We start from the raw sequence: 70,502 nt of genomic DNA, 5'->3' as shown, positions 1-70,502 counted from the left end.
CTAATCTTCATCCTCTTTGAATGACTTCTATGACTATGAGCTCTTTTTAACACAACTCTAGAGAAAAAACAAGAGGGAGCTTATTTACAAAGTAGTCATGAGTAAGGGTGGACATTCCTTATTCTATCCCAAGATTTGAGCTGGCCAAAGACGCTTCCACCTTGCAATCTCCTCCTTGTCGTAAAGCTTCCTAATTCCACCATAAAAGCCATCTGCTTCATTGCCTTCCTCCTGATGCTCCTTCCTGTTTATCACCATCCGTCTCCATCGTGAGCCAGGAGTATACTGGTTGAACTCCAATATCACATTGTCTGTCAACAACATGAGAAACTTATAGGAAGTTGTCAACAAAAACTTAAAAAAGAAAAATAGAAAAGAAAAGGATCCAATTATGCTACTACTGCCATGCTTGAAAAATAACCAGAGATTAAGGCATGAACATTTTAGAAGAAATTCTTCATACATTTTTGTCAGTGAATTGGCAACTTGCTTAACTACTCAAGGGAAGTAAAAACAATGAAACACACAGCCCCGAGGAGCCTAAAGATGGCTGTTACAAAAATAATACTATAAACTCCAAGGTGTATGGTGGAAATTTAAATGCATAATTTAGCCAAAACGGAATACCTGAAGGGGGAAAATTGATTTGATCGAAAAGCAGCGCAAGCACAAGGATAAAATACCTTTCAATAGAAACTACTATCACTCGGACAACTCAGATTAAACTGAGGGTTCATACATTAAACAAGATAATGATAAAAAAAAAAAACAACAACAACAACAGCAATATAAACAGTAATAATAGGTGAACCCTAAACAGCAACCTGAACATTAATAATTGATGTACCCTACACAAAAAGGTGTACTCTCAGCTGTACAGAATATCATTTGGATCATGGACATCTGCATCAGACCCCTACCAAATTACCAATGCTGGTGACTGACATATATAATATTTTAGCCTTTGATACCATGACAGACAAATTCTATTGAACAATCACGCTGCTGTGTTTTAAATTGTAAGAAGGAAGATTTAAATCTCAACTCCACTAAATTCCTCTATCTTATCCTTCATTTTTAAGTCCCCAACTCCCTGAACCACTCTACTATGGCGAGAAATAGACAAGCAAAAACTATATACGTAGTTTAATAAATACTTGTATACATGTTTGAGTTTATCTGACGACATCATATAACATGTCTATGGCTCTATGGCTCAAAATGCATTATATCTCAACTTCATCAACAAAGTCATACGTTCACAATAGGCACATTAGAAGAAGCTACAAAGGTGCTTTCTTTTTTTCTCAGTTGTGCAATAAAATAAAGTGAACTATTAGTCTCCATGCTTGTGTGAAAGATGTGTGAATGCTGGTTCATGCAGAAGATGTTGGACACAAGGTTGCGTTTGGATGTTGAAGTGAGTTGAGTTGAGTTGAGTTGAGATAATAAAATATTGTTAGAATATTATTTATTATTATTATTATTATTTTGGGATTTAAAAAAGTTGAATTGTTTATTATATTTTGTATTGGGATTTGAAAAAGTTGTAATGATGAGTTGAGAGGATTTTTGGTTCCAAACCACTTAATAGGAAAAGAGTCCTGCATACTCCAACAAGGAAAACTGATACCAAATAGTTGTCTACTTAATAAAAATAATGTAAACTACGTATACCCTCCTCCGTAATACAAACTCATAAAAGAAAACTTCATAACAACTACAGAATCTAAGACGATCTTCTCACCATTATGATGACAGCGGCAGTGATCCTCATTCCCGTCGCAGTGTTCCAAATGACCAATGAGAGCATACCACCAACCTGAAATAGATTCAGAACAAGTTATTACATTGTTATCTACAGGTGACGGATTAGATCATGACAATTTTATTGTACATTTATTAATTCTTTTAGAGAAATAGTTTAACAGACATTAACAATAAATACATGTGGATTTCAAACCAACAGGGAAATTTACAAGAAATGAGACCTGATGCTGCATAGCAAGCTGTTGAAATTAAAGGCAGAAACCTCATAAAAGCATACTGGTTCAGAAACACACCATGTGGGAATTCTTTCTTTCTTCTCCACTGGATCTCAATATGATCTCCGGGCTTCAAGTCACTCAAACAATCAGAGGCATGAAGAACATGCGGGGGAGTATCAACTGGTGGTGCTCTTAGCCTATCCCACTGTATATTTTCCTCTGTTGTCCGCCGCCCATGAGGTGAGTATCTGAAATAAAACATCGTTTTGAGTTACAGTGCTCTTCAGTAAAGATGAGCTTAGCACATGCAAATTCAATTTCGATGTTGATCACTATCATTTGCAAAGTCACAAATCTTTATCAAATATATAGCAAAACAAAAAAATATATAAGGAAAGGTTTCCATCAGGTTTAGTTTTGAAGATTTGAGATTTCATATAATTGCATAAAAATATGTACTTCTCTCAAACCGACAAAGACACCAGTGAATTGACAAAAGTTCATGGAGTCATTTTTTAAGAAAGCCTATGTTCCTATACCTTGCCTGAAAAGTGTCAGTCCGCGAATCATATCTGAGTTGGGCATCATAACATGACAGCATAAAACCAACATGACCATTCTGCAATGAAAATACAAAGGATTTTATTGAATTGTTCAACATTCAAAGAAGCAATGGTACTGTCACTGACTAAATATGGATAAAGAGTAGAAACTAAAATACAAGACTACAAGGAGCTATTGTTAGAAGACTAAACAGAGTTACGACCGGAATAATTTAGTTGGCTAGTTGCAGCCACTTACCTCGCGATTATAGACCTGAGCCGGAAACCATAGCTTGCCACTTTCAAGAGAGAGATACCAAGCCATGATCGAATCAACCTGTAAATAACTCCTTGAGTGGCTGCTGCTTTCTAACTTGGGTCTAAACCAAGAAAAAGCCCATACCCCTGAGAGGGATTCGAAAAACCCTTTTTTCTTGCTTTGATCCAAGAGGGTTGAGCTTGTGGCTACATGCCATTGCCATTCTCGATAAGCAGCATCACCAATCAATTTACCCCATTTGTGTTTCATGTGTTTCTCCCACAAATGGTCTGTTCTGCATCTATCCCTCAAATAACTACAGACTGCTGCCATATTACATAACGCAGAAGGCGAAAGCCGGTCAAGAATGCATTCCAAGGCCAGGTCAGGCAAATCCAAGAGAGAACTATCATCTTCCTCAACATTCTCTACCTTTGAACTGAGACCCATCTTCTTAAATGGCATGAACATGGGTACTTGAAAGGAAATATTAGCAAGCCTTCTTTTCTTGATCCAGGACACAAGAAAACTTGATAACTCCCCCCAACACCAAGGTAACAACAGCTTCATCTCACCCTTCCATGGAGGGAGTGGCTTGTGAGTGAAAGACCTGGAGAGGAGGATGAATGATACACAAGAAATTATGAAGTAAAGCATGGTATTGAGTTTTAAGTTTTCAAATGGGTCTATCTGATTTTCGGCACCGAATGAAAAGAAGATTGAATTAGGAGGAGCCAATCACAAATGAAACAATGGTGACTGCTACCATTATTTATGAGTAAAAGCGCCAAATTGAAAAACAATTTTTATGGTTCTCTTCCATGTTTCGACAAAGAAACATCCACCAATGAAAGGAAAGTGTGTTCTAATTCGGCGGAATGGGTCGGAGTTGTCGAGCAGAACTCAATTGATGCGTTTTAAATGAGGGGCTTCTGTAGACACCGCAACCGACAAGAGCTGTAACTGCTGTTAGTTAAAATAGCGCAAACGGCAAAAGTTAAAACAAAATTACAAACGACAAGGCTGTGCTTCTTCCGTGCATTTGGCATCCACATACAGCGAATTCCCACAACTCGGAGAACCAACAGTGTACAGTCAGTGTGGGGGCAGACGGGCAGCTGTCAAATAGAGATTGAGGATGTCTTTTTCTTTTCGAGGCAAATAAGAATAATATCTGAGGAGCCCCCACATCCAAATCACTGAGTTTAGCCAAATTTTACGGAAATATTATCCAGGACGGATATGGGTGGGTTGGTTTTTGACCAGAGTTAGGTGAATTCAACCACCATAGAGTTTTAGGCTGCCAAGAAATCTGAAATTTAATCAGAAAAGAAAACCAAGTTTGAAGCATAAGCTTGGTGATTGACTGAGATAGGATAAATTTGAAGTGGGGTCCTTCCCAGTTTCTCCCACCACCTGATATTCTGCCTAACTTCCACCAAACTCCAACACCCTCGTACCAGTTTTACCAAAACGACACAAATTGCTGAGCAAATCAATGCCCAGCCGAGGAACGAGAATGCAACATGTTGGGTTGCATGTGAAATCTAGTTTGAGAGTAGAAAATACGCAATCTATGAATTTGTTTGATTGTCATTTGAGTTGACGTTTGAGCGAAACTCAATCCACACTCAAGCGAAATTCAACTCGCAAGTTCGCTCGAGTCTCGCGTGATAGTAAGCTCGAACAATATACAAATCTTAGTGTTCGTTCGAGTTGTACTCGACATATCACTCGAGTCAATGTTCATTGGCTATTCACTCGAGCGAATGAAATATTTTTTGTCAATTAGGGTTTCTAGCATTGTTTTCTATAAATATGTAATATTTTAATCTCTTGTGGGGGTTCTCAGTAGTTTCAGAGTGAACAAAGAGATGCAAAGTGTGAGTGTATATTGTGAGAGAGAAAAAGCCATAGAGTGAGTGAGTTGAGATTATGTAATTGTAATTTCCTCTGAATTAATAAGTCTCTACAATTCTTTAAACATAGGCACGTTGCCGAACCACGTAAATTGTGTGTCGTATGATTTTGAATGTCGCTCTTTTATTTGTTTGCCATCATTTGTGTGTGTTTCCACAACACCACCCTTTTGTGTGACTTGTTTACAAAGTAGTCAAGTACCCCATTGGTCATCACAAGTGATTTGACTCCGCCTTGTTTTTTACGTAGATGGTACTGATGTTCTCTCTCCCATGTTGTTTTTTTTTCCCTTCACTACCCTCTTAATCCCAACACATCCTTTTCTTTAACGGTGGGTGTAACACCCAGGCTCAGCGCCAAGCCTAAACCAAGCATAAGTTCTATAACTTTTTTTTTAGGTTAATATTTATAGGAAGCCCATTTGAGATCTATCGAATAATTTTAATAGGCCACAGGCCCAGAATTTTATTATGATGAAATGTGGACTTTTATTAGGCTTGATAATTAGATTAAAGCTATTTAATATTTTATGAGCCAAGTGTGTTTGCTTGGTAATTAGCCTGAAAAGTTTATGGGGCGAGTTTGGTAATTTTAGAATTTGAGACGAGACCCATGTAAATTTATCGAATACTAGGTCCATTAGTATTTATTTAATTCTCAACCATGAAAATACGAAAAAAACAAAGAGATTATTTAGACTGCTCTAACTGGCCTAACATATTTGTTAAGGCCATTCACAATCCAAGATGTGGGCCCCCTAACATTTTTGAAATAGACCCAAAATTCAAAGCTCACGAACTAAGCCTAAAAGTAATGCGCTTGACCCGTGCATAACTCCATACACGTTGATGTCTTCCTTTTCTTTCGTTAGGGTTTCCAACTGCGTGTATATATAGAGATCACACTTCACAACTGTTTTTTCCCCCACGACCTTAGCCCCCTCCAGTGAAGATGCAACTACCCATTTCTCCATCACCCTAAGCCATACATGCCTCTTTCCACTAGGATAACTAATTTAGAGTTCTTTTCCCATTAAAATTACTAACCCCTACCGACTGTTATACCCACGTAGCATGCATACCATGTCTCTTTCTTTGCCCTAGGATACCATGCATGTGCGCGCGCACACACACACACATATATAACATATATGTGTAGTTGCATAGGCAACTCCACCTTGAAGCTCCCTTTGCGAAGTCTAGCAGCCTCCATGAAGACCCACACCGCTGCACAATGAAACCATCACCTAGCCTCCACATCTCAACCATCAACCACCACGGAATAAGCCCCATGCTGCCTTCTCTCCCTCCCTCTAATCCCACGCATAGGTTCCTCTCTCACACAAGGCCCTGCTCTCAGTCACAACAACACCTAGTCCATAGATGGATTCCTTTCCATCTCCCTGTCTCCTCCATGCTGATAGCCTCTGTCTTTCACGTCTCAAGTGTAAACAGTCGTGCCTCACTGTCCTTCGAGCGAGAATCACTCGACCACAACTGAGACCAAGAGCCCTTCACCCCTATTTTATAGTCACAAAGCAGAGCCAGTCTGTAGTCTTCGTGCACCACGCTATCACGTGTCCTCTCCTCTGCAGACGAACAACACCACGGCAGCAAGTTAACTAATGTAAACTACGCCTGGTTCCAGCACCACCATAGTCCCAGACCAAAAGGACAAAGTCGTTGCCCAGCCGCTTGCATTCAACTTCAAAACAACGACATGCTAAAAACAGAGCACTGCAACAATAAAGCACGACGGACAACAATCCCTCATGGCGGCACCCTCACAGCCTTCTCTTAACCATAAATGACATTGAACCTCAGTCGTGGCCAGCCACCCTCACCCAACATCAAACGGAAATCGTATCATAACGAATCAAGCATCCCATTGAGCGTTGCACCTTGTTGTCACCTTTGTGTTCCACCTTCGAACTCGGCCAGTCACTACCCATCACCAGTTCTGCGTTGGCCAACTCCTATAGCTCGGCCATGCTCCTCCCCACGCCATTTTCCCTCTCTGTTAACGCACCCCTCACATCGTATATAAGTATCTCTCTCTTTTTCTCCCTCACTCTCAAGTAAATTAGTTGTTTCCTCATTACGGGCCATGCATATTGACATGGACCATGGGCTTGCAGATAGGTTCGTATATTTGATATTGGGCCATGCATATTGACAAGGGCCATTGACTTGCAAATAGGTTTTATGGGTTATGTGTATATTGGGTCGTGCAATTTTAATTGGGTCTTGGGTCCACACCGATGCATTATGAGTTTAAGAGAGATTATTAATCTTTGAGAATTTGGGTCCACGATAAGTTAGACCGATTTTGGGATTTAGGGAAAATAGATTTTTAATATCTCAAGTTTTAATTACGAAGTACATGTTTAATGGAAGATTTACACAAGTTACATGATTTTTTGTAGGTGACGATTTATACTCCCTTGTCACTATTGTGGAAAATTCAAAAAATAAAAAACTCCTGATAAGCATGGTTCATATGCTAGACTTTGCATAAAATGAATAGAATGAGGCTGATTTTATGAAGAAAAAAAATGTAAATTATATGTTTTGAAAAGAAATGTGAAAACAACCTCAGTCACGTGTTCTACATTACTCATGAAACTTTGTACATGAATAAAGTATTTTTTGTTATGACAAGTGTAGACATGAATTTTTTTTTTTTTTTTTTGCATTCTGTTTTTGAATTATGCAAAAAGAGTGAATATGAGATCTGAAAATTTTTGCATTGATTAGGCTATGTTTGGGTACCAAAAGTTCCTCAACACTTTCCAAGTATTCTCGTACTTTTGAAAATACTTCACATACCAAACAACTTAAAACACTCTCAATGGGACCCACAAACCCACTTCAATCTCTATTCATAACTATTCACAAACATTCTATAATACTTATCACTATTACATATAAATAAAAAATAAAATCACTATTAAATATAAATAAAATAAAATCACTATAATATATAAATAAAAAATAAAATCACTATAATATATAAATAAAAAATATTTATCACTATTATATATAAATAAAAAATAAAATCGCTATAATATATAAATAAAAAATAAAATCACTATAATATATAAATAAAAAACAAAATTATTATAATATATAAATAAAAAATAAAATCACTATAATATTTATAACTATTAAATATAAATAAAAAATAAAATCATTATAATATATGAATAAAAAATAAAATCATTATAATATATAAATAAAAAATAAAATCACTATAGTATATAAATAAAAAATAAAATCACTATAATATATAAATAAAAAATAAAATCACTATAATATTTATCACTATTAAATATAAATAAAAAATAAAATCATTATAATATATAAATAAAAATAAAATCACTATAATATATAAATAAAAAATAAAATCACTATAATAAAATAACTATAATATATAAATAAAAAATAAAATCACTATTATATATAAATAAAAAATAAAATCACTAAAATATATAAATAAAAAATAAAATCACTATAATATATAATAAATAAAAAATAAAATTACTATAATATTTATCACTATTAAATATAAATAAAAAATAAAATCATTATAATATATAAATAAAAAAATAAAATCACTATAATATATAAATAAAAAATAAAATCATTATAATATTTATCTCTATTATATATAAATAAAAAATAAAAACACTAAAATATATAAATAAAAATAAAATCACTATTATATATAAATAAAAATAAAATACTATAATATTTATCACAATTATATATAAATTAAAAATAGAATCACTATAATATATAAATAAAAAATAACATTACTATAATATTTATCACTGTTATATATATATAAATAAAATCATTATAATATTTATCACTATTATATATAAATTAAAAATAAAATCATTATAATATTTATCATTATTATATATAAATTAAAAATAAAATCATTATAATATTTATCATTATTATATATAAAAGTAAAATAAAATCATTACAATATTTATTAATATTAAAAAATCACTATAATAAAATCATTATAATATTTATTATTAAAAATCAAATCACTATAATATTTATGGGACCCACATATTTTTCAACTACCTACTCAAAAGTCAACAACTCAACATACTTCACACATCCAAACAACTCAAAATACTCTCAATAGGACCCACAAACTCACTCCAATCTCTACTCATAACTATTCACAAACATTCTCAACACTTTTCAACACCCAAACGTACCCTTAAGTGAAGATAGTTTGAATATGTTTTTGATATTGTTAAAATTATATGAATCTGTTCAGTACTCTGTTTTGATATGATGTGACATCTGAAAAACTTTTGGCATGACTTTCTGATTTTGTATCTGATTATGTTTTTGTTCTATTTAGTTAAGGCCCCACCACGGGTGATTATAGTGGCATATGACCCTGCCACGAGTAATAATAGTTAGGGGTGGGCTCCGACTCTGACAGAGTTGTCATTTCCGACCTCTGACTCCGACCGGATTCGGAACCAAAATTCCCCTCCGACTCCGACTCCGAACGTAGTCGGAGTCCGATTCCGATCGGAGGTCGGAGCTCCGACCTCCGATCGGAGCTCCGAACGGAGGTCGGAGCTCCGATCTCCGATCGGAACTCCGACTGGAGTTCGGAGGGAGTTCCGAACGGAGGTCGGAGCTCCGACCTCCGAACTCAATTTCAGAATTTTTTTTTATTATTATTTAAATTTTGTTGTTCAATTTCGTTTCAGATAGTGGGCAACATATATATATTTTTTTAAAAGTTAACCATCTACAAATATTTAGTTTATTCAAGAGTTTTTAATAATTTAAATATTCGTTCTGATTTTGTTACTGAATTTTGATTATATCTTTAATTTGTTTTATGTCCGCCTGAAATTTAGCATTAAAAGTGCTCATGACTCATGAGTTGAAAATTACACAAATTTAAAATTTTATAGAAAAGAATGATGGTACGAATTTGTATAATTCGATTAATTTCAGTTGGATAATAAATTATAAACTTTTGAGAGATGATGGATAAGTATTAATAGAAATTATAGAATAAAGAGTACTTATCCGACGTATTTGCTCGGGATATAAGTACATAAATATAACTATATAAATAGTTTAAAAAGTAAATAACATGTATGATGCAGCCATAAGTTATAACAGTCTCATTTATAACGTAATAACAATATGACTCAGTCTTGAAATATAATTACATAAAAATTAAACATGGGTTTCACTCAAACCCCAATGTTCCATTGGTCACGCCTGAAATGAAGATAGAAAGTAGCAATCAATAGATGAAAAAAATTGATAATAAAAAATTATATACGGTAAAAGAATAATTTGATTCTTACCAAGAAAGGAGGTTCTCTCAACTCCATCACAACTCTCAAGTAGCGTCCGTTCCAAACTCTCAATCATCGGTAATTATGTTAGGGTTCACAATTAGATCTATAAAATCATAAAAAGTAGAAGTTAGAAACATTAAAAATAATTAAATCATCATTTAAAAGCATATAAACTTACCCGATTCAAGCCTATAGCTCTTGACATCAACGCCAACGGTATCTAGTCCAATGGGCATTTCACTTATCCAATTCTGTGTGCAAACGAGGGCCTCCACGGTTGACGGTGACAATGAACTCCGATAAGCATCCAACACGCGACCTCCAGTGCTAAATGCCGACTCTGAGGCAACCGTAGTGACAGGAATGGCTAGCACATCTCGGGCCACACGGGAAAGGACTGGATACTTGGTGGAATTAACTTTCCACCAAGTTAATAACTGAAATACATCACTAGGTGCCTCGGCAGCTTCCATAAAATATCGTTCAACCTCAGATGTACAATGCATAATATTCCTTGTTGACATGAGTTGATGATACTGCCGTATAACACGATTGCCTCTAACCCCTACAGATGGGTCAGTATCACCTGAGGGAACTGTCGATCCTGTCGGCCTCGAATGTGAGGAGCTACCAACTGCGGATGAAGGCTGAGCACTAGTACTGTAGTGATGATATAAGTCATCAACATCACTTTTTAGCAATCTAATAAACTCTCCAGCCTTCACTGCCCCGAGGACGGAATTTACCCAAAATTCTAGAACGGCCAACTTAACTCGAGGGTCAAGGATCACAGCCACAAATAGCAATCTATTTATCTTCTCAATATCCCCCCAATATTTATCATATTTGATCTTCATCCTCGTAGCCATATCAGATAACAATCCAGCAGAGTCAGTACAACTATTTTCCAACTGGAAGTGAAGCTCTGAGAGCTCACTGAAAAATGAGTTCGCAGTCGTATATTTGGATCCAGATAGTCGCATGGTTATCTCATAAAAAGTTCTTAAATTCAACAAAATAACTCACACTGGTCCAATCATGTGCGTCTGGCGCACCGAGCCCCTGTCCTGCTGGCTCCAACAAAGCATACCTCAGGCCCCCATCCTCGACCTCCATCCGCTCGAATGCTTTTTGGTACTTCTGTGCCACATTCAACATCATGTATGTAGAATTCCATAGAGTCGGAACGTCCAAGCACAGCATACTAGAACATTCAATCTTCAAATCTTCTGCTATTGCCTTAAACTTGGCAAGCCTTTGAGGGGAACCCCTCACATATCGTACAATGTTGCGGACTCGGGTTATGGAATCATGAACCTCTTTTAATCCCTCAACAACTATGAGGTTAATGATATGAGCACAGCATCGAACGTGAATAAACTCGTGGGCCCGAATGACATCATCTCTCACCGTCGTGTTCCGCTTAAACCAATCAATTGCTGTTTCATTCACACTGGCATTGTCAACTGTAATACACATCACTTTTCGAATTCCCCAGTCCTTTAAACAATCATCCATCTTCGCCCCAATGGATGCACCTTTATGATCCACAATTTCTTTAAAACCAATAATTTTTTTATGCAAAATCCACTCACTGTCAATGTAGTGTGCCGTGATACACATGTAGCAGACGTTCTGTATGGAAGTCCATGTGTCAGTCGTAAAAGACACTCTTTGGCCAGTGGTAATAAACATCTTCCTCATCTCCTCCTTGTCCTTCGCATGCCTCTTCATACAATCTCGCATCACTGTATACCGTGATGGAATGGGAAATCGTGGCTCAACAAAATTTAGAAACTTTCGAAAGCCTCTTTTCTCGACTGTGGTAAATGGCATCTCATCAGTAATTATCATCTCTGCAAGCATGTCCCTCAACGTCTTCTCACTGTATTGAGGGATGACCAATTTCTTAGTCTGTGTACCATCAGTGGCTGTAGAAGTTTGGTAACTGAGATTGGTCTGATCAGTGACTTGCAATCCCTTCGCTATCTTATATCGTTGGCAACCATTTAGATATGCTATTAACACACTGGTACCTTGCTTCTTCGAATGGCATCTACAAAGTGATCCACAATAATGACATCTTGCCACTGGGTTCGCAATTTCACCAAGAATTTTGGTGAAATGCTCCCATGTCCACGACCTCTTTTTAGAAGGTCGTGGTGGTTGATCTTGCTCAATGGGCATCTCCTCCTCCTCGTTGAACATATCTTCATCCTCTATATCAACTGGGAGTGGGAGTCGACTACTCGCACAAGATGTAGCTGCTCTAGATGTAGCTGCCCTAGATGTGGCTCTATGGGTGGAAGTACCCACCAGTGTAGGAGTTGTAGCATTGGCATCCGCTACATCCCCTTGTGGACGATCATCTCCACTATGTCTAGGATCCATATCACAATCAATGAAGCTGAAAAAATTAAATTAGAAGCAAAAAATTAGTTTAAAAATAAACTAGGCTATTGTATTATACAATAGGACATGTATTATTGTATCATAATAATACATGTATCGATGTATTATTACATTGAGGTTCGGTTGATGTGCGCTTGACTCAAACGAACCCATCCAGATGGGTTCGCTCGACGTGCGCTCGACGTGCGCTCGAGCAAGAGCCATACAGAGAGGTTCGCTCGACGTGCTCGACATAGCGCTCGAGCAGAACCCATCCAGAAAGGTTCGCTCGATGTGCGCTTGAAGTGGCGCTCGAGCAGAACTCATACAGAGAGGTTCGCTCGACGTGCGCTCGAGCAGAATCCATACAGAGAGTTTCGCTCGACCTGCGCTCGACGTCGCGCTCGAGCAGAATCCATACAGAGAGTTTCGCTCGATGAGCGCTCGACGTAGCGCTCGAGCAGAACCCTTCCAGAGAGGTTCGCTCGATGAGCGCTCGACGTAGCGCTCGAGCAGAACTCTTCCAGAGAGGTTCGCTCGATGAGCGCTCGACATATCGCTCGAGCCAATGTTCAATACAACGTGCGCTCGACTTGCGCTCGACACCTCGCTCGAGCGCAAGTCTTCAAAACAATGTAAAATTCATGTTTTTGAGCGCCGTGTTGGGGACTATATTGAATATTCAATACACAAGAATCACAAGAATCACAACTACTGGCTCCAATTCATAAGAGACGTGCTTGAATTAAATTTAGGGCTCACTGTAGGTGGAAGGCTGGAAGCTGAACAGAGGGATGGCGGTAGGGAGGAGCAACGACGAACGGTGTTCTGAACTTCACTGGTTCAGTCACTGGGACGGGAGACGCGAGAGAGAAGTGAAGGAGGAAGAAGAAGTGAAGAAGGAAGAAGGAAGAAGAAGAAGAAGTGAAAAGGAAGAGGACGCCGTTCGTAAAGAAAAAGCCCCTTCAAGAAGGAAATGTGGAACGACGCCGTTCCATATTAAGTGGAACGGTGTCGTTCAAAAAATTTTTTTTTTAAACCCAGCTCCAAAACGACGTCGTTTTGGAGCTGGGTTTAAAAAAAAATTCGGAGTCGGAGTCGGAGCTCCTTCGAGCTCCGACTCCGAATATTTATTCGGAGCTACTTCGAATTCCGACAACTCCGACTCTGTCGGAGTCGGCATCGGAGCAGAGTTCGGACGGAGTCAGAATTCTCGGAATTCTGCACACCCCTAATAATAGTGGTATATAGTCTTGCTACGGATGATAATAGTGGTATACAACATTGTCACGGATAATAGTAGTGGTATATGGCTCTGCTAGGGTGATAATGGTGATATATGGCCCTGCCATGGGTGATAGTAATGGTCTCTATTTGAGTGCACACAATTTGATGACAAAGTTATTTATGTTCTGCTTGGCTATCCGTAGATACACAGCCCTACCACGAGGGTTAAACATAGCTTCTGTTCTGATATGATGATGATGCTACTCAATTATGCTATGTCAAATGATACTTTTGAATAAGAACATTTCTAAACTTTTGCTCTAACATTTTTTATAACATGTTTTGATTCTCGCATTCTAAAAGTAAAAAATGTTTTGTTCTCCATTTTGAACTCGGTAAATACTCATGTTTACATACTAGTATATATTTTTTACTTACTTACTGAGTTGTTGATAACTCACTATTTATTTCCATAATATTTTTTAAAAAATGTTGATAACTCAACTGGAAATCCACAGTAAGAATCATGAGTAAGATTAGATGATCGTAGAGAAATAAATGCCAAAAGGATACAAGTAATTATTGGAGAGTCCTACTCAATAGATTTATTATTTTATGTTAATTTAAGTATTTTGAGACTTGGATAGTTTTTAGTTTTTACGGATATTTTAAATTGTTATGTTGAGATTTTTCTTTGGTATCATTGTAGAAAAACAGATATATTTGGTTTGAATTTATATTTATTTTTTAATTTACCTATCAAAAAATATATATTTAATTTGAATAAATGAATTTATATTTTATAGAGAATTTGAAATATATATAATTGTGTTATGAAAAATAATTTTAAGCGACAGGAGCTATCTCTAAATCTCGGGACAGGGGCGTTAAAGTGGGGATGAAGTTGAGAATTGGATGTTCAGGGCATTGTTTCATGTATTCTTCCATTATCATGCAAGTTTTTTGCAAGGGGAAAGAGTAGTATTGCTGTAGACGTCCAGAGCATTGTTTCACGGAAAATATTATAAAACGAAGATGCTGAACAACAGACAGCCAAAAAGATAAAGAAATGTTAAGCCTCGAAAGGCGTGAACACGTATACTGTATTTAAAGCATTAGCATTGAATTTGTAATCTTATTTTTTAAATTTTAATTAATATGTCGCTTTTTTTACTTTAACTAATTATTCAAAACTTAAAATCTATATTGAATTAGTCATCACACTCTATATAATAATAAAATATTATTATTTTTTAAATAATTATATTTTATTTTTATAATCTTCAATAACTTCCAACAAATCATATTCATTTTTATTTTCCCAATCTAATAATCTATAATATAATAATTTCATATGTATATAGATTGTAAAATCTCATGAGTAAAAATCTTATATCTATAATATAATAATCTAAGAAAATATTTTTATACTTGCTATAGTTCTTTTTATATTTGAAAAGAATAATAGATTTACTGTAACTCATAATTTGGATGAAAATAATTTAACTAATTCAATATGGAGTAAATATAGATGATATTTGTTAAATTTAAAAATAAAAAAATATTTAACTAATCCAATACCAATACTCTAAATTGATGTAAAACCTACCTAGGTTTTGACGATGAACTAATTCATGTACAAAGCTCGAGCTTTTTTCTTGGTAACCAAGGTGTTTTGGATAGAGGATAAAAGCTCATCAGTTCCTTTCTAGGAGGAAGAGGCTTATGTAGCTTTTGTTGGGGGGTTTTTTTATTCCTTTCTTCTGGACCCCAAAACCTACAAAAGTAAAGCAGATTAAATGAGTTACGATTTCTTTATCTTGGACATAGAGAGACTCTACACGCCACTGCAACATGGGAACAAAATTTTCCAACATCTTAGCTAGATTTTATGTAAGGGAAATGCTAGGAGCCCAAAACCACGGTTGATTTTTTCGATTGTTTTTTTTTAATTTTTATTTTAGTTCTTTTTTATATAGTGATTAAAAAAAATCACATGATTTTTTAACACTTTTAAATATTTAAAAAAAAATAAAAAAATTTATAATATTATTAAATAATATTTTATTAATCACTAAGTCAAATAAGAATTTAAAAAAAAGGGTAATCGGACAAAATAGACGGGAGCCCAAAACAGGCTCCCTAGTATTTTTTTTTTATGTAAATGTTTTTGGACAATATTAAATATTATATATATATAGAGAAATAATATTTAAGTTATTTTTTTGGACAACATAAGCGTTTATTTTGTTTAGAAACCATAAATTTCAAAACTTTTCATTTAGTTCCTTCAAAGTGCTGGTTTGGGAGGTGGCTGGGCGCTGGGGACCCTTAAAACTGGAATCGCCAATGAAAAGAAAAGGCCATTTTTTCTTTTCAATTGATGCTCAAAATCATAGATTCACAAGTAGACCACCATCTCATATTAAGGAACCCTACCATCCATTATTAGTTTCACTGTTTCAGGCTCAAGATGGGTGTGATGTCAGTGCAACTACAATGGAATCCACACAAAAAGGAAGAAAGAGACACTTCAAAAGTTAAGACCCAAAATGGACGGTTTCTTCTCAAAACACTATAGTAGACACTTGGATTGGAATCAATCAATGGGGTTGGTTTTAAGTAGACATCAAAGAAAGCGTGTGGTAGGATTAGATAAATAAACCAAGCAATGAGATTTTTAGTTTGGGGATTGTGCAGGATTTTTTATCAAGTTTTTTGGGCTCTTACATGGTTCAATTCCCGAATATCCTCGCACACTTTTTCTTCAGCCCCCTCTCCAATCAGTTTCAGTTTTGAAACTATTTGATCCAACTTATGAAATTTTCAATCTGTTCCTAGATGTCCTGTTGGACAGAGAAATTCCGGGGTTGTCGAGTAAGAAAGTAATGGATTCCTGATCTAGCAAAGTGTTTCTGCAATTATCCTCCAAATCTCTAACCCACTTAGAGTGCCAAGAACCTCAACCAATTCTAAAAGAAAGCACCTACCACTCACTATTGGTGCACAGCAGGAGGAGGAGGGGGGGAGATAGGCATGACATCAAGGGGTGCCTTTTTTGTGCTTGTCTATTATGTATGGTGGGGGACTGCTAAGGGAGCAATGCCTTGGGATCCAGTGGTTTTCTTGGATTCTAACAGTGCGAACAGGCAATAAAAGTGGTCCTTGGATCAAAACCTTTTTGGTTCACTTTACTTTTCCTATCCTTTCTATTCCTTCTTCTATTGGGTGGAAAATTATTGGCATTAGCATAACATTTTAAGTGCACAACTGATTCGTGGGGTTCCTAAACCACACAAACCCCTTCACTTTTCGTCAGATCCTTTTTCTACCCTTTTAGGAAGATGGAAAACTATTCGCATTGAGATCTAGAGCTGATCTACATCATTCTTCTTCCCGTGGACTATCGATCACATCAACCCACTAATCTTCTTCTTTGAAGGAGCATCGGGATTCTAGTTGCCCCTCATCCCATGACGAAGGGCGGAGATCATTTCTTTGTCGGACGAAATCGATTCGGTTGCTCGGCTTAGCAATTGGAACTCCTCCTTTCCAGGTCTCAAATCAGGATAATTTGCATTCATTGCATGTTTATTCACTTAAAAGAACCTGATGTTAGCACATGCAATAACCCCTTGACGAACATATCTCAAAGTTCGTTCCCGAATCGGTTTTCAACATATCCCGGCTACAAATCTCCAGGGAAATTTTAATTAGGACTTCCGAATTCAAACAGCTGTAGTAGTCAAAAATCCAAATTAAACATGGGAACGCATATGTAAAAACCCGTATTGTACAGGTCAACCCACCAGATTTCGAAGTTGAAAGTGTAACAGCCACCTGAAAAGAGAAATGGAGGTAAAAATGTCACAGAACAACGATCTTTTGCGAAAATCTGAACAGTTCCAACAACAACAGAGCATATCCTCCCAAACATTCCGTAGGTATGAAACTACAAGAAACATAACTCTTCCGCAAGAGTACAACAAAATGTTGCAAAGCATTTTAGAACTGCAACACATTCGAGTGCAGAAAAATCCATAGAAAATAGTTAAAGACCTAATCCAACAGTACGGCCATCCCTTCGTCGGAGTCCGGCAGTGTACTGCTTTTCTAAATCCAACTGGAGTTCTTTCTGCTTCTCGGCTCGAAGGAGGTTGCCCCCATCCTGGTCGTCGGCTTTGTGCTCCAACTTCAAGTCGCCCTTCACACCCTACAATTGGCCATAGGCACCAATGCAACCTCAGACTCTAAAAATGTGTTAGTAGGTGAAGAAACTCCAATGGAATGAGTGAGCCATTCAGGACCAGGCAATGAAAGTTTCTATATGTTGTTAACAATGTCAACCAAAAAGCAATGGAACAAGTAGGAGCAATGGAGATTTACCATGAGTTTGTTGAATTTTTCTTGTCGTTCACGATCAGAAAACAGTGATGTATCCCAAAGGTGTCCAGACTGTAGAAGAAGAATATTTTCAAAAGAAAACCCAAGGCGAGAAGTAAGCATAAATAATTATTTTTGATAGGTAAAATAAGAGTAAACATGAATGATTTAACAGCTCTGGCATAAAATAAAGCATCAGTTTCTCTGGGCCTCGCACTAATTAAGTTTCAGGCAGTAATAAGATACATAAAAGGTGGAAGGCACAATCATAGAACTGCCATTGCATTCTGGGCCATATGGTTTCAAATCCTTCTCCAACATTGCAACAACAAAAATTGTGCAATTTTAAAGAAAGGTTTTTTAAAATTTTAAATTATGTAAAAACTTGCAAAAGATCTTCTAAAAATCTTGGATAACCCAACATTTATTTGGTTTCTACGGTGCTGAGGGAATGAGTACCATAATCATAAAATTCAAAATATGTTAAATGGATGAAATGGAAGCAATCATCAGACATACTTCTTCGGTAGTTGTGTTCTTTTTGTTTCCCCACAGCAGCTTCTTCTTTTGGTCGGCAGTCATGCAACTTCCAACTCCAAAAAGATTCCTATTTACTGTTGTATGCCAAAAAGCTTCAAAATGAGTATAGATAGAGTTCAAACCTATTACAATCCAGTATTGGGTGGCAATAATGTCCAATGTCTAATTATTTGGACATATCAGATCTCTAGTAGCACCTTCCACTTTACATTGAAATTCTCTTTGCATTTAATTGCAAGCATGTTGTTTATAAAACAAAAAACAAAATTGCAAGCATGTTAATAAATAAAAAATCCAGTTGGCTACAAGTAGAGAATACACCATTTAAAAATTTGTGAAACCACCAAAAGTTCCATTGAGTCTTTCTTTCTTTCTTCCTTTTTTTTCTTATATCCTTCTTAGATAATCAAAATTACGCTTTCAAAATGAGAACCCCAAACCACATAATTTTGTGATGAGCAGGTTGGCATTTGCTTCGAGGATACAAGGACTTCAGATTTCAACACATGGTTGAGAGAAAGTTTCATTAGTGACAACATATCGAATACCTAATTCAGCGGCTTTCATTGCAGCAACTTTCGCAGCATTTAGATCATTAGCAGCATCGGAGTCACTGGCCTGGCCCTGTCCTGGAGTCATTTTAGCATCCTCAGCTACAGATGAGAACTTCGAAACAGGTTTAACTGTGATGTGATCATAAATAGTATCAAGCTATCAGAAACAGCATAGGAAAATATTATGAAATAAAAGAATATAGGAAGGAACTTAAAGCAAAGGTACCATCTTTCCTATAGTCACTGTCCTTGTCCAAACTATACAGCTTTGATTTTTTGGCTGGAGATTCTTGATTTTCAGTCACAAAAGCAAACTTATCTTCAACAAGCTCCCCTGGTTCTCTATTGTACCGCTCCTTATCTCTGTCAGTTTCGCGGTCATCCTTTTTCTTCTTTTCTTCTTTAGATAGCCTCTGACTATCCAGTTCCACTGGGTTACTCTTATAAGCATCCTTCAGGCCATGTTTACCACTATCCCCTCCGGAAGTTGAGCCACTTCGGTGCCCCCAGGTCTCTTCATAGGAAAGTCTGTCACCTCTGTAATCTCCTGAACTCCTACGATAATCTCGCTTCACCTCTCGACCGTCACTGTCCCTTGTATACCTACCCCTCTCAACATCTTCAGAAAGAGCATGTCTCTTACCATATGCAGCTCTATCAGATGACGAATCCTTCTCTCTATATTTCTGCTGTTCTAAAAATGAGGCTTCTATGTCCTTATCCTTGCTTCTAGGCACATCATATTTATCACGGGAATACTTATCCACATTTCTCGAATATTCTCTTGGCCTACTCTGTTCACTTTCTTTTCGTGTATGCTCAGAATGATTGCCACCCTTTGACTCTCGACCAGAACGAGAGGATAGCCTCTTATAGTTTCTCTCCTCTTCATCCACATGCTTGTCATGCATGTAGTCCTCATGCCTAGAGTAACCATGGGAACCCCTGGACGACTGTCGACCAGAATGTCTATAATAATCACCACTTCTACCATAATGGCTTCTGCTCGAATCCCTTTCTAATTCCCTCCCATCATCCTTCCTTCTTGGCTGCTGTTCTGAGACTTTCACAGTATCATCCCTCGAGATATTTGGGCTACGGCTTCGGCCCCGCTTAGGAATTTCTGCGTGCATAAAGGTGATCATAAACAGCAAAATAAGCAAATAGAAAACTGACTAACCAAGTGACATGTAAACTACTCCGAGATCTTGTACAGCGATGTTAACACCATCATATTCAGAAATATATATATATATATTACTTTTGTTGTTAATCTACCCCCGACCCCAAGATAAAGAGTATCTTAGGCAATGAACAGAAGTATGAGGAAGAATTGCTTCTGAATATGAGTTCAAAAATAACTTCAAACTAACAAAAATAATACATGAGTTCACACATAAGAATCTTGAACAATAATTTTTCTTATAAATATTGAACATTAATTTTCTTCCTGGTTTGATACTTCATCTCTGTTACTTTGTTTTCTTCATTTTGTAATGACTAAACTTCCTATTGTAAAGATGGTCGTTTAGTGATTAAAAAAAAAATCTTGAGAAGATAAAAACCTGTAAAAATTCTTTTAGAATATAATAACTATAAGGAAGAAAAATTCAACTAGCCCAAATGCCCAATTGTAGGAATACTTTGTAATTAAGTACATATCAATCTTGATTATTTCGTGCAGAGCATTTGCAGTAGGATGTTGTTTTAGCTCATTCTTTAAGTCTGAAAATATATTTAGATACAGCACAGGAAATTTTTGCATTTTCTATTATTATTATTTTCCCATTGCTTTTACATTAAGGTTGAGTTTGGGTAATGAGGTATTTTCAAGTATTTTGTGAATAGTAATGAAAAAATAATGATAGAATATTGAATAGTAGTGAAAAGTAGGTGAAAAGTAATAATATATTTTTTTTTAATGAGGGGACACCTCTCCAAGGCAGGGACTTTCGAACCCACCCCTGCAGAGTAAACCTCGGTCCCGTAGTCCCATGCACCGCACCCTCGGAAGTTTCCCTACACAGAACTGGTTAAATCGCTGGCTTTTCACTAGGGGGTATGGCCCCAAAGAATTGTTTACACCCATGAGGTGTTGAACCTTGATAATAAAATAATAAATAGTAGTGAGGCATTCTCAATACCCAAACTAAGCCTAAGTGTTGGGGAAAAGGATCATATGAGAAAAAGATGTCTAAAAGCAAAGAGTCGTAGTGATGACACTATCTCCTTGAAAATTATGGGAAAGAAGAAAAAACAAAGTCCAGGAATCCTGATGGTTGAGCCCATTTGCTGTACATCCCATATACAATGCTCCTCAAGAAACTCTTTTTTGCTAGAAGTTAACTTCGCTTGCAATAGAAGCAACAATTATAAAAATAAATGTAACACCACCCACTTATTTAGATGAGCATACTAGTGGTACGCTTGTTTCTGAGTTTCTCTTTCAATGAATAATGGTGCCCAGTGCAAGCTTGTTCTTCCTTTTTTTAATCGTTTTCTGGATATAATTTATCTGTAAAAAATTCAAAGAGATATTTGCCACTCTCTTTACAAAACTAAAGCACGGGCAAGAACCAAAGAGGAATGGGACATGAATGGTGAAAACCAGAAGGCAAACAAAAAGGATTAGATGAGAATAAATCTATATTTTTTTAATTTGTGAATAGATGAGGCTAGATATTTCCAAATCTTTAGTGTATCACAACAAAGTGCCTTTGAAGTTGGACTCTTAAAAAATGTATGGAAATACAAAAGCCTAAACTCCTCCCGATGCAAACAGAGTCAAATAGTCCCCATAGTCCACCTTTTTTTTTTCTTTTATAAGTGTAAGTATATTAAATAAAAGAATAGGCAAAAGCCATGTTCAGTACAAAGAATGCCCTAGCTATGTAGGAGCATTAGAAACAAGGAAATCATGGAAATCCTGACCATTAAAGTTAATGGCAATGGCCCAAGTAAAAATAGTTCTAAAAAAGAAAGCTTTTAGTTCCTCCAACGTTCTCTCTTTGTCCTCAAACGTATGTTCACTGCGCTCTTGCCATAAACACCACATGATACAAATAGGCAACATCTTCCATACAGCCTTGATCTGTTGGTTACCTCTTAGATCTGTCCAACTAGCCAACATCTCCACTATTGACTCAGGCATAACCCAACCCAAGCCTAATCTTCTAAATACCTCATTCCATATCCCTCGAGCTACCTCACAATGTAGTAGAAGATGGTCCACTAATTCACCCTCGTTCCTACACATGTAGCACCAATCTGCGATGATCACCCATCGTCTTCTCAAATTATCTGTTGTGAGGATCTTACCCAAAAAAGCGGTCCACACAAAAAACGCTGCTTTGAGAGGCGCCTTATGTCTCCAAATCCTTTTCCAAGGGAACTGAGTTGGAAGTTCTTGTGACATAGATTTATAATACGAGTGAACCGAGAATAAACCTTTACATGTAGGCATCCACCATAATAAATCAGCTTGCTGGATACTCAGTTTGAGTGAATACAAGAAGTTGAAAAGAGCTGCAAAACTGTCCAGTTCCCAATCATGTGCCACCCCGGCTAAAATTGATGTTCCATTGAATTTGTTCCCCCTCTATCACCATGACTTCCGCCACTGAGACATCATTGGCACTTGCCACCCATAGTCCACCTATAATGAACCTTTAAAAGTTCCAACATGAAGCAATCATAACTGGACCCACATTCTACAAAGAATTCCAAAATCCGTGATATAAGAAACTGCCAAATTAGGATATCCCAACAATTGCATTTTAGAATAGTGCCTTGTAAGGTTATCTTTTTTTTTGATAAGTAAAATAAGTATATATTCATCCAAAAAGTGTCAATTACAAAGAAAAGTTCTGCTGCTCCCATCCTAACTAGGTGGGAACATTAGAAACTAGAAACTCATGAAACTCCATGCCATTAAAGTCCACAGCATGAGCCCAAGTACAAAGGGTCCTAAAAAATAACATTTTTAGCTCTGCTATTGATCTCTCTTTATCTTCAAAAATCCTCTCATTGCGCTCCTGCCATAAGCACCACAAAATACAGTTTGGGATCATCTTCCAAACCGCTTTAATCTGTCTCATTCCTCGAATTGAAGTCCAACAGGCCAAAGCATCCATCACAGTTTCTGGCATCACCCATGCTAGATCTATTCTGTTAAACACCGCATCCCAAATAGTCCTGGCTACCTCGCAATGTAAAAGTAAATGATCCACCGATTCACCCCCTCTTTTACACATACAACACCAGTCTGCTATGATTATGTTTCGTCTTCTCAGATTATCCGTAGTAAGAATCTTCCCCAAAGCCGCTGTCCACACAAAGAAAGAAGCTTTGAGAGGAGCCTTATTGCACCAGAGCTTTCTCCAAGGAAATTGACTGTCAGGCACTTGTGTGAGTACCTTGTAAAAGGAGCTAACAGTGAAGACTCCTTTCCTTGTTGGACACCACCACAAATCATCTGTATGCTGGGTATTTGGGCGACAAGAGTATAAAAGGCTATAAAAGTCTATAAAACTCCCCATCTCCCAATCCTGTGCTGCCCTGAAGAAATTGATATTCCAAAGGATGTTTCTACCTTCAACTTCCATTACCTCCGCCACCATGGCATCTTTAGCATTTGCAATCTCAAAAAGTGTAGGAAAACTGTCTTGTAGAGTACAATTGGTACACCAAACATCCTTCCAAAATCTGATCTTTGAACCTGTACCCAATTGCAATCTTGTATGTTGATGAAAAACCACCCATCCTCTTCTAATGTGTTTCCATAATCCCATTCCAGCGGCCCCTCGCACCTCTCTAGTATAAGGTTATCTCACATTCGTCTGGACCAAAAAAGTTCAAATTCCAAATAATTGAACTAGTGAAGCTGCTTCATGGACACCTAAACTTGCCTTTCACTTGTCAGTTCTCTTCTCTGACAAATATTTCCTACAGTCTCTTATTTTCTTCAAGTGATGCTACGTTTTTTCACAGACTATAACCCCCTTTCCTCACCTTATCCTCACCCCAATCACAGTATTCAATTTATATCATGCATACCTTACTACACAAACAATTTTTTTTAATAATTTTATTTTTTTTATTATTATTATTTTATTTTATGACGGGGGAACCACTCGACGGCAGAGCCCCTAGGACTCACCCATGAAACCTAAACTCCCGGGGAGACTAGCACAACAACCCACTGCCATGTCCTCCCACTTAAATCGCAGTTTGATCCCAGGGGGAATCGAGCCTGTGACATGGGATTCATGCACACAAGTTCGCCCTTACCACTTGGGCCACCCACGGGTGGGTATTTTAATAAATACTATACAAAAAAATTGTTTAATCCAATATGTTATAACTTTCCATCTAACAGCAGAAATCAACATTACATAAAGAGAAGAAACTACAATCAACCTGACTACCCATTAAGCCAATTGCACACATCAATTTTTTTTTTTTGGTAAGGCCAATGGCATAAATCATATAATCACATTTTAGCAATGCTAAAAAATGAAGAAAGACTGTCAACTTTATTATGAGACACTAGCCACAATATTATGTTAAATCTCCACTCAAGGAACATTGAATCCCCAGAAAACCAAACCAAGTTAAAAAACTAACCATCAGATGAAGATGACCCACTAACTGGAGTATGGCGCCGATACTTCCTGTTTGTTGCATCTGTAGATGGCTTACGAAATTGTGTCTTTGCATCAGCGTCATCCGAGGGTGGAGACTGCAAGTTTGAATCCATAATGCCTGGCACAGTAAGAGCACCAAACCATAAGAAGAGGCATACAAAAAAACACTACTAGAGCTGATAATTTATGGTTTAAACATCCTTCAGAGATCCAAGACACACACACACGCATATTTGAGAAACAATAAAACTGCATAGATGGTAAATTAATAAATCATAAAGATTGAAATAAAAAATGAGACATTCGTAATAACAAAATGATTAATGAATGTTTTTAATATATAGTTATAAATTCACCTAACATTGTCTACCCTATGAATGCATGATTACGGTCTTTAAAATCAAACCAAATTTTCTAAAAAGATAAGCTCAAACTAGGAGGGAAGAAATTAAACAGTGTCCCAATCTGCATTCACATACCTGCGTTTGTTTGCTGAGGAAAAACATTTGTAGCCAAAGGAATACAAACACAAACGTGCATATTCATGTACGTATACAATCAGCTAATACTTAGTTTTATGAATCTCATAAATGGCAACCCCTAGGGGTTGGCTCAAGTGGTAAATGCCTTGGATTTGGGAGTATGCTCCCTAGGTCTAAGGTTCAAATTCCCTTGGGTGCAAACAATCTATATGGGCCATCAGATGGCAAAATTTTTCACTTGAATTACCTGAGATGCACTTACGGAAAACTCATTGTTAAAGGCATGTACCTCCAAGATTAGTTGGGAAGCTGTTCCAGACACCCGTGCCAATAAAAAAAAAATGAATCTCATAAATGGCATTTTTGTGTATTTGTCAATTCTCGTCAATCAGGATCGGGCTCGGGTTACCCATGTACAACCTCCTCCGATTAAAAAACGGAAGGGGAACTCACGGTACAAATGGAGGGAAAGGGGATCGAAGAGGAGTCAACTCCGGACTTTTTTTTCCGAATAACTCCTCACCTGATCTGTGAGGTATTACCACCCAAGTGGATATATCTATCCAAACAGTCAATAGTTTTCTTAAATTCAAGAGGAAAAAAAAAACCGACTTAAAAAGTTAGGAGCAAAGCAAATACTGAATCTAGGGTTTCCAAAGTGAATCATGCTAAAACGTTAAAACACAAAATTTCGATTGAAAAAAAGAACAAAAATGGGATTGGAGGACTCGCACCTGAGTGGTTGTGGAATTCACTTGTAGAAGAATCCGTTCATTTTCCGGGACTTATTTCCGTGTGTTGAGTAATTCGTGATTATGGTCTCTTTCTCGGGCTGTTGTGCTCGGGGCTTTAAGGTTGAGCCGGAGGGAAACGAGAGAGTATGATCGGATGAACTCGAGACCACAGTACGCTCTCCAGGATTTTAGCCAATTTAAGAAGAGAAATGCTTTGGTCCCGAATTCGGGAACCAAAATATCTCGGATTTTTTTTTTATTAAATAATTAAAAATATATTTTTTAATAATGTTATAAATTTTTTATTATTTTTTAAATATTTATGATGATTAAAAAATATATAAAAATAGACTATTCAAGATATTTTTTAAATTTTAAATTCGAGATCTATAATAGTACTCATTTAAGAATCATCTCTATTGACAAGACAACGAATAATATTTTTCTTAGCCGGACAATTATAATATCTAATATGCTAATTAGTAATAAAGATAATTTAAATGTACTTATGTTTGTTAGTGTGTTCTTTTTTAGGCCTTACTTAACTACCCGGGTGTGTTTTTATTTGGAACAAAAGATAATGATATTTGTAATCACTGTATAAGTATTATATATATATTTTAAAAAAAGTGAATAAAGACGATATATATATTAAAAATTAATTAATTTTTTAATAATAGAGCTTATTCATTTTTAAAATAATTATACGATATTTACACATTTCATTACTGTTATAACATTATTTGGAATAAAATTTGTATAGTCATGTTGCACTCTCTTTGAATCAAAATTAATAAATTTGAGATTTATATAAAAATATTAATTTTTTAATAGAATACGTGAGATTTATACCTCCTATAATTATATATTACATTATTCGTTGTTATTAATCTTTATTTCTTTTGATAAAGGGTATTATACTATGAATAGGACTATATCCAGTACTTATAAAATATATATAAACCTATAAAAAACATATAAAATTATTTAATCTCGTCTCTATTTTTTTATGTTGGTGATGATAAATGTCATATACGTTTTTTGAGTAAAAATAGTTAAGAGTGAGAGTACTTATTGCATATTCTTAAAATACAGATATGCAACTCTTATCCTATTATATAATATCACCTCAATTATTTTTTGTATTTAAAAAATATAAATTTTTATTATATAATATGTTATTATAAGACGAGAGTCACATTTTTCATATTTATAAAATATCAAATAACTTCTGTAAGAACTATTTATTTGTAAGAGTAACTATATAAACAAAACGACATTTTACGAGTTCATTAATTACAAAATTCACATGGCATAAGTTGAAAAAATTACTCGGCTAGTAAATTAATTGTATTATTTTAATTTTAATAACATGGTTTTAAATAAAACTAGTATTTAAATCAATATTATACCTTTTATTTAGCAACTCTAATGTTTTTTTTAATAACAACTCTGCATTTTTCAAATTTCATTCAATAATAATATAAAGGAATAGTTACGGACATACTTTATCCGGGCAAAATTAATATACATAGCACTTTACATTCTAGTTTATATTTTCAAGTTCATGTTCTATCTAGTAAAATATTTACGTGATATAATTTAATTTAAAAGATAAATTTAAGTTATATAAATGATGTGTTTTGTAGATTGGACTGATAATATAATTTTAGATCTAGTTTGGTTACACATAGAAGATAAAATGAGATAAGAAATATGTGAATAATAAATAGATAATTTGTGAATAATAGTGAATAATTTGAGTTCAGATTTTTATAGGGTTTTGAAAATGAAGAGATAAATAGTTGAATAAAAAAATTATAAAATTAAAATATGATTAGAATATTCTTTTTTAATATTATTTTTATTTTAAGATTTGAAAAAATTGAATTATTTTTTGTGTTTTGTTTTGAAGTTTGAGAATGTTGTAATGATTAGTTTAGTTTCACAAACTTTTCAAACTATCTCATGATCTCATCTCATCTAATTTCAATATTCAAATATCACTTTAACACAAATATTTTTCAATTTCAAATGGAAAATACTTTAGTCACAAAGTGACTATACAAAAATAAATATACAATATTGTAAAGTTACTTTTATTATAAAGTAGATCTAACGAATTTCATAAAATCATATCAGTTTATATGTTTACTTTGTATAATCTATTTATATCTGTAATAATTCTAAAAAAATATTTAACATTTTTAAATCTCAAAATAAAAATTATATGTTTACACTTTTTTAACTTGTATAATTATTTTATTCAACTTTTTATTTCTTATTTTCTAAAATTTCATAAATATATTAATTTAAATAATTCCACTACTATTTACAAATTAAATCATTATTATTTATAAATATTTCACACATCGTTTATATAATCAATCCATACATTAATCTAATCTGATGGAACTTCTGAAATAAGAAAATCATATAATCAGCGCCAGTTAAATTACCAAAAGGCCCTAGGTAGGGTTTTTAGGGTTTAAGAAGAGCCTGCATTCGTTTTCATACTCTCCTCTTAACCAGTCATCTCACTATTTGGTTCTCGGATTTCCTTGCAAATACTTCTCATTTCACAATGTGGGCTCTTCGTCGTACTTCTATTCCTCTCAGGTAAGCCTGTCTGTGTATCTATAAGTGAGTGGATGGGAATTTGTATCTGTTTAAATACTGAGAAAATTGGGGAAATTGACGGCAAGTAGGATTTTGGGTGTTAAATGGGCTACTCTTTGTTGGTTTCTTCTTTATAACGAAAAGTATGCTTCTTTGGGTTTTTAGCATCCGATCCCTCTGGTTTGTTACCGAGAAAACTAAGGAAAATGACAGGGAAGTTTGATGTTTAGGATTGATGGCTTTGTTGGCTGGTTGGTTTGTTCTTACCGCGTATATGTGTACTTATTTGTTGTTACAGTGGAAAGGGAAGGACGGTGAGAGCTTTTTATGGTTCCTGTCGTTTTTCTTTATTATTGAACAACGTTCTTCCTCTGGTTCATATTTTCTAATAACGTCTGGTTCTTTTTGAGAGTGAAAAAAGAATAGAAGTGGGATTTTGGGTTTAAAATTTTATGCGTTTCTTGTATTTTCTCATTTCCTGTCATGTCGTGGTGATGAAACGCAAATTTTATACTAGCGTTAATCAAATTCTCGCCATCGTGTATTTTTTTTATTCTGATCAGTTGGTCCGCTAACGTCGTTCCATTATTCACCACCTGCTTATGACCCATGTACTTGGGCTTTTGCCTATTTGATCAATAAAATCTTATTTACCTATAAAAAAAAAAATTATTAGTTTCAAACTGTGTAAGTTTTGTGTTGCACATTATTCACGAGTTATCATTTCTTCCTTCTGATTAAGTTGTTTATACGGGGAAGGCATCTTGTCAAATTCATTTATTTTGTCATGGTTCATATACACAATTACACAGTCCAGGTGTTACACTGTTGATATTAAAAAGTGGTAAGGGAGGGTTCAGCATGGGAACTTGAATGCACCGCAGCAGCAAAGAAGAATTCCATTATTTCTGTAAAACCCACTGTGGCTGCTATCCCTTAAGTTTTGTTATCCCATTTTTTGTCCAAACCTTCCAACCTTTTGCTGGATTCTGCATGTGAAAACTTTCTCCCATAACTCTCTTCCTGTAACGCTCCAATGAAAAGCCCAAGTCACATGACCTGTACTCCAAAAGGACTAGTTAATGATACAATTAGAGCTACATTGGAACCTTATAAAGAGCAAAAACTTCTCATTCTTAAGCAATGTGAGATCTCATGCACCACCTACTCTTATCCTTATCATATAGGGTATCACAATTTCCTCCTCCGTAAATTCTCGATGTCCTCATCGGGTTAATTTATCATAGGTGCCATGGCTCAAGTCTCACATTTTAGGTTGTGATAGGCTCTGATACCATTTGTAACATCCTAATGGAAGGCCCAATCCACATGACCTATACTCCAAAATTATTAGTCAATGATACAATTGGGGCTCCATTGCAACCTTATAAAGAGCAAAAACTTCTCATTCCCAAGCAATGTGGGATTCCATATACCACCTACCAGTATCCTTATCATATTCCCACTTCCATATTTAATGATATCTACTCTCTTAATTATTATGATATCGTTTAAAAACTCTTTAACAACAAACCCTGCAATTGAATAAAATTTCTATTATTCATGCTTCTCTTGTTGATATTGTGCGATTTGATTGATTATTTATTTGTTTCTTCCTGTTTTCAGGAGCCGAGGGTTCAGCATAGGAACTTCTCATGTTTCTTGTGTGAAAGTAGAAATGCCAAGTACTTGTATAGAGGATGTCGAGACTGGTACCCTTGAGTCTCCTCGAGAGCCATATGATAGATTTCAACCTCTGAAAAGATTTTGCCACCCAACATATGATTCTTTAAAGTTCTTTGTTGGTAGACACAGTTTTTCTTCACAAGCTGGTGCAAAAAGTAGCGGAGAGGATGACTTGGAAGATGGTTTCTCTGAACTTGAGACACCTTCTAGTGCCGAGGTAAATCAAGACGTAGAGGATGATGATGAATTAACTTCCGAACCTGATGATGATGTTGAAGAGGCTTCTCAAATTGAGCTGGAGTTATCAGACACTGAGACTGACCCAAGTGAGAAAAAGACACCTAGGAAAAAGTCTCAATCAGCACTGTTCAAAGCCATCTTGGCTGCTTCAGGTTCATCTTTTCATAGCACACTTGATAAGTGGGTTGAGCAAGGGAATGAATTGAGTCGGGCAGAGATCTCACTGGCCATGCTTAATCTTCGTAGACGCCGGATGTATGGGAGGGCATTGCAGGTAAATTTATGTCCGTTTGTATTCACTTAAAATTAGCTAGCACGGGGAATTGTTTTACCTTGTTCTCATACCTCATATTTATGGACTTAAATAGTCAAACTAGCAGGTCATTGTACTGATTAGGGGAAAAAATAGCAGCAGTTAATTGTACTAATAATTGTTTCTAAATATGAATTTGTAGTGTCTTAGATATTAAATACAGTACGCAGAAAATAAGGCGTCAAATTTTAATAGTTAGATCTTTCTCCATAGAGTTTTGTTTTTTTTTAAGTTCTCCATAGAGTTTTGAAATGGAATGTAAGTTGCATTTCAAATTTTTTAGAACTGTTGGTAGTTGATTTTCATTTGAAGTATTTGAAAGGTTAGAGCGCCATTTAGTGGCATTTCTTATTTGGACAGCAACGCTAGAGAGTATTTTAATGATGGTCAATTTGAGGAAGCGCCCAATAACAGTGAAGGATTGGTATTATGCTATTGGCTACTTTTTTCAATAAGTAAGTTACTTACAGAAAATGGTTGAGAGCTAAATAGTTACTCTCAATGCATTACTTTAGGGCCAATATCATGCTGCAGGATTCTTTACTGTTTCTCTCTCCCTTATTTGTCGAACTATGTTGTAGCATGAGATCAGCAGGATTGATGAGATTGCTTCCACTATCCATTTTCTAGGCCAGGGGTGGAGCATGTGGACATGGGTCTATTCCCATATGAGTGTCTAAGTGATATACTTACTGTAATTTGACCCATAGGGTTTAGCCCAAGTGGTAAGGGCTTTGGTCTTAGGGGTATGCTCCCCCTTGAGCTAAGGTTCGAACTCCTTAGCTGCAAACAATATCTAGGGATCACATCTCATAGGTGAAAAAGCCGATGATTTATCCGATCCATGTGACGTTGGGGTGTTACATGGGTCTAGGGTTTAACTCAGTAAAAGACCTATTGCGGTTGCATGGTCTATGGCGTTTAACTGGGCAAAAGATGTGTGAATGTCTTCTGTTTCTATACTCAGTATCGACCTTTATTATGTCAGTCTGAAAGAACCATTTTGGCTTGACAAACTATCGAGTTCTTATTGTTTAGAGTCCATTTGTTAAGGCCTTGTTTGGATGTTAAGATGAAATAAAATGAGATGAAAAATCTGTTAATAGAAGTGAAATGGTTTGTAAATAGTAATAAAATGGTTTGAGTTAAGATGTTTTATGGAGTTTTGGGAAAGAAGAGAGAAAAAGTTGAATAAAAATATTATAAAATTATAATATTGTTATAATATTATTTTTGTTCTGAGATTTGAAAAGTTGAATTGCTTTTTGTGTTTTATTTGAAACTTTGAAAAAGTTGTAATGATTAGATAATGATTAAATGAAAAAGTTGAAGATTTGAAATTGAAAAATGTTTGTGTTTGAGTGATGTTTGAATGATGAGATGAGATGTTTCAATAGCCAAACGAGCCCTAAGTCTGCATAATAGAAAGATTGGGCATTGAAGTCATAAATATGAGTTCGAGGATGAATTAAGCGACTAGAACATCCATAGGAACCTTGGCTCTCATCTATCCATGTTTTAGTTGGACTGCTAATTTTTGTTTTCATTTTTGTTTCAGTTTTGTTCTACCATTAAGGGGATGTTTGGGAAATGAGATGAGATAAGAATTCTATGAATTGATGTGAAATAGTTTGTGAATAGTAGTGAAATAGTTGGTGAATAGTAGTGAAATGGTTTGATTTAAAATGTTTTATTGGGTTTTGAGAAATGAGAGAGAAGTTGAATAAAAATATTATATTGTTAAAATATAAAATTTTAATATAATTTTTATTTTAAAATTTGAAAAAGTATTATTATTTTTTGTGTTTTGTTTGGGAGTTTGGGAAAAAGTTGTAATAATTAGATGAAAAAGTTGAAAATTTGAAATTAAAAGTGTGTATTTGAGTGATGTTTGAGAATAAAATTATGAGAACTTTTGAAATGAGATGAGATGAGATGAGATGAGATTCTTTCCCAAACAACTCCTAAATGTCGAGAAAAGAATGTTAATATTCTATTGGTAAGTACTTATCAAAACGGCAAAAATATTCTATTGGTAGTATCTACTGGCACCTATGGCGTATATTAGTTTCTATTTCTAGTTCTATAATGGCATTAGTTGTGGACTTGAGGCAATTCTTCATTGGTTTTGCAGCTTTCAGAGTGGCTGGAAACAAATAAGCATCTTGACTTTGTTGAGAGAGATTATGCTTCTCGCCTTGATTTGATTGCCAAGGTACGTGGCCTCCAGCAGGCAGAGAACTACATTGGCAAGATCCCAAAATCCTTCAGAGGGGAGGTAATCTACCGAACCCTGCTGGCAAACTGTTCCACTGCTAACAACACTAAGAAAGCCGAAGAGATATTCAATAAAATGAAGGACCTAAACTTCCCAATTACATCATTTGCTTGCAACCAGTTGCTTCTACTCTACAAGAGGCTTGACAAGAAGAAAATAGCCGATGTATTATTATTAATGGAGAAAGAAAATGTCAAGCCCACTCTGTTCACTTATAAGGTCTTAATAGACGCCAAAGGCCAGTCCAATGACATAACTGGTATGGATCAAATTGTCGAGACAATGAAGGCTGAAGGCTTGGAACCTGACATTCATACACAGTCCATCGTAGCTAAGCATTATGTCTCAAGCGGACTTAAAGAAAAAGCTGAGGCAATGTTAAAGGAGATGGAAGGGGACAACTTAAAAAATCGTTGGGTTTGCCAAGTGTTACTTCCTCTTTATGCACAGCTGGGAAAGGCTGATGAGGTGAGTAGAGTTTGGAAGGCATGCGAGTCAAATCCTCGTCTGGATGAGTGCATGGCTGCTATTGATGCATTGGGAAGATTGAACAAGATTAAAGAAGCGGAGGCAGTTTTTGAAAGGGTGTTGAAAACATGGAATACGCTTACGTCGAAGCATTACTCCGTGCTTCTGAGGGTGTATGCAAATCATAAGATGCTTGACAAGGGCAAGGATCTTATCAAGCGAATGGCGGATAGTGGGTGTAGGATTGGTCCATTGACATGGGATGCACTTGTAAAGCTCTATGTGCAGGCAGGGGAGGTGGAAAAGGCTGCTTCCATCTTGCAGAAGGCAACCCAACAGAACGAGATGAAGCCAATGTTCAGCTCCTTCATGGTTATTATGGAACAGTTTGCTAAGAGGGGTGATATCCATAATTCAGAAAAAATGTTTCATAGGATGAGACAGGCTGGTTATGTGTCTCGTATGCGGCAGTTCCAAGCTCTAATGGAGGCTTATGTAAATGCTAAGGTGCCAGCTTACGGATTTAGGGAGAGGATGAAGGCAGATAATATATTCCCAAACAGATCTTTGGCAGCCCAATTGGCACAGGTTGATGCTTTTAGGAAGACACCTGTGTCAGATTTGCTTGACTGATGAACTTGTGTCCTTGTTGTTCCTTTCAGGTCGCTCTAGCCACTGTAATGTCAACTTTTTATATACTGTTGCAACAATATAAATTTGTAGGTTGATAATTTTGGATTATCATGTTCTTACTATTATATTGTTGTGTTTGGAAATTTTCACATCTTAAGATGGTGTATCCATACACTTTAGTCATTGGAGTGCTGGTATGATTGGAGATTTTAGATATAGCATGGGAAGTTTGTTGCTACCCTTTTGAGTTTGAGTGAGGGATGCTAAGATCTTGTCAGTATTGTGCCATTATTTTGTAGTTTGTATTGTTGACTTTGTTAGCCCGTGCAAGGACTCGTGGCCGATTTCTAGCATATAACCATCAATAACTCCATGTCCCCTCATTGGAACACTACGCTTTGGGTTTGGTTTACGACAAATCCAACCCCCACTCCTCGAGGCACAAGATGTGAGGCCAAGTTTTTGGTTGAAAGAGCTGCAATCATACACTTGTAATCATTTTCATAATTTTGTTTTAAATTAAAATTAATTATGTAAAATTTGAAACTAAATAAAAAAAATTTAGTATTTTTAATGAAATGAAAATATTATATAAGTTAATTGTAAAATAAATTTATAAAATAGTTGTAAAAATATTATTATTCTCGATTCAAAAACAAGATGATATTCTTATTTCTTTTTGCAAAATAAAAATATATCAAGTAATTTCTAATTAATGAAAGGTGATAATAATATTCATACAAATTAATTAAATCATTGTGGTACGGTACCTATACAGTCAACAGAGTGAGAATAACTCCAGATGGTACATCTTGTAGTTTATCCTATGTGATTAATACATCATAATAGGAGATTTATAAACGTAGCATATGAAAGCTTATTGTATTTTATATATTTCATTAAAAGAAATTCCTAATTTTGAAATTAAAGAAAAATAAAGAATAAACAATACCTACTAAACTTAACATTAAAACACACCTAAAAGCAGTATTCTTAGATTTGAAATAAAACTAAAATGTTTGTTAACATCGATGAGAGTTATTGTATTTTATATATCTATTTTTTTAAACTATGTTTTGAAGACTATGGTCCGTTTGGATAGTGAGATGAGATTAAATAATTTTAAATAAAAGTTAAAAATTGAATAAAATATTGTTAGAATATTATTATTTTTTATTTGAAAAAATTGAATTGTTTATTATATTTTGTGTAAAAATTTTAAAAAAATTATAATAATGAGATGAAATGTAACACTTTCACTATCTGTTGGGCTATAATAATTCAATGGACGATGCTCTAGCTCCCAATGGGGGCTCCCGCTAGAGCTATAGCATGTGTTTTCATATGTTTTTGTGTGTTTTTTTAAAGTTATTTTTTATATAAATTTTTTTATCATTTTTAAATATTTTTAAAAAATAAAATAAATTTAGAACATCATTAAAAACACTTCCTTAATTAGAAAGTAAAAAAAAATAATAATCATTAAAAAATATTTCCTTAAAGAAAGTATTTTTTAATAATATTGTGAATTTTTTTATTTTTTAAAAATATTTAAAATTATTAAAAATTTTATATAAAAAAAACTTTAAAAAAAAGACACATAAGCAATATTCTAATTCGATTCCCTTGCAATCTTTTAAAGTAAGCTGTCATTTGTGCAGCCCAACTCGTTGCTTTGCATAGGGTTGGTCATTCCTTGCGGGATGCCGGGTTACGTTATTGGTGCATCTTGTCCGTATTGAAGGGGGATTTCTTGCCTTTAAGGCTTCTCCTTGTCACTGAGCAATTTGACACAACTTAATCCTATCCAATTCATCTCTCTCTCTCTCTCACTCTCTCTCACACACACACACTATGTATATATATATATATATATATATATATATATATGACTGTAAAAGAGTATGCGTTTGGCACAAGAGATCTTGATCTAGTAAGAACAGCACTGCAAATGGTGGATAGATCCCACGTACCTAATGGGAGAAAGGCAAGGAAGTGTTCATGCAAATCATGACAGCGTACCAAACCTTTTTGGGCATGCCACCTCACAAAACCTGCATTCAAGAAAGTGGATCCTGCAACTTTATAATAACAGTTGGAGTGAATTTTTTTAGACAGTTAAATTCTCAATAGATATCATGAAATCTATTTCTCTCACTTTAAACTTAGAAATAAGAAACTCAAAAATAATTTTAAAATCAAAATCATTTATCCAAATTGTCGAAGTAGTCTTTTGTAATTGAAGGGGACATAAAGTGCCAAATAAAAAGGGCGATGAGAGACAAATATGCAAAGTAAAGAAAATTGAGAGAAGAGGTTATCATGATAGCAAAAGAGAATCCTAAAGGATATCTGAAACTGCAACCTTTCATTAAGTTGGGAAGAAGTTGGCTCCATAATTAAAATATGGGTAATGCTTATACAAAAATAATTTTATAAAATGATATATGATTTTATTTAATTCGTTAAAACTATTTTATAATAAAATTTAATTTTATAATTTGATAAACTACATCAAACTATATTAATTTATATAATTATTTTGTGATTACAGACTAGAGTATTTTTCAAAACAAAATATTTGAATTGATGGGGACATAAGTGAAATATAACACATCTAACATCATAAGATAAATATCAGTAAATGAGGACAGCTGAGTCAGGAGATAGAGAGAGAGAGAGAGAGTTTTCTTCATCTTTCAGGAAAAGGATTTTACATAAAAAAATTTCAGATTTAGGAGATATAAATAAGATTGCATGGGTCAGCTCTCTCGTTGATCTCGACATGGCAGCCCTTAAAATCACCAAAAAACACCACAAACACCTTAATAACCCTTTCCCGTCGACCCCAACAGGCCTACCTTCCATCCGAGGAACTCTGTTTTTCAATTCCAAAAGAGTGCCTTCACGCCAAATCTTCTCGATCGGGGAGGACTTCCAGATTCTTTGGAGCTCCAACCATGGTGGTTATATCTCAATTTATCATCAATCAAGTCCTTCTAGATCCATATGGTCTACCATACCGGGCCAAGCCTTTGTGTCTGCTGCATTAGCCGAAACGGAGGTGGAGGAAAGCAGGGGATCTTTTGTTGTGAAAGATGGAGATGTTCATTTGGTTTGTAATGATCAAACCATAGAGGACATAAGAGTGATCGATAAGTTTGATCGTTCTTTAGAGGGTAAATATCAAGATTCCCCATCTGGGTATCCGTGGTTTGAGCAGAAAAAAGGTATGAATGGCACCAAATTCCCTATTTTGCTAATAACTGGTTCGATTTTCAGCATGAAGAAAAATAAAAGGCAATTTTGGAAAGACGGAACTGCTGCAGAAATACAATTCGAGGACAAGGAACCTTCAACTTCTGCGAGGTATTGGGTTTTGTTTGAGCAGAAGAACAGTAATCAGATTGGTTTCCAAGTGATGCTCGGGCAATCAAACTTTAAGCTATACCCAAAACCCTCCTCAACAGTTTCAGGAAGATACCGGAGGTTTAGGCGGAGGCTGGGGCTGATAAAGAAACGGATGCTTGGTTTCTGTTGGTACATTTCAAGGCCGAGAGGGTATGTCATAGTTTCCTCAGCAGAGGAGGAAATAGAAGAGTTGAGAGTTTCAGAATCCGCGCAGTTCAACAGGGTCTGCTTGACCTATTCGAGTGAAGCAAATGAAAGATTCTATGGTTTTGGGGAGCAGTTCTCACACGTAAATTTCAAAGGCAAACGGGTACCTATTTTCGTTCAAGAACAAGGCATCGGAAGAGGGGATCAACCAATTACTTTTGCAGCTAACTTGGTTAGCTATAGGTAGATGAAAAAAAATAGCTCTTTCACCACCTTATGCTTGACCTGTATAGCACGTGTAAAATTGAAACAGTTTTTCCTTATTGCAGGGCTGGTGGTGATTATAGTACAACTTATGCTCCTTCTCCATTCTATATGACGTCCAAAATGAGGTCTCTTTACCTTGAAGGATATGATTATTCCGTGTTCGATCTAACGAGGCATGATAGAGTTCAAATTCAGGTATGGTGGATCTTACAGCCATAATGAAAACCTAAAATTGTATATTTGTTTGAGTCAAAGTGATTCAGATACTCTTTTCTATTGACTAAAGGAATTCGGATATCAATCAGGAGAATGCTGTAATATTTTTTGGAAGGGCATTGGAAAAGTAAAAATTTCAATTGTAAGCAGAAACTGAACCTTTTGGCTTGGAAGAAGCAATGCTTGTTATTAAGGAAGACGCATACTTACATGAAGCCATACTAAAAACCATATTGCACTCATACATTGGTTCACTACCAAATCAATGAATAAAAAGATGGCCTTAAAATGCTCGACTGTAATGTTTTCCTGGCGGTAAATTAGAAGAGTTGACAAGGAACTGGATTGTTTTCTTAATACATAATGGGCTCATTCAAGATCTTAAACCTGCAGTTTCCCATTTTCTGTATGCTGGAGATTGCAGATACACGGGTCTTCCGTTCAAGGACGGATTTTGCATGGGAACTCACCTTCTGAGCTCATTGAACATTTTACTGAAACCATTGGGAGGCCTCCTGAGCTTCCTGAGTGGATAATATCTGGTGCTGTGGTTGGAATACAAGGTGGCACAGAAACTGTTCGCCATACATGGGATGGGCTAAGGACCTACAATGTTCCCATTTCAGCATTTTGGCTCCAGGTAATGCAGCCTTATGCAGGTCTCTTAACATGCTTAAACCACTTGAAACTGTTGAGGTATTTTTTTCTGTATTTAAAAAAAAAAAAAATCATTTCAACAACTACTCAGAAAATCTCGACACCCACATCAGTAAGGAGACAACTTTTGAAACATCTAAATTAGGCTTTCGCCACTGAAGATTTTCAGTATTCGAAAGATTGTCTAAAACAATATATGGTTATATTTGCAAGCATCCATTTGAGTTGATTTATATTATGTAGCAATCTGTTGAATAGGATTGGGTGGGGCAGAGGGAGACATTGATTGGATCACAACTCTGGTGGAACTGGGAAGTGGATACAGAAAGGTACTGGGGATGGCAACAACTAGTTCAAGACCTAAGTGTTCAGCATATCAAAGTGATGACATACTGCAATCCTTGTCTAGCTCCGGTGAAGAACTTTCTCACTTATGCTATTCATAATAAATCCTATCGTAATTCCTGCAATTAGTTGTAGTGCACTTCATCACAGTACGAGGGGTAATGCCATTACAAACATGAAAAATCCAAATTGATTGTTTGATATCATCGATCACATTTCTATCCTAGAAGTAAAATGATGGCAGACCCCCTTGTACAGAAAAAAGCTGTGCTGCAATTGGTGCTAGATTGAGAGTTTTCCACTTTATCTGACAGATTCACGAGAAGCCAAACAGAAGGAGAAACCTTTTTGAGGAGGCAAAGAGCTTGGACATCTTGGTAAAAGATAAGCAAGGACAACCATACATGGTTCCAAATACAGCTTTTGATGTTGGGATGTTGGATTTGACACACCCAAATACTGCTAGTTGGTTCAAACAAATTTTACAAGAAATGGTGGATGATGGAGTCCGAGGATGGATGGCTGATTTTGGTGAAGGCCTGCCTGTGGATGCCACCCTCTATTCAGGTCTTAAATTTGAAATTATATTTAAAAAAACTCAATATAAGGTCAGGGTAATTTTTTTCTAATTAATGGGTTCTTGTGATTCCAAGTGATATAACAAAAGAATGAAGTAAATTCATTTTCTCAAGAATCCCATAGCCCACCGTTCTCATGTAACGAGATCTAAGAGGTCAATGCCAAGTGGCAAGCTTCTACTTACTGGCTCCTGCTTTTAGCTACTTACAATATAGAATGATTATGTTCTTCATCCTAGGTCTTCATAGCTGATTTTTGTTTTTTTCTGTACTAGTAGGATACACCCAACTAGGAGAACACGAAAAATAGCCAAATTTTTTCAAATCTAAAAACTTAAAGGTGGAGAATTGGGAACTGTTGTGAGCAGCTATCCAAAGATAGAGAGTGCTAAATATTGTGCCTTTTAACTCTGTCAGGGTCCTCTCTTGGTCTTCAAATGTCTGGCACTTGCATTCTCGCCAAAATGAACCACATTAAGCACAGCTGATTTTGGCATCTTGTAATTAGAGAGAAGAAAGATATCTGCTACTTTCAACACCCAAAGCTGAAACAACAATATAGTGACTTTGGTATTTTTCCTCTTCTAAACTTTTTTTTGGTGGGAGGAGTTTTTTATTTTTATTTTTTATGCATCTCTTGACAATGATAGTCTTCAGGCATTTAATAGAATTGCTAGGGAAACTATCTTCCGCAACTGATTTTTCCACAAAAAGGGAATGTATTAGGTTAGTCTGTCATGTTTTTCTCATAGTTTTTGATAAGGGTTCAAAACTTCAAATGCTAATTTTTCCCATCACGCTTTCCATATCCTGTAGGTTTCCCTACATACACATGACAAACTAGTAAACTACATCTCCATGATATAATGTTATCGTGCAAGACTTACAAGTCATGAAGGCAATCCAAATCCATGGGCTTTTCAACAAAGTGCCATGACCTTAATATCAACATTTTCAACTTACATGGTTCTGAGGCTGTCAGCATCCCAACCCCAAAAGAATGAAAAAGAGAATTATCACTTCATTGAAATAATAAGAAAATATATCGTGTCCCAATCCAAAGGAAGGGTTAGCATATAGGTAAATTGGTGTGCAATCGTTTAAGTGGTAATAACCAATATTCTTGGTGTATTTTTCCTTGATTATTCTTCATGAATTCAAATATCCTGATAATTTATCAAACTAACCATTTCAGGTGAAGATCCTATTTCGGCACATAATAGGTACCCTGAGCTATGGGCCCAAATAAACAGTGAGTTTGTGGAAGAATGGAAAAGGAACCGTGCGGGTAAGGTGAAAGAAGACCCAAAAGAAGCCCTAGTTTTCTTCATGAGAGCTGGTTTCAGAAATAGTCCCAAATGGGGGATGCTATTTTGGGAAGGAGACCAAATGGTAAGTTGGCAGGCTAATGATGGGATAAAGAGTGCTGTTACTGGTCTATTGAGCAGTGGACTTTCAGGGTATGCTTTTAACCACAGCGATATTGGAGGCTACTGTGCAGTAAACTTACCGTTTATCAGGTATAGAAGAAGTGAAGAGTTGCTTTTACGTTGGATGGAGCTAAATGCTTTCACCACAGTCTTCCGGACCCATGAAGTAAGTTTCAAAACCCTGACACATTATTACACAACATACATAAGTTTTGTCTTTTTATCCTATTCATTATATACAAGCGTAAAAATGAAAAATGGAATACAAAAACGATGTAGGTTTTACATAAGGTTGAAATTCAAACCTCAGGCTTGTGCATACAAAAAAGCACATTCCCAAAGGTAATCCTTTTAAGAATGTTAAAATTGCAAATAGTCTATATTTTGTTTCTTTCTCCAATCCTTTATTTTTTATTTTTTATTTTCCTTTCTGAACATTAGGAATTGTTTATACCTATGAAACTCAGCTTTAACATGACATAGGAGCTAAAATTAAAAAATGTTACTCAGCTCAAGTGTACGTTCAGTTAAAGCCCTTCTATATATAGTTGTAGGTGGTTTTAAACCAACATCTTTGATTCTTTCACCCGAAGACCATAAGAGGTAGAATCTCATGAATAACTGCCATCTGCCTGTTTTTTCTGAGCAGGGTAACAAGCCATCCTGCAATAGTCAATTCTACTCAAACCACCATACCTTATCACAATTTGCTCGTTTTGCTCAAGTATACAGAGCATGGAAGTTTTACAGAATTCAACTTGTAAAGGTATTACCAGAACTCAATAGATAATAATTTATTTTCCAATTGGGGGAGTAAATTTAGCCAAACGTTCCCATGGGGTAATATTTTTTTGATAACAGGAAGCTGCTCAAAAAGGTCTGCCAGTTTGCCGCCACCTATTTCTTCACTACCCAGAAGATGATCATGTTCATAGCTTGATTTACCAACAATTCTTGGTCGGTACCGAGATCCTAGTGGTGCCTGTCCTAGACAAAGGCAAGAAGAACGTTAAGGTCTATTTTCCAGTGGGAGAACGTTGTGATTGGCAACATATCTGGACCGGAAAACTATTTAGAGAACAAGGTTGTGAAGCTTCGGTAGAAGCTCCAATAGGTTATCCTGCTGTATTTGTAAAGACTGGCTCCACCATTGGAGAGACCTTCATTAAAAATCTGAGAGATTTTAATATCGTTTAACCAAAAACTTCTCAAAGAAGGGGACTAATCACTCATAATTGGCTGTTCTTCCAATTTCATGCATTCTCTGTTTGTTGGCATTGGCAAATAACATATATTTTACGTACCTTAAGTTTATTGAAATGTTGGTGGAAGGTGCCTTCGATCAATTGTGATTTGGCTTCCTAGTTGGGAAGCCATTGGAGTTCCCAGAAGTGTCAATGAACTATAACGCATAACCTCTCAAAATGGCTTACTTCCGATCTATATAGAAAGGGGGATTTCCAACATTTCATATTCCAACTGCATCAGACAGATCTTCCCGTTAGCAAACGATCTAATGTGTCCATGGACCCAAGTATCAAAGCATAATTCCTTGATTATATAAACTTCTTCACACCAGCTTCGTGCTTCAGAAACTCAACCCAGCCTGGTCCCTGATCTTGGACATATTGCTATGTACTAATCATAGTTTTTAGTTTCAACCATAGAATTTAACAGATCATAGCAGGAGACTTCAGATAATCGTTTAGACAAAATACCAAAATTGCTAAAAAAAAAAAAAATAAAAAAATAAGTTATTCCGAGGGGGTTTAGGAAAGGAGCTTACATGACAAGTGTTGCGTGCTTTGTGATCCACTCGCAAAGAAGCTCTTACTGAAATTTGGACACTCAGTTTGATCATTGATGGCATTTGTTAGTCATTTTAAGGTCTTTGATATTATTAAGTTCACACCCTTCTTCCAACTCCCAAAAATAGCAACGTGAACCAAAAAACCCTTTACCTAGTTTTGGTATGCTCTCACTCTCTCTGCTAGAGGATTTGGATATTTTAAAAGAATGAGTAATGATTCACACAACACATTGCACAACAATGTGGTAAAATGAAGATATTTTTGTAAAATAATATTACTTTTAGAAGATGTTTTACAAAAATATCGCTCAGTTGTGTAAAGTGTAGTTAAAAATGTTGTGTAAATTATTTTCCGGAATGGAATATCCCATTTCTCATGCTGGCCTAATGCTACGACAGCCTTGCCCATATATTAATAATACCACTGCCTAGTGTATAATCATACCACAGCCCTATCATAAGGATCCTTCTAAGTTTAGCATCTAATATTTGTGCTATAGAATTTTAAAAAAAAAATGTAATTATCTGTTGGATAAGATTGTCGAACATAATAAACTACTGAATAAGGCACATAAGTCGGTCTTGTTTGCTCTCTAGCTAATCCAACTTGGAAAAAGAAAATGTAAAAATAGTACAACATTCGAATCAAACCCATAGCATGTGGACAACAAACAGTATGTTTACACTGAGGCAAAACTTCCCATCCATCCACCTATCTATATTTCCCTCCCACACCCAAAAGAAGAGCAATTATCACGAATTTTGGCCCAAAGATCAAGAAAACTGAATGCCTTGTGTCGATCACAATTAGAAGCTGCACCACAATCCCTTTGCGTTACCACTGTTAACACAGTAAACGAGTTTCCATCCTTCTCTCCATCTTATCGCATGCAGTATTGACGCTTGTACACAAGACACCTTCAAATATCCAGCTGGTCAAGGTTAATCATGCTTGCAGATTTCTGTATTAGTTCCTTCCGGACATCCACCTATGACAAAAGTAGAACAATTTAACTTCCACAGGATAGAACAGGAATCAGTGGAGTGGAGAAAATTAACAACCTTTGAGCTAGCAGGTGATACAAAATCGCAAGTCATGTCATTTAATCAAACATATCCTCTTATAATTAGTGCACAAGTCAATAGAAGTCAATTCATTCAGATTTTGTGTTTCAGAGTGAAACCGACAGACACAAAGAGCTGCAAGCATCTCGAAAATTACAGAAGGTCAAAACGCCATCTTAATTTACATTTTTTTAAAATGAGTAAAATGTAAAAAGTTGACCATTTAACTGAGAGCTTCACAAGCCATAAACAGCTAAACATCTTCACTTTATCATAAAAAACTAAAACATACCCATATGTGAGATCTACTTACCCGGGAACCCATAAGGGAGGAAAATACAACATTTGCCTCAGCAGCATCTTCAACCACTAACTGCTTTAGCAGCCTTTGCTCTGGATCCATTGTTGTATTCCATAATTGCACAGGCATCATCTCTCCCAGGCCTGCATTACACCAATGTTCTTAAGTTTTTTTTTGCCCTCCCATGACCTGGCCTCTTGCTGCGAGGCAGATTTAACTATTTTTTAATGTTCCTATACATCATGCTTCATTCATTTTTCCCCGTATGGAAAATCCTCAAAACTTGCAAACTCAAAATAGATAAAATAGGAATGATACATTGCTTTGACATTGCAGAAAACGGGGCTCCCTTACACTACATTCCCTATTTTCACAGGGAGCGGAGCACAACAAAAAAGATACACTTAAATAACATCACAATCAAGATATAATAGGTACCCAACATCACCTGAAAATTCATTTTCCAGACTTCCCATCAAGAAAATGAAGCATGAATTGCATCTCTCTCTCTCTATCTCTCAAAATTATACTCTACAGTTGTATAAGAAAATAGCTAACTCGAAGGGCAATATTATGTCAAACTTGAGCACATACCAAGTTGGAAGGTAATAACTAATGGTGGATCCTAAACACTACCGATCAGAGGCAAAGACTTCCCTCTGATGCAATCACCATACAAAATATGGACTTTAATTACCTTTGAACCTCTGAATGTTGTATGATGCATTTGGAGGGAAAGACTTCTGAAGCTTTCTCAGCTCAGAATCATCATAGCAGTAGTATGCTTGCTTCCCCCTTTCAACCTGCTCATTTCAGAAAAAAGACAACGGAAACTTAACTTGATTATTCAAAATAGATGCGCGGTTCCAGCATAGGAAGGCAAACCTTGTAAAGGGGTGGAACACCAACATATATGCAACCTTCATCAAATAAGGCTCTCTGCATGTAAGAACTACTCATCAAGTTCATATTTAGATTGAATTATAGAGCATTTGGAGGTGATGTTTCTTCTTTTCTTTTCCTTTATTATAACAAAAAAAAAAATGCAGAAAATTATCACATTTCATACCTGATATCTGAAGAAAAATGTCAACAGCAATGTTCGGATGTGTGCACCATCTACATCAGCATCTGTTAAGATGATAATCTTATGATATCGAAGAGCCTCCTTTTTGAAGTCCTCCCCCTGAAACGAAAAAAAAAAATTATGTACAGGATGCCTGGCTAATCAGTTCATCAATTTTTGTGACATCATGTTCAGTTCATCCTCAAAGAGAGAAGTTTTTTCATTTTATTTACCAGATCTGGGTGTGTGTATGAGGATAAAGTAACAAAGTGAGGAGAATATTGAGGCCTGACAAGATTCTCTTCGGAGTTAGATGAGATTTGGAGAATTAAAGACGCTAAAATCTCATTCTCTTTATATTTCTCTCCATTTTCTATATTTTATTCTTGTGATGTTTTTTATTGTGAAATGTGAAGTATTCAGGCAAAGAAAGACATAAAAAAATAATAATAAAAATGAATTGTAACCTTTACTCCAAGTCCAAGACCAAGAATGAGATTTTGAATCTCTTCGTTTTTGTACATTGCCGCCTCATCCTTTCTTTCAATGTTCAGAATCTTACCCCTCAAAGGAAGAATAGCCTGCACCAATAATTATTTGTGATATTATTGGAAGAAAATATGCTTAAAAAAAATAGAAAATAGATCAAAGTGCAGTCCAATACTCCATCCTCTACAGGGCGTGAGGGCTAGGGGTGATGGTAATGACAGAACTATGTGAAAAGAAGTGAAAGGTTTCGTGGTCTAGTAGGTGGTGGAGGCAACAGTTGTAGAGCAGCTGTAATGGTAGGAATAAGCTCTGTGATAAATGGTTTCTTTCAAGAAGACTAATGTTTGCTTCCACTAATAGCATTGTCTTTCCGCGCCTTCAATCTTTAGGAACTTTTCTTTTCTCATCATTTTTACTTTTGTAATGGTGTTCTACGAAGAAAAAACAGAATGCCAAAATTAAACAAATCTTAATTGTGAAATTCTTCTTAATTTCTTTCCGAGGAAAAGAATATGAACTTTCTAAGTGATTGTCATCAACAAGCTTGAAGCCTTGAACAATAGCTCCTAGATTGAATGATATGAAGATTGCCAAACTAGCAACTAGGAGTAGCTAAACTTGACCTGAAAGCGCCTATCACGACCTTGCTTTGCACTTCCGCCGGCTGAATCTCCTTCAACTATAAAGATCTCTGCAGAGGCACAATAACTAAGATTGAATTTTTTTAAAAGGACTACGATTGAATTTTAAATGCTAAAACTATACAAAACGTTTTCCTAGCAAGTTCAATCTCTTGGAAGAAACTAAAAGCAGGAAAAAAGAAAGACTAATGCAAGTACCAAAGCAGATTTTCCGACAAAAACAAGCAGCTTTCTAGACAGAAAAATCAAGAAAAGATAACCTGTTCAAACAATTCTACAGAAGCAAAGATGTGATTCACATGCAAGTCAACAAACAAGTTAAATCATTAAAAAGAAACTGAGAGCAAAGGAAAAGAAAACCTGAAGAACTGGAGAAGAGAGAAATGATTAAACATTATTGAGTTCAATATCAGAATATTCAGAATAACTATTGACATTATGTTGCTGACATTAAAAAGATATAGCTCTTTGAACAGATGTCTAGTCACTCAACCTAGTTATTGCCATTTTTTTTTATAAGAAACATGATCGCGCTGACATTGATTACTAAATTTTTGATATGATAAGACCGGTTAAAATAGAGTAAGAAACACTAGTTGAAATGGAAAATTACAATTAAAAAGCCTTTAACAACAATCTCATAATCATTAATATCAAATTGATTCCAAGGAAAAAAACATACCCGATTCTTCAGGATTTGTGGATGAGCAATCGGCTAGCTTTCCAGGAAGAGATGACGATCGTAATACACTCTTTTGTCTCACCAATTCCCTTGCCCTCTTTGCCGCCAGAGCTGCCTACAAAAGAAAACAATAGACACAAGTCTGAGTTTCAAGATATGTCAATTGTGAACTTATAGAGTAACAGAACATTTTGGTTAGTAAAATTGCAACCATATCAAAGTAGTGTTTTGACTTGCAAAAACAGTACCTTTAGAGCATTTAGAGACTTGGAAAGTATCGAATCAAGTATATCTGGATGTAACTCTAAGTATTCAGTAAGATACTCTTGAATAGATTGATCAACCACTTTTCGCACCTCTGGATTTCCCAACCTTGTCTTTTGGAAACACACAGAACAACCAGTGTAGTAAGATAACAGTAACCATGGGAAAATAAAGGAAGAGAAATGATATTTGCAGTCGTGAAATGTGCAAGCGCCGTGCAATCACTTCGAAAAAAGTGAGTAAATATGGGACTCAAATAATAAAAAACTAATATTTTAATAGTGAGACCTACTCTTTTTCAAAAGGATTGCACGGTGCTTGCAGACTCCACGACTATATGCAGCATTGCTCATAAAGGAATGATACAAACATCAATGCGTCCAAAACAACAATATGAGCCATCAGTACTCAATTTAGATAATTATAAGATAGCTACCTTTGTTTGTCCTTCAAACTCTGGATTTGGAACCTTGACTGAGACCACACACGTTAAACCCTCCCTTACATGTTCACCACTTAAAGCAATATCCTTATCCTGGAAGGAAACAGACAATGTTTCAGTACTGAAACTTTTAGCTAGTTTCAACATAGCATCTACTCGTGTTTATATGAATGGCTCACTTGAGCAATGACATTAAAATCTTATATTTGCAATATACTGAAACTTGTCTAAGGGACAAGCATTTCCTAGATGATACTAGCAGAATAGCTTTTTCAATGGGTCACTTCAACTTATTGAATAAATTGAATAAACCAGCACAGGATTGAGCCTATGACCCCACCCTCCATCTCTTACTTTTTTTTAAGTAAAATAAAGTTTTTTTGAATCAAGTAAATAGGCGTAGCCCAAGTACACAGGAAGTATACAAATGAGAACACCTAGTTACAGTTAGGAGCTAAAAAATGGCCCTCCATCTCAAAATTTTGAGAGGAGACGCACTTTTGTCTGAGAGCCGGCACGATACAAGCAGAACAGTTTTTTCTATAGTGACAACTGACCATTGTTAGTTTGTACAAGCCATTGTGTATTTTCACATATTGTGGAAGAAGGGAATTTAGGAATTTTTATTAGATGAAGGGCAGGAGAAATACTTGTAGGAAAAAAAAAAAAAAAAAAAAAGAGGAGAAAATCTTTAGAAGTTCATACATAACATGAGAAGTCCTTCACATATACAGTTAGAAACGCAATCCATCTGATTTACCCCAGTATTTTTTTTTAAGGCAGAGCTAATGTCAAACTATCTGACCCGACAAGTGCAACAGAAATTCTAGTCTCTCAACTCCTCAATGATTGATGGGGTCTGATAGGTAAGTTCCATACAAGTTTCAAAACCCCACCCCTGGAGCGGGGGCAATAGAAAGATTGGGACTTTCCAAAAGAATAATAGAAAAGGAATGAAACAATTAGAGCTTGTTGGTATGGCCGGAGACAACTCCTTGACAGTAATATAGAAAATATGCACCTTGATAATCTTTGACTTCTTCCCAAGGTTATTTAGGGTTCGTGTCAAAGAAGCCTTTGTACCCTCTATATGGGTGCCTCCATCAACTGTACGAATACTGTTAGCATATCCCAGCATCGTATCTGAATACGCATCGGAACACCTTGTAGAATAAATTAGCCCAATCATATCACGGGATCAATATGGGCAATGATTATAAACAATTTACATAATATTATCCCAATAACACTTGTACTCCTATATGGATTGCTTTGACATATAAATAAGCACTCTTAAATTCGACACTTCCATGCTAATTCCATTTAACAGAAAGACTAGAGGTTAACCCCCGGCCCCGAAATAAAAAGGAAAAGATTGAAAGAGGTAGCCTTTTATCTCTTTTTGTTCCTTACTGAAAGAATGAACACCACTACATACAAATGCATGTGGATAAGGACATAAATGATTTACCATTGGAGAGCTACATCAATTGTGATGCCATCACTTTCTTTTCTGAAACCCACGACATCATGAAGCGGTTTCTAAAGCAAATAATCGTCAGTCAACCATCTTCACAAAAAAGTGCGCATCAACAAACCACAGATATCACAATTTCATAACAACCAATTGAATAAATAAAAACAGAGTAATAATACTGTTACCAGATTATCCTAATTACCACAGACCTTATGAGCTGCAATCTAGTGGTAACCAAAAGCTACCTCGTTAAAGAGGGCCACACTCAAACGTTTAGACACACTGGTAGCTAAAAAATTACATTCTTGACATAAATATTCTCAGTGTAATTATATGTATGTTAAATCATAATTAACTGACGCCATGGATACAAATTGGAACTTTGTAATGTCAGCGGGGATCTGGTGAAATTCTGGTATTCCAACACATCTGCTCCACTCATTTGGGATTCCATGAAACACAAGTATCCATACAAATATACATATAGCCTATACGAATGATAAGGACAGTTTTATATAAGGGGTTCAAAAAACTGAATGTGTGTGTGTTTATTATAGGAGGTTCAATTTGTATCTCAACAGATGGAGTCCTACACCAAAACAATGGCTAAGTGCTCACTGCAAGAGAAATGGTGGTAGTAAGAGGTAAAGCATACCTTATCAGTATTTAGCCATCTCACATATTCAACCAACCCCCCAGCATAGTAGTACTCATTATACTGGTTCTTCTCGGAATCATTATCCTCTTTTTTAAGAGTGATGGTAAGCTGCAAAGGTCAAGCCGCAGGAGATAGTAAGCTGAGAAGAATGAAGAAACAGAGAAACTCCATATTGCCACCAATATACCACATGGCCCACATAAAGATCCATGAATAAATCTAAAACACTTCAGATGAAAAATAAATAATTTTATGTAGGAAACATCGATTCACCAAATTAAAAGCTATGATTTACCATAGGGTTGAGAAAAGCTAGCTCCCTAATTCTTCCAGCTATTGTGTTGTAGTCAAACTGAATAGCAGTAGTGAATACTGTCATGAGTAGTCCAGAGTCAAACAAAGCATATGTAAATCACTGTTCTAATTATAATGAAGTCTAAATTACAATAATGTAACCACTAAATACATATGGGCTCAGAGGGTCAAGGAAAACCTTGTTTGTCTGGCCAAAATCTGATGCGTGTTCCTTGATGATCTTTCAATTCAGGTGGAAGCACTTGAGCTGTTAGAGTTGTCACAGGCTTCCCGCGAGAATATTTTTGCTGGTAGTCCCTTCCATCACGCCAAATGGTAACTTCTAGTGCCTGTAAAGTAAAATATCATAATTGAGTGTCCTGCATACTGATAGCCACAGCTGAAAACCCCAAACATAGTCAATGGACGACATAAAATGCGATGAGAACTCAATTAAAGGAGAAATCCTGAAAGCTTCGCCATCACCTTGAGAATATGTCAAGGTGAGAAAATATGATTGCTCACCTGCATCCCTTTCAGTTTGAACATTGTTTTATATGTTTATATTCCTTTTATGTTTACAAAGTATAATCTGAAAACACTTGAAAGCTGAATTCATCATTATGTGAAAATAACAAAAAGCTTTGATTCATATTTTTAAGTTGTAAACCGCCTTAACTGGATGTAGTGAATTAACAATTATTTTTTTCAAAGATCAGAAGTGTTTTTCCCCTTTGGATGGTCAAAAGAAAAGGAAGACATTTGAAAACTTGATCCCAGTCATATATATATATATATATATATATATATTTGAAAACTTGACCCATTGCTTTAAGGTAATTAACTGTCCTCAAGACAACTTAAATGATGACTCAAATATATATACTTTAAGAGAAAATAGCAACTAAAAGAAGTTAGAAGAGAAGACAATGCAGACCTCAGACAAGGCATTAACGACAGATAAACCCACACCGTGCAAACCACCTGACACAGAATATCCACTACTGGAACCACCAAATTTGCCACCTGCATGAAGTACCTGCAGATTTTGATATGTATGCAGATTTTGCATCACAGTCAGAACTATTAAAAGAAAAAAGATCATAGTAAAAATGGCTCAAGAAACACAATGAAGCAAATTTTATTAGAACTATTATTAGAGTTTGAAATTGAGATATAATAAACGTTCATGAAACCTAAAACTATGATACTTCTAACACTCCAAATACACTCTCTTACATTCGTCAAATGTATTCAGCTCCTTGAAAGTCCAACAAAATAGGTTGATTATTCAGAATTGTATCAAAAAATAGAAGAACATCCAAAGCTATCAAACACATGTAGTTGGCTGGATAATTTTCTAATATACTATTGGAAGTTATGATGGGGTAAAAGGATTAGTTTGGCTGGCGATGCTAGAGCTGGGGTTTTGGAGGAGTGTTATGATGGGGTAAAAGGATTAGTTTCTTCTGTGGAAGTGGTACCCTGTACTCTTCTAAACAATTCTGATTTACAGGTGGCGTTGGGGGGAGGGGAAGACTCTGTTTCGTGTGAGTCAGGGGAGATTTTAGGATCTGATGAGGATGGTGATCCTGTCCCTTTGAGTTATTTGAATCCAGGCCTTGAATGGCCTTGTAACTCTTCTGATTGGGTTCTGAGGAAGGTTGAGAGATCAGAGATGTTGTGGGGATTTCTTGTAATGGTTATGATGAACAGTTCAGAGCTCTTTTAATTGCTATTGAAGCGGGTCAACCTGATTTGGCTAAATCTGCTGCAAAAAAGGAGAGGGAACTTAAAAGGTTGGAGTGTTCTATCACCTATAAGTCTAAGGATGGGAGTGTTTGGAGGGAAAAAGGTAAGGAAAGGGCTGTCACTGGTTTGTCATGAAACCCAAAATCATTTCTTGGAATGTTTGGGGTTTAAATGATTATAGGAAGCGTTTAAGGGTGAAATATTGGCTGCGTCAATGGAAGGCTGATGTTCTTTGCCTTCAAGAAACCAAGCTGAAATTTGTGAATATAGCCATAGTTCAGAGTTTGTGGAACTGTAGTAGTGTGGGTTGGGTAGAGCTGGTCTCTAATGGGGCCTCGGGTGGTATCATTATATTGTGGAATAGGAGGGCGGTGGAGCGGGTGGATCATTTTGTGGAGGAATTCTTGGTGGCTTGTCATTTTAAGAATATTGAGGATGGGTTTGAGTGGGCGTTTGCTGGGGTTTATGGCCCTAACGTGGATAGTAGGAGGATTCATTTATGGGAAGAAATGTCGGGTGTGTGCAGTTGGTGGAATTTGCCTTTGTGTTTTGTATGGGACTTTAATCTTACTCGGTTTCCTAATGAGAGGTCAGGGGATTCATATTTTTCAAGTGCTATGGCTAATTTTTCAGATTTAATTTTTTATTTAAATTTGATAGATTTGCCTTGGTGGGAGGAGATTATTCTTGGTCTAATGGCAGATCTTCTAGGTTGGATAGGTTTCTGGTCTCGTCTTCTTGGGAAGCTCACTTTTCGGGTTTAATGCAGAAAATTTTGCCAAGACTGTGTTCCGATCACTTTCCCATTATGTTGGATTGTGGTGGTATTGCGAGAAGAAGTTATTTTAAATTTGAGAACATGTGGCTTAAGGTTGAAGGTTTTGGGGAAAAGGTTAGAGGCTGGTGGAATTCCTATAATGTTACTGGCACTCCTAGCTTTGTTCTAGCTACAAAGTTGAAATATCTTAAGAAAGACTTGGTGAGATGGAATAAAGAGGAGTTTGGGTTGTTGGATACCAAGAGGAAGCGGCTTATAGAGGAGAAGCAATTTTTGGAAGAAAAGGAGGTGAAAGGGTTGTTATCGGAAGAGGAAAGAACCAGAAAATTAGGGGTGGTTTCTGAACTGGAAAATTTAGGAGAGGTTTGGATCAAAACCCGCCTCAACTCGTCTCAACTCATTATTACAACTTTCTCAAATTTCCACACAAAATATAATAAACAATTCAACTTTTTCAAATCCCAAAACAACTTTCCCAAATTCCTACACCAAATATAATAAATAATTCAACTTTTATTCTACTATTCACAAACCATCTCAATCTATCTCAACTCATCTCTGAATCCAAACCTCTCCTTAGCCTTGATGGAAGAGATTTCACGGAGGCAAAAATCGAGGGTGTTGTGGCTGAAGGAGGGGGATAGTTGTTCTAAATTTTTTCATCAAATGGCAAATTCTCATAGAAGATATAATGCGATTGAGGTCCTTCGTGATGGGGATAGGTTGATTACGGATCAAGAAGATGTTAAGGCCCACATTGTGAATTTTTATGAGCAGCTGTTTTCAGAAAATTTCTCTTGGAGACCAAAACTGGACAGTCTTGCTTTTAATTCTATAGAGCAGTTGGATGTTGTGTGGTTGGAAAGAGAGTTTGAAGAAGATGAAATTCTAGATGTGGTAAAGGGTATGGATAAGGATAAGGCTCCGGGTCCAGATGGGTTCACTTTGGCTTTTTTTCAAGATTGGTGGAACGTTGTTAGAGATGATATCATGAAGGTGTTTGCTGAGTTTCATTCGTATAGGAGGTTTGAGAAGAGCTTGAATGCTACTTTCATTGCTCTTATTCCAAAGAAGGCAGGGGCTGTGGAGATAAGAGATTTTAGGCCTATTAGTCTGGTGAATGGTATTTATAAAATTATTTCTAAGGTGCTGGCAAATCGTTTGAGTAGGGTGATGGAGAGGATTATTTCACCATCTCAAAATGCTTTTGTGAGAGGAAGGCAGATCTTAGATTCTATATTAATTGCTAATGAATGTTTGGAGAGTAGGTTGAAGGTGGGGAAAGCTGGGATTCTTATTAAATTGGATATGGAAAAGGCTTACGATCATGTAAGCTGGGATTTTCTTATTTATTTACTGAGGAGATTTGGTTTTGGTGCTAAATGGAGCTCGTGGATTAAGCATTGTGTTTCGACTTCAAAATTTTCTATATTGGTGAATGGTGAACCGGCTGGTTTCTTTTGTAGTTCTCGCGGTTTGGGGCAAGGCGATCCCATCTCCCCCTTTCTTTTTGTTATGGTTATGGAAGCTTTGAGTAGAATGATTGAGAGGGCTGTGGAGGGTAATCTGCTGTCCAGTTTTGTGGTGGGTAATGAGACTAGGAATTGTTTAAGGATCTCTCATTTGTTATTTGCTGACGATTCTTTGATTTTTAGTGAACCTGATTCGGATAATTTTCGTGTTTTAAGTGCACTTTTGCTATGTTTCGAAGCTGCTTCGAGGTTAAGAGTTAATTTGTCGAAGTCTGAAATTGTTCCTGTGGGTGATGTTCAGAATTTATCAGACCTGGATAATTTACTGGGGTGCAGAATCTCTTCTTTGCCTTTGAGGTATCTTGGGCTTCCTTTGGGAGCCTCTTTTAAAGCTGTCAATATATGGGATGGGGTGATTGAAAAAATTGAAAGGAGGTTAGCAAGTTGGAAGAGGATCTATCTGTCTAAGGGGGGAAAACTAACTCTTATAAAGAGTACTTTGTCCAACCTTCCCACCTATTTCCTTTATCTTTTTCCTCTTCCGGCAAGCGTTGAAAAGAGGATTGAGAGTTTATTTCGAAATTTCTTATGGGGAGGCTATGGTGAGGAAAAGAAGTTTCACTTGGTTAGTTGGAAGAAGGTTTGTCAACCACTGGATCGTGGTGGTTTGGGGATAAAAGATTTAAGGGTTTTTAATAGAGCTTTATTTGGAAAATGGCTTTGGAGATATCATTTGGAGAGTAAAGCCCTATGGAAAAATGTGATAGAAGTGAAATATGGAAGTTTGTGGGGAGGGTGGTGTTCTAAAGCTGCCGGTGGTGCTTATGGGGTTAGTTTGTGGAAACTTATTAGAAAAGGTTGGGATTCCTTCTCCAATAATTTCGATTGAAGGTGGGAGATGGTAAGAGGATTCTCTTTTGGCATGATTTGTGGTGTGGGGATACTGCTCTTAAGCTGGTTTTTCCTTCAATTTTCAGAATTGCCAGGGATCAGAATGTATCTATTTATGATTCTTACTGCAGTAATAATAACCAGGTTGAATGGAATATCATTTTTGAAAGGGATGTCAATGATTGGGAGGTGGATGAAGTTAAGGCTCTGCTGGTTAAACTCTACAGTTCAAAGTTGGCGCTTGAAAGAGAGGATAGCATGGTGTGGATCCCTGCTGGAAATGCTAAGTTTCATCTTATTACAGATTTTTGTCAAGTCATAGTAGTTGTGTTTTTCCTTGGAAAAGTATATGGAAAGTGAAAGTTCCCAGTAAGGTTGCTTTTTTCTGTTGGGTGGCTTCTTTGGGTAAAGTATTGACTACTGATAATCTTAGAAGGAGAGGTTTGTTTATAGCTGATTGGTGTGTCATGTGTAAAAGGGCAGGAGAATCTGTAAATCATATTTTTCTTCACTGCGAAGTGTCAAGATTCTTGTGGACTAAGGTTTTGAGTTGGACAGGTTTACATTGGGTAATGCCTAGAGAAGTGGTGGATTTATTGGAAGGGTTTGAAGGGCTGTAAGAAGGCGGTGAGAGTTTGGAAGATGATGCCTCTTGTCTTATGTGGTGCATTTGGATTGAAAGAAATGGGAGATGCTTCAAAGATAAAGAACGCTCATTGGGAGATCTTAGGGATTTTTTCTCGAGTACTTTGAGTTCTTGGGTTAAAGTGTTTGTAATGGAGGATAATTTTCTGCACTTGTTTTAGTTTTCTGGCGTGTAGTTTCTTTTCGTTTGTGGAAGTTGTAGGTGTTTCTTTTGTATACGTCCTGTGTACTTGAGCTTATGCCTATTTCTTGAATAAATTATTACGTATCAAAAAAAAAACTATTGGGAGTTCAGCAAGAGAAAAATGGAAGTGAAAGTTTATTTGTTTGGTATATTCAAGATAATGCAAATAAATTAGAATAATGAAGTACAATGGAAATATAACACTCTGTGTAAAATGAAAAATTACGATTGACTCTTTCCCAGCAATGTTCAGGATAGCGCATGAGAAGGAAGCTTCGGTGGCTGAGTTATTGGGAATTTCTAAAGGTTCTTTGCAGTGGAATCTCGGTTTTATCAGAGCAACCCACGAATGGGAAATTGGTGTATTCTCCGCTTTCTTTGATTTGTTATATTCTATAGAGCTAGGGATGGAGGAAGCGGTAAGATTGTTTGGATCCCTTCCTGAAAAATTCTCTGCCCGCTCATTCTATGAGGTCATTACTAGTCAGCAACACAATCTGTTTCCTCTTAAGGTCACTTTCTTCGTTTGGACAGCTTCTTTGGAGAAGATTCTGACCAAGGACAACCTGAGGAAAAGATGGATCGTAATAATTGACTTCTGTTGCATGTGTAGGAGAAGTGGAGAGATAGTGGATCATTTGTTTCTTCATTATGAGGTGGCTAGAGATCTATGGGATGATATCTTCAGTAGAGTGGGGCTAGCATGGAGAGACCTGTACGGCATTCCGCAAATTGCAGCAATATGGAAGATGGTTCCCATATGTCTACTGTGGTGTATTCGGAGGGAAAGGAATGATCAAAACTTTGAGGAGAAGGAATGCTCAGTGGATGAACTTAGATGCCTCTTCTTCAACACACTAATGTCATGGGCTTTGCTATAGATTTCAATGGATTTAGTTTTAAGGAACTTCTTATATGTATTTCTAGTTCTTGACTAGGTGTCTTCTCTTGTATATGTTCTGTGTACTTAGGCTACGCCTATTTCCTATTATATTAGTACAATTTCTTTTACCTATACAAAAAAATTATTTGAACAATCAACTAAAACATGGCTTATGAAGCTAGGCAGTCCTATGGAAAAGGTGATGTATAAAAATTAATATCAAACTTTACATGCAGACAAGCAGTGGACTAGAATGGATCTTTCTTCATTTATTTTAAGTGCATATGTGCATTTGGGTTGCCCTTTTTGTGCTTTTTCATAATGTTTTATTACTTTTCAAAAATTTTAAGTTGTATATAGAACAATATGCTGACTTTCTTTCCTTTTTTCGTAATGAGTAGAACATGATCCTGACTTTCTAGTTTCAGATTGCCAACAACATAAGTTATTTATGGGTAAAATAGAATTAATTTAAAAAAAGATTACAAAAAGTGGAGGAGGACCTCCACAGGCACCCCAGTACGGCTAATAAAGAGCAAAGAAATAAACACACTTGAATCAGGAAATGACTTCTCAAGCTGGTCATATGTTTCTTGGTCTGAAACCAAGAAGAGATCGCCACAAGGACAATTCTTAAGGCAGTCAAAAATAGAACTGCAGGACAATCACCAACATAGGTTCTAGAATCTCATACGATATTGTACGAGGGCAAAATGGATAAATATACAAAAAAGAGTGGCATATCGTATATGCTGGGAAAAGTGACATAATCATAACAATGTCATCACCACATCAAAGCACATACATTCTTTTAGCCGGTAATTAAAATAATTTGAAATTTGAAAGCTCCCCAATTCACATTTAACTCTACGATGTCTATATCAATCTAAGAAAAAAAAACCCTTAGAAATTAGTTGGTATGAAGCAGATTACACACTAAGCTCAAAACGGAAGTCTCGTGTAAAAATTGTCAATATATTCTAAAATACCGTCAACACAGTCTCCAATGCAGATTTCTTTGTAACTGGATGCAAATCTGTAGGAATCTGCAGTGTACACGTGAAACAATAAAACAAGTGATATCAGTAGAAAAACATATTAAAACCTGGCATAAATACCACATAATTCTTAAGAAGATTATTGGAAAGCCATTTTTTCAAACAATGTATAATCATTGGGAAAACGCTTAGAACCATTAGCTTGTCCTAAACCAGGGATAGATTTACATGTAATCAGGGGAGAAATAGACCCACCAAGCCCCAGTTTCAGGTTAACACTACAAATTTTTTCTAATCCAGTTCTAAAAGGTAATGCATTCTTATGTCATGCCAATCATTAATAGAGCAACAAAAATGGCAGGGCATTCACACTTAGTCAAAACATACCCCACGACCATTGTCAGTGATGCTCACAGAACCATCTGCATGCAGAATAACATCTATCTTTGAAGCAAATCCCGCTTGAGCCTCATCAACAGCATTATCTAATATTTCATAAACCTGAACGAGAACACCCAATGAACATGGAAACCTCGATTTCTTCTTTTTTAGTACAGGTGCTACAGAAACGAAAGTGTGAAAAGAGATACCAGATGGTGTAAACCACGAGGTCCTGTGCTTCCAATATACATCCCTGGCCTTTTTCTAACAGGGTCTAAGCCTTGCAGTACCTATATTCATAAGACAACAAGCATGAGCCAAAACCAGGACTTTTTTATGTGAAAGTCAAAGCCTTCCAACAACAAAATTATATCATCAAGCTAATATTCAAAGACCATTTCCAACAACAAGAAGCGCCCAAGTGTACAATATGTAATAAATAAATAAAAAAACTTAAATTTCAGTACCCAATAAAATTACCTGAATTTGATCAGACCCGTAAGCTTTTGAGTTGGCACTTTCTTGTAGAGCGTCAGCTGTACTCGTCGACATGAAAGCTCTCAGAGACACCGCATTTCGCGTAACAAAGCGAATCGAGATCCTTCTCAATGGAAAATTGGTCCTGTCACAACAAGAACAAAAAATATCACAGATGGTGAGTAGAATGAAGCCACTATCTAATAACACCCCAAAAAAAAAAAAAAAAATCCATTTGAGTCCACAGGAAATGCAAGAGAAACAAAATGAAACCAAAGTTTGCAATCCTAATTTTGTATTTGGATTTTTCTTTCATAATACACCCCCCCCTCCTTAAAACCTCTGTTGGCTTGCCGAGTAAACAAAATTACTTTCAACTAAAGCTGAGCCTAATACAGCAACCATTTTCACTCGGTTAAACCAAGCCCCTTCGAGTGCTTCTAAGAACGCTAAAATAAACCACAACAGCAGACGAGGAGAGAGAGAGAGATGGGTAGAGCAGCAATATTTATACCTTGAAGGCTTGAAGAAGGGGGCCGGACAAGAGAAAACGACAGAAGAAGAAGAAGACAACTGAGAAGGATAAGAAGAAGAATGGAGAGAAGAGGAAGAGAGGAAGCGAGACGCCATGAAACGTAGTCGGAGAGAGTAGTAGAGGTGATAAGGAGACGAGGGCCTGAGAAAAGGAAGCGCCATCATAATACTCTATCACAAGTTCCTTCCTTCTATTTTCCACATCTCCGTGCTCCTTTTCTCTCGTCTCTTGAGGATTATAGATTAGAAAAAATTCAAACTCCTTTTTGGAGCGGCACCATCCCATTAACACAAACCAAAACCCTAGGTGTTTAGATGAAAAATTCTATACATAATTCTCGTACTCATGCATACTACTTAAAAGTATGTGAATTTATTCTTTTATAAATATGAAACATAAAAATAAAGAAATAAAATCACATATTTTTTAAGAAATTGTGCTACACAAAAATCTCACACCCCTACACACCATTTTAAAATATGTAATTTTACTTTTTTATCCTCATATTTCATATTTCAATTCAATATAAAATATAAAGGTAAAAAAGTAAATTCATATGTTTTTTAGGTGGTGTGCAAGATGTGAGGCTTATGTTTAGAATTTTTCTTTTTTAAATGTTGTACAGAGTGTAGTAATAAAAAATAAGGAAGGTGATGTTAGATATTCTTTAAATAATAATAAAAAAATATTGAATAGTAGTAAAAAATAATAATAAAATAATAAATAGCAGTAGAGTGTTCTCACTACGCAACCTTAATTACTTCTCTCTAAATCCTTAGTAATTAAAAATAAAATTTTGTTACTCATCATCTTCACATATCACATATTACACTTTTTTTATTATTCTTAAAATAATTAAATTCTTCTATTTATTATCCATATATTACACATTTAGTAAAAAAAAAAAATTATATGTGATGTGCTGTAAAGATGATGAGTATAATTTTTCTTAAAGATATTAGTGTGTTTTATTTACACTACAGGATATCCAAATCCCCCCTCCAAATTATAATTAGTAATGTGAATCTCCCCAAAAGAATTCTCTAATATAACCTCCAAACTATAGAAATTATCACTTAAATTTCCAATTTGAAAGTTGAAACATAAAATGTGAGTTTTCCTCTATTTTAAAAATTGACAGTTAAAATTGTCTTCTTTCTTTTTCTTTTTAGTATCAAAATGAGCAAATTGGAAAGTATATTTTTAGAGAAATGCTACTATATTGCTTCAGTTATACCACTCACTTTACCTCATTGATATAGCACCACTATGTAGTTGCACGTAAATTATAAATTAAAAACATAAACATTAAAGGGATAAAGGAAACCTAAAGTTTCAATCTTCCTCTTTTTATATTTTCAGACTCCATTTTGTTTTTAATTCTTTTTAATAAACCGCATTAGCATAACACCATATGATCATGCCACGTAAATGGGATAAAGTGAACGATATAACTAGGAAAGTATAATAGCAATAATCCATTTGAAAAATAGTGAAGCCCCCACCATTAAAAAGTAAGTTTTTGTCATATAAGTTCTGTACAGACAGAGACTACAGATCATTTCCCTTTTATGAAATTTTCTTGAAACGAAAGTGTATCTTACAAACGAAACAGTTCCATTCCAATATACAATTTGGCGTACACAAAGTTTCAAAGTATAATAAGATCAATGCCCCGAGGGAGTAAAAAGTGGATCAGACAAACCCCTTTACGGAATTTCACGGCACCCTTTGAGAATATTGCTTCAGAATAACATTAGTAGAGCACATATACAGGACAGGATGAATTCCTGGAAAACCTACTGTCAGTTCTTTACATCTTGGCCACCCGGCTGATACAGTTTAAATATATGGGACTGGTAGGAGGACAAAAAATCAAGACAAACCCATACAATATATATATATATATATATATATATATATATAATAAGACTGAAGGGCTCAGGAACTAAAAGGAGTCCTTTTCTGGTCAATTTCTCGTCACGGACTCGATTCAGTTGCCTATGAGTTTCCAGCATTCCTGAAATATGAAGCAAAGTATACTTGTTAAAGAAATGGTTGTAATCTTATGTTGGAAGTTCCCTATGTCGTAATTGCTCTTAACAATTTGTGAGATACAGAATCTCCTCGACAAACGCTGTGCCAAATCACAAACCTCTAAAGTACCAGCCATGGACGTGCAACACGGTTTCAATGTAATAACATTATGAAAGCATCATATTACATAGCTTTAAATGTCCAAAAGACACATTTCCTGTTCCCCAAGATGCATTAAAGAATCTTTATCTCAGGAAGTCGGTAATACGACGAGAGTTCCTCAATTTGTGATGACGGAAACATTGTTATGGATGATGCTCGTTCTTTACGATTTTTGTCTTCTCTGATAAAAGTGAGAGTAGCATACCCAACCATGTGAGAAAATCCTGACGATATGTTTGATACCTCATTTCTCCTATCAAGTATTGTGCTACCGCTTTTGATGTGTTATGGTCTGCTTGGTGCTTCACAAAGCTCCCCTAAAAAGCTCCTCTATCATACTATCAGTTCCCATAGTTCTAACAAAAACTACATCCAAATTTGATATAATATCATTATCTCCATGGATCTCTTCACAGAAACATATAATCGCGTGTCCGTAGACTATCATTAGAAAATTTTGGCCTAGTGTAAGGGAATATCATTTTCTTTAACTCTTTTCTATTGAGAATAAAGCTAAAAAGTGCAGGACACAGGTCAGAGAAGTGTTGGTATCAGACAAGCCGGACAAGCACATGGCACCTACATAGAGAAGTCTCATGCCGCATTGCCGTAAACCCAAACTTTTTATGAACCAAATGATCTACGGAAGTAAAAAACTTATGTTCAATAATCACCCATTTTGAGTAGAAATAAACAAAGAGAAAATATATTTGCAACCGTGAATTGTGCAACCGCCGCGTAATCGTTTTAAAAAAAGTGAATAAAACATGAGACCCACATGAAAAAAATTAATTTTTTAATAGTAGACCTCACTCTTTCAAAGCGATTACGTAGCATTTACACATTTCACAGTTGTATGTAGAATTACTCATTTTATTAAAGCACCAGCAGTTATGGAGCATCAAAGATTCAAAATGACAGGGTCACACATTTCATACTACTAATACTACCAGCATTTGTATTCAAGTCCTGACCTATATTTGTAGAATTTGAAGAGGCTTACCAAACAGAAGGATATGCTCCTGAGCGTCTGTCACACATTCACACGGAATAGGGAACTATACTAACAGATTTAATTTTCCACATGTAAGAACTTTACCTTGCAGAAGTTAAATGAGAACTATTTACAGCTCCTCTGGGAGCAATTACGCGCCGAGCCCTCATATCATGCTCCTTGCTGACACGCATAGCAGAAACTTCCTTTCCCATGGCAGCTACTTCTCTTCGCATCTTTTTGGCCTCAATTTCCATTGCTTTGTTCAATGTATCAACCTTTTTTGCCAACATCTGCTTAATTTTAGATTACAAACAACAGAATACATCAAGAGTATGAGGGGTCTGAGAGGCCGCAAAATAAAATGAACTGGTAGACCATCTAACCTCAATTGCATCATCCTTGTCCTTGAGTGTCTGATCTTTCTCATGGCAAGCTTTTCTCAGAGATATGACCTCTTTCTGTAACATATCATACAGCATTCCAGAAACGTAATCTTCCTGTTCTGGGTCCGTTTTCTCAATTGGAGTCCCATTTGCACTCTCCTTATATGTACCGTTCGTTTCACTAATTAGGGTCTCATCGCTGGTATTGGTGGGCATATTATCATTCACACTTGCAACTGGCATCAACTTATCTCTATCCAGGGATCTACTACCACCATCAAATGATCTAGATGAGATCTTAACATGCTTTAATAATGTGCTCGCATTACTAGATCTGAGAGTTCCATATTGTGAATTTGGTGTTCTCTTTGATAAAAACCCATTGGAGGATGATCTAGAGAAATTCTCGGCTCCACCTAGAGACTGACGCCTTGAAGACCCATTGCTTGTGCTTCTTCCTTCGGAAGCAATGCGGGAATTACCATTGGGTGCTTTAAGCCTTTCCTCTAAAACTTTAAATCGCACTTGGTATTTTTCCTAAGAAATCAAGTAATAGATCAAAAGTTGAGAAATGCTTTACAGCAAGTAATTGAACAGGTTAGCTTACTCACTTTAAGTTGCGCTTCTGCTTTTGCAGTCCGCTCAGCTACTGCCAATTTATCTCGGAGCTGTTGCATTTCTCCCTGCAGAAATAAGCAAAACATATTCAGTGCTCAAACTACCTTATATTTAGTCCGTGACTTGAAATGCAAAAGTTTTATATCACACAAGTGACATCTGCAACTAGCATTTCACGTAGTCTATCTATTCGTTACCCAGAGTCTTATCCCAATGAACTGTTTCAACATCCTGGTTATTTATACAAACTAGATAAGAATAGCTGTTCTCTCTCTCTCTGTTTACTCCACGTGTCATGAAAGAATCCCAAGTCACCTACCGTTATATAACTAAGCACGCCTTTTTTTATGAGAGGATTAAGCACATCATAATAAGAATAAAAGTTTGGATGTCAGTTCAAAAGGCTCCTTTCCCAGGATTATTCAAGCAATCAATACAATAAAAGTACAAGCTAAAAGCAGAAAATAGTCTCAAGAATATTCAAAGCTAAGGAAAAAATAGCTTTGTGAGTTATAGGAGTAGGACGCTCTAACGATTATTGGAAGTATCTTACAATAATGATATTTGCACAGCATTTAGGTAATTGAAAGAGTTAATTCGAGGAACATGGTAAGCTGGCATTGAACACATATTACTTGCCTGGAAAAATCTTCTTTCGTCAAGCCATTGCTTAACTGGCATCACTTTGTCATTGGCATCTTTCCATTCATTAGCAACCACAGTGGCAACACGATTTGCAGTAACCTTTGCACGAGCTACCTCCCGTTCCAAAGTTTTTCTCTCCTCCTAAGTGCAAGCCTGAAGGTTAGACTCAATTTGGAGCACTTCTAACACACTCAAAACAACTACCAGCTGTCTTTTGGAAGAACTAAAAATTCCAAGAGTAACAGTCATTACATTCATCTCTTGCACTTTTCGTTGATAATCACGCACAGCATTAGCAGCAGCACCACCAGCCAAAACAGCCTCCTCAAGCTCGCGAACAGTTTGGGTTAGCTTTTCAACCTCTGCAACCTTCTGCCGATGCATTTTGTCGAGGATTTTGTTCTCCTCCTGATATGTGAGCAAGACATGTCAAATCAAGCTGTAAGTGTATGCCTTGATTTACATGGATATTCTGAAATAGACTGTTATTGAATGAGAGAAAAACCTGGCATATTTCAATCTGCTTCATTAGCTCCTGGTTTTTGTTTTGCAGATCATCAACCAAAGATGCTTTAGCCATAGCAATCTGAACAGTTCTCTCAGCCTCGAGAAGAGCAGCCTCTTTGGATTTGGTAAGCCGGTCAAGCGCTCTATTGTCATCTTGCAACTTTGCTACCTAAAGACAAAGCATCATGCAGAGGCAGAAAATTCCTAATTACTCTCTCTAAGATGCTGATATATGCAAATGCATGAAACTTGGTGGTTCTAAGTAAAACATGAAGACCACAAACAACCAAATGAAGTCACAAAATTACGAGGTTAAAATAAATTAGACCTCCAGCCTGGCCAGCTTAAGCTCTGCCTCTAGTGGAGTTATAATGGCCTCAATGGGAGGCATTTCGTCATCCTTCTGTGCAGCATGCACTCTTCGAAGTGTGGCTTCAGCAGCAAATTGTGCAGCCAATGCAGATTTTTTCTCATCATTTATCTTCTTGATCTCAAGGTTCTACGAATAAAGATATACTCATTGTAATGAGGACAAAAATAACTTTTTCTTTTGGTTGTAAAATATAAAACTTTAATTAAGCGACTACAAGAGACATAAGCAGTACCTTGCTCTCCAAAAGAGCTTCGGTTGCTTTCAGCTTCTCATCCACTTTTTTCAGCTCATCCGTAAGCTGAAATTCAAAGATAATACTGAGAATCTTATAGATATGAATGGTTACATGTGCATTACTGTTCAACTGTCATATTTTGGAGGAGTCTGGTGAAGGTTTAATTTTTCAGGGTTTTGGTATAACTTTGTCTACAAGACTCAACTGTTTCAACTGTTTTTCCTAATTCTCTCCATATGGTATTCATTGTGGATATATCAAATGTATTGATGGTACTTCAAACAATGACTGATAACAGTGTCTTTTACCATATGCTTATTGGATAAGTTTGAGATTTATGCACCAGCTCTTCATTTTTTTATATATATTTATGATATTACTAAGCTATGTGATTAAAGAAGGCTGACAAAATCACTTTGATGTCCTTTGCTCACTTATCTAATATATATCATTACCCACTAATGCATATTTGGAGCATTGGAAGTTGGCAACAATATGCATCTCAGAGAAAATAGCTCCATCTGCCGTGTTGTTGTATGCAAAATTGATTTAGGTTGATATCCGTGATATATAAACTTTGAAATCCATATTAATATAATAGCACCTCTTCGACTCCCTTCTCTTTGAGGCGCTCCGAGTTCTTCAAGGACTTGACTTCTGCAAGTGCGTCTCCCAATTCCCGATCTTTATCTGTAAATTTATTCAAACGAACCATGCATCCAATTTTACATTTGATTTTATAAAGACCTAGAAGCATGAATACCAGTAGCATTCTTATCTCAATCAAGCACCAAACAAAGAATTCCAAAAAAAGACAAAAAGTAAAGGCAAAGAAATGGAAAGTGGCGCTCCATGGTTTAAATCAACTGCAATTTCTTCAAATAATGCTTGAATGACCAACAAAACTTTATTTAGGCAGTGCTGGGAACACACAAATTTATGTTTGCACATTAACATGATTTTTCCATGTAGCAAAAGAACTTAGTGGCTGCCTAAGCAATCACAAACAACATATAGAGACATGAAAAAAGTTAAAATGAATGCTGGGAGGAGCAAATTTTGGCCAAAAAACATATTTTCATAATTCTACCTGGTTATGCAGCTGATGTGCCAAAAAAAAAAGATTTCCATTCAATGGGACTCAGCACATGCTTGTTTAATGCTTTTACATTCCAAATCATCAGCAAGGTTGAAATGGGTTATTTAGTGGGAGATTTAAGTTGTGACTTGTCCTTTAGGGTATAGTGAACATCTGATTTGTGATCCTTGTTCAAGAGAAATGGTATCAGACCCAACCTGATAATAGCAGGTGGCTCAAGGACAGTATGACACGTTATTGGTTTTCCTGACAAGGATACTGGATGTTTGGAAACAATTTCCATCTCATCTCAATTCCTTTCCAAATATCATTCAAACACAAACACTTTCAAACTAATCATTACAACTTTCTCAAATCTTCATAAAAAAAATAATAAACATTTAAAATTTTCAAATCTCAAAACAAAAATTGTATTCTAACAATATTTTAACTTTATAATATTTTTTATTCAACTTTTTCTCTCCTTTTCTCAAAACCCAATAAATACTTAACTCAAACTATCTCACTACTATTCACAAACCATCTTACTACCATTCACAAAATTATCATCTCATCTCATTCCCCAAACATCCCCTAAGGATTTGAAAGGGAAAGTGTGGTACCCCAAAAGTGCTTTCAAGGAGCTTTTGTGATGAAAAATATTTTTAAGCTACCATATGTAGACTAACACGTTCTGAGGTCATGAAAAAAAATCCGGCACATACTAAATCAAGCTGGACTATAGTCAATTATGGATGCCTTAATAATGATTAGTCCTTTTAGAATATCATGCAGATGTTGCTAGTACCTCTAAAGTCGTGGCATGAGTCCTCTTTAGTAAGTAGAAACAAGGTTGGTTTCAAACGACATTTTCAATTAGACTAGTGGTTACAGTTTGTGGATCAGTTTTCATTTGAAGAGTATGATACCATCAAAAGTAACTCAGAAAGAATTTATTTTTCTGCCATCATATCTCTAAGCCTTAGCTACATGTTCGTCGCATCAATGTTCCATTTGTTTTGAAAGCATAATTGTTTTAGAAAAAAGTCCTTGGAGAACCTTTTTTTTATGAAACTTGATTAATCTGAGTCATGCAGATTGCATTCCCAGTAATCTTTTGTCAATGATATCTCTTTACCATAATTCCATAAAATTGATGCCCCAATCAACCTCTGATCGACCAAGGAAAAGAAAAACGAGAGAACCGAGAGGAGAGGGTTGACATTTTCCAACAATGCAATGCCTGATAATTTACTTACCAGGCCACCTCAACCATCACTCGATATACAAAGGCGCTTTTTTGTTTTGTTTTACCAATGCTAATTTATAATGAAAGCAGATATGCAAAATACACAAAATTACAAAAAAAAAAAAAATTATAATAATTTACTCTATCATTGGACAAGATATTAATCAGAGAGGAAGGAGAAAGAATCTTCCCCGTTCTTTCATTAATGGAAGTTTTATTTTTAAGGTTGGTCGAATTTAGACTCAATCTCTCTCCTTTTTTTTTCTTCCTCCGGATAAAGTTTTCCGGGAAAAGTTTTTTATCTGTTGCCAAAGAAGGAAAAATATAGCCACCTGATCAAACAATTAGAAATAAATTCTGTAACCAAAACGAAAAATGCAAGGCTTCCTAACTCCATTAAATGCTTCCAAACCATTCTAGTTTCATTGAGCTCGAGGAGATTGCAACCTTTGTCTTCAGCTAGCCTAATGCGCATGCAAACAAATTTTACCAGGAAAAAATAACAGAGAAAATTCTGAGCCGGACAAACAACGCGAGAGAGAGAGAGAGGGCGGGAACCTCGAAGTTCGTTCTCGAGACGGTTGAGCTCGACGCGGACGGGATCGGAGCCATGAAAGAAGGTGATGATGTCATCGACGTCGGAGCCAGCTCGCGACAAGACACCGGAGGCGGTGGCGTTGGGCTTCTTTGTTCGAGCCTTGAACGAAGAGGTCGAGGTCAGCACCGGCGCTGCCACTGCTTCCCCGTTGCAACCAATGTGATTGCTCGACATCAGAGATCCGCAGCAAAAACCAGAGAGAGAGGTCTGAGTGTGAGAGCGTTTAACTCAGCACAAGTATTATCTTTATTTTCTGAAGAGAGAGAGTGAGGAGATATATATAGTTGCATTATCTTAAGAGGGGTTTAAATGCCAAGGACAGAGACAGTGAGAGGTTGATTAGAGAGAGAGAGAGAGAGAGGTGAGTCTGCTAGTATGCATCGACTGTGTAGGTTTATAGAGTACACCCGCATTCAATTTTTGATTTTATGGGATGCTTTGGAGTGAAGAACGGGCTTCTCATGGATTATCGTATATTATAATAAATATGATCCATAAGTTTGCGTAGAAAATTAAAAAAAAAAAAAAACATTGCGACTAGAGTTTAGACTCTCGAGTCAACTTTGTGTAATATGAGTAGGGGTGTAAATTCAAACCGAAAAATTGGTCCGATCCGAAATCAGTTTTTAAAATGTAAAATCAGGCCGGTTTCGGTTCGGTTCCGGTTCTGGAATTTTTTGGACCGGACCGGACCAGTTGATTAAAAAAAATAAAAAATAAAATTTTTATATATAAGTTTTATACAAAATATTTTTTATATATTAAATATTAATATATATAAGTTTTATATATAATGTATAATTATAAATTTTTATGTGAAATTTTATATATAATATATATTCATATATGAAATAATTTCTTATTATAATTTATAAATTATAACTTAAAATGTTAATACTAAATCACTAAAAGTTTCTAACTAATACTAATATATAACTTATAACTATACCAATTGTCTAATATTAATACAATTATATAGTTTAATATATTAATAAAAGTATAAAACAGTTTTTTTTTTAAATCAAAAATTTTTTTTTATAAACAAATTTTTAATGATAAATTGTGAAACTTACATTTTAAAAAAATCGAAAAACCGAACCAAACCGGACCGAAAACTAGTAAAACCGAAAGTACCGGTTTAGGAAGATAACCGGTGCGTAATCGGTTTTGAAAAATACAAAACCAGTACATACCGATTCGGTCCTAGATTTTATTCAAAACCGGACCAGACCGGACCAGTTACACCCCTAAACATGAGATACGATAAACAACATTAATTAGCATTCAAGCTTGAAGCGTACTCGAGGAGGGAAGTTAATTGAAGTTAGTTGAAGTTGGGATGGGACTAGATCTAATGTTAAGGTTCCGTTTAGATAGTAAGATAACATGATATGATTTTAAATTAAAGTTTAATAAAATATTATTTTTTAATATTATTATTATTTTAGAATTTAAAAAAATTAAATTGATTGTTATATTTTATATGATAATTTGAAAAAATTATAGTGATGAGATTAGATAAAACTATTTATGTATTCAAACGGGATCTTAAGCTCATCTAGTTATATTTTTTACCTATATATTATAATAAAAAGCGATTGATCGTGAAGTAAAATTTGCAATATTTATTGTTACTTGAGGTTTTGACAATATTAAATATTTAAAAAATATTAATAATTCATTTTTTATATTATTTTTTAATATTAAAGACCGTATAATTCGAATATAAACTCAAGAGAATTTGGCCCCAAGCTCCTCTTTAATTCATCCAAAGTTCAACAAAATCTAAAAACTCTAATGCAATAATTAATCTTGACAAGGTGGAATGCTAAGTGCCTGTTTAGGTTTAAGTTTGGTGGCTTAAACAAAGCTTTTAACAGTCTAAAAACTCTATTCAATAAAAAAAATTGTATGTTTGATAAATTTATAAAAAAAAATATATATATTTGAAGTAGTTAAAAAAATAAATAAAAGTCTATTTTTTTAAAAAACACTAAATTAAAGTTTTTATTGAAAAGCCAATTGAGATAAGGCTACACTAAATTAAACTTTGAAAGCGATTTACGTGCATGTTTATTAAATAATAAACATTTCCTACCGATATTTAAACAGACACTATAAAT

General features: G+C 35.8%; 6 protein-coding genes and 1 long non-coding RNA gene across 11 annotated transcripts in view; 2 read left to right on the top strand and 5 right to left on the bottom strand.

The window, feature by feature from the left end:
• The window catches only part of LOC109013353 (F-box protein At2g32560-like), a 3,849-nt gene extending 107 nt beyond the window's left edge, over nt 1–3,742 (bottom strand). Inside the window, exons 1-5 of one of the 4 annotated variants that reach the window (XM_035689002.1) lie at nt 2,790–3,742; nt 2,528–2,607; nt 1,992–2,236; nt 1,748–1,822; nt 1–330 (exon numbers count right to left, since the gene is read on the bottom strand). The exon at nt 1–330 is cut by the window's left edge and continues 107 nt beyond it. In XM_035689002.1, the coding sequence (XP_035544895.1) occupies nt 218–330; nt 1,748–1,822; nt 1,992–2,236; nt 2,528–2,607; nt 2,790–3,446 (1,170 nt within the window). In that variant the 5' untranslated portion in view covers nt 3,447–3,742 and the 3' untranslated portion in view covers nt 1–217. The remainder of the gene's footprint in view (nt 331–1,747; nt 1,823–1,991; nt 2,237–2,527; nt 2,608–2,789) is intronic. The other 3 variants (XM_018995407.2, XM_035689001.1, XM_018995406.2) reach the window with 3 other exon arrangements.
• Nucleotides 3,743–17,461: 13,719 nt separating this feature from the next.
• On the bottom strand, nt 17,462–26,211 carry LOC109013352 (arginine/serine-rich coiled-coil protein 2). 2 transcript variants are annotated; one of them, XM_018995403.2, is made up of 7 exons: nt 26,025–26,211; nt 24,789–24,926; nt 19,390–20,286; nt 19,158–19,292; nt 18,589–18,683; nt 18,073–18,141; nt 17,462–17,936 (listed from the first exon to the last, which is right to left on the bottom strand). In XM_018995403.2, the coding sequence occupies exons 2-7, from the start codon at nt 24,919–24,921 to the stop codon at nt 17,487–17,489; spliced, it is 1,779 nt and encodes a 592-aa protein (XP_018850948.2). In that variant the 5' UTR covers nt 24,922–24,926; nt 26,025–26,211; the 3' UTR covers nt 17,462–17,486. The 2 variants fall into 2 exon arrangements, with proteins under 2 accessions (XP_018850948.2, XP_018850950.2); XM_018995405.2 differs by having other exon boundaries at nt 17,546–17,899; nt 26,025–26,210.
• Nucleotides 26,212–28,535: 2,324 nt separating this feature from the next.
• On the top strand, nt 28,536–34,499 carry LOC109013357 (pentatricopeptide repeat-containing protein At1g80270, mitochondrial-like). The gene is made up of 3 exons (XM_035688644.1): nt 28,536–28,643; nt 30,270–30,843; nt 33,017–34,499. Exons 1-3 carry the CDS (start codon nt 28,609–28,611, stop codon nt 34,259–34,261), a joined length of 1,854 nt encoding a protein of 617 aa, XP_035544537.1. The 5' UTR covers nt 28,536–28,608; the 3' UTR covers nt 34,262–34,499.
• Nucleotides 34,500–36,925: 2,426 nt separating this feature from the next.
• Nucleotides 36,926–42,617, top strand: LOC109013351 (sulfoquinovosidase-like). Its single transcript, XM_018995402.2, has 8 exons — nt 36,926–38,062; nt 38,149–38,281; nt 38,727–38,942; nt 39,218–39,373; nt 39,619–39,871; nt 41,078–41,478; nt 41,962–42,078; nt 42,174–42,617. Exons 1-8 carry the CDS (start codon nt 37,047–37,049, stop codon nt 42,507–42,509), a joined length of 2,628 nt encoding a protein of 875 aa, XP_018850947.2. The 5' UTR covers nt 36,926–37,046; the 3' UTR covers nt 42,510–42,617.
• On the bottom strand, nt 41,393–43,277 carry LOC118347960. Its single transcript, XR_004801175.1, has 3 exons — nt 43,099–43,277; nt 42,617–42,791; nt 41,393–41,493 (listed from the first exon to the last, which is right to left on the bottom strand). It is a non-coding gene; the product is annotated as an uncharacterized LOC118347960 (long non-coding RNA).
• A 347-nt stretch (nt 43,278–43,624) lies between these two features.
• On the bottom strand, nt 43,625–59,747 carry LOC109013350 (DNA gyrase subunit B, chloroplastic/mitochondrial-like). The gene is made up of 21 exons (XM_018995401.2): nt 59,477–59,747; nt 58,966–59,107; nt 58,695–58,775; nt 58,492–58,605; nt 58,096–58,152; nt 51,439–51,540; nt 50,701–50,851; nt 50,503–50,579; nt 50,205–50,315; nt 49,544–49,614; nt 49,094–49,235; nt 48,067–48,165; nt 47,615–47,743; nt 47,367–47,481; nt 46,667–46,734; nt 46,022–46,135; nt 45,558–45,674; nt 45,374–45,427; nt 45,186–45,291; nt 44,501–44,631; nt 43,625–44,111 (listed from the first exon to the last, which is right to left on the bottom strand). The coding sequence occupies exons 1-21, from the start codon at nt 59,659–59,661 to the stop codon at nt 44,043–44,045; spliced, it is 2,235 nt and encodes a 744-aa protein (XP_018850946.1). The 5' UTR covers nt 59,662–59,747; the 3' UTR covers nt 43,625–44,042.
• Nucleotides 59,748–61,064: 1,317 nt separating this feature from the next.
• Nucleotides 61,065–68,633, bottom strand: LOC109013349 (microtubule-associated protein 70-2-like). The gene is made up of 11 exons (XM_018995400.2): nt 68,340–68,633; nt 66,059–66,144; nt 65,452–65,517; nt 65,175–65,345; nt 64,845–65,015; nt 64,592–64,747; nt 64,334–64,480; nt 63,688–63,759; nt 63,077–63,613; nt 62,796–62,983; nt 61,065–61,517 (listed from the first exon to the last, which is right to left on the bottom strand). The coding sequence occupies exons 1-11, from the start codon at nt 68,551–68,553 to the stop codon at nt 61,499–61,501; spliced, it is 1,827 nt and encodes a 608-aa protein (XP_018850945.1). The 5' UTR covers nt 68,554–68,633; the 3' UTR covers nt 61,065–61,498.
• Nucleotides 68,634–70,502: the final 1,869 nt, after the last annotated feature.

The sequence above is a fragment of the Juglans regia genome, chromosome 3 (genome assembly GCF_001411555.2).
Source record: "Juglans regia cultivar Chandler chromosome 3, Walnut 2.0, whole genome shotgun sequence".
Lineage (NCBI taxonomy): Eukaryota > Viridiplantae > Streptophyta > Magnoliopsida > Fagales > Juglandaceae > Juglans > Juglans regia.
This window is presented reverse-complemented; position numbering and strand designations above follow the sequence as displayed.

Bases quoted from the DNA above. Each gene is read 5' to 3' on its own strand.
- LOC109013352 (XM_018995403.2), bottom strand. From the start codon at position 24,921: ATGGATTCAAACTTGCAGTCTCCACCCTCGGATGACGCTGATGCAAAG. The intron at 19,293-19,389 runs GTACCTTTGCTT...ATCACATCACAG, and splicing joins CAGTGACTATAGGAAAGATG to TTAAACCTGTTTCGAAGTTC. The intron at 17,937-18,072 runs GTAAATCTCCAT...ACACATTTTTAG, and splicing joins AAAAATTCAACAAACTCATG to AGTCTGAGGTTGCATTGGTG.
- LOC109013357 (XM_035688644.1), top strand. From the start codon at position 28,609: ATGTGGGCTCTTCGTCGTACTTCTATTCCTCTCAG. The intron at 28,644-30,269 runs GTAAGCCTGTCT...TCCTGTTTTCAG, and splicing joins CGTACTTCTATTCCTCTCAG to GAGCCGAGGGTTCAGCATAG. The intron at 30,844-33,016 runs GTAAATTTATGT...TTGGTTTTGCAG, and splicing joins TGTATGGGAGGGCATTGCAG to CTTTCAGAGTGGCTGGAAAC.
- LOC109013351 (XM_018995402.2), top strand. From the start codon at position 37,047: ATGGCAGCCCTTAAAATCACCAAAAAACACCACAAACACCTTAATAAC. The intron at 38,063-38,148 runs GTAGATGAAAAA...TCCTTATTGCAG, and splicing joins GCTAACTTGGTTAGCTATAG to GGCTGGTGGTGATTATAGTA. The intron at 39,872-41,077 runs GTCTTAAATTTG...TAACCATTTCAG, and splicing joins GGATGCCACCCTCTATTCAG to GTGAAGATCCTATTTCGGCA.
- LOC109013350 (XM_018995401.2), bottom strand. From the start codon at position 59,661: ATGATGGCGCTTCCTTTTCTCAGGCCCTCGTCTCCTTATCACCTCTAC. The intron at 59,108-59,476 runs GTATAAATATTG...TTGTTGTGACAG, and splicing joins CCCTTCTTCAAGCCTTCAAG to GACCAATTTTCCATTGAGAA. The intron at 45,675-46,021 runs GTTACAATTCAT...TTTTCGTTTCAG, and splicing joins GTCTTGGACTTGGAGTAAAG to GGGGAGGACTTCAAAAAGGA.
- LOC109013349 (XM_018995400.2), bottom strand. From the start codon at position 68,553: ATGTCGAGCAATCACATTGGTTGCAACGGGGAAGCAGTGGCAGCGCCG. The intron at 66,145-68,339 runs GTTCCCGCCCTC...ATAAATTTACAG, and splicing joins TCTCGAGAACGAACTTCGAG to ATAAAGATCGGGAATTGGGA. The intron at 65,518-66,058 runs GTGCTATTATAT...TTTGAATTTCAG, and splicing joins AAGAGAAGGGAGTCGAAGAG to CTTACGGATGAGCTGAAAAA.